Below are 71266 nucleotides of genomic sequence, written 5' to 3' on the forward strand. Positions count from 1 at the left end.
ACTAGCAGCCCCTCATCTCCGTCGGCAGAACCCAAGGCTACCATCTCACCACTCGACTTCTCCGGCACAGACCGCCGTCAATGGTGTCACCGGTGACATCGCGAGCCGCCAGAGCCACTGATCGCCCGACGTCAGGCCCTTCCTCCATTTCGGTTCGCACTCCACCACCCCATCCGACCAGTCACCTTCATTTGAGCGAGCCCAGTCGCCGTGAGTCGCTAGCCAAAGCACCACCAACACCACGGGTCACGACCAAGGTTGCCGCCGGTTACCCTTCGTTCGCAAGCAGGGAAAAAACCCTCCCCTCTCTTCGAAGTCGTGGTCGCTGCCACCAAGTGCTACGAGTCCGACACACACAACTTGCTAATTGGGTGGTGAAGCCCCAATTGTAACACTTTAGAGCAACGGGGATTATCTGACTTTGTTTATAATTGACCTTGGGTGTTCGGATTGAGTTTTTTCTTATAGGGAAACGACATTGGGGATTTCACGGCATAAGTTGAGGTTAATGATGATAATGGGGTTGTGTTTGTGAGTTTTTTTTTTGTTGATTTGGTTCAGCTTGGTTGATTTTGTTCTTCCTTGTTTGAGGTATATTGCTGTTGATGTTGGAAAACAAGGAAAATAAAAGTATAATGGAACATGAAAGGGGGTTGAGTCTACAGGTGGTCGTGATGTTGAAGGGTTTCATTGAGTTGGGTGGTTTCATTTGTTTTGGTCTCCTCTGTTTTCCTTTTTTAAATGCAAGACCAATGGTGTGAGAACAATGGCGAAAATGGGGATATTTAGTGGTAGAAACATGTAAAAGAAGTCATTCAGCGGCGGAGGAATCAAGGAGTACATATGAGTTGATGGTGGTGACGCTAGGTAGGGGTGGAGATCATTAACAAAATGCAGATAGAGGTTTCAAGTTAAAGAGGAAGTGTGATTTGCATAGGACGAATGACGAAGGGGAACACTCACACCAAATGAAATCGTCTTTTTTTATTTTTCTGAGTTGCCTTTCCTTCGACAATTGTGTATCTGGATTCCTTTCTTCAAGAATGGATGATGGTTCCGGATCAAGACAAGAACCAACCCTGCCAATTCGCTTCGCCTCTGCCAAAAACAAAGATCGCGTCCTTTCTGCCCAATTTGCCCTTCTAAAATTTTGATTAAATAAATATTTATTAATAAATTTTAATATAAAATTTATTTATAATGCCATGTCATCCATACTTAAACGGCCGTTAACGATTTTTAACAGCAGGGACTAAATTGCTTCAAATTAACAGTTTTGAGGACTCAATTGAGAAAGTTTAAAAGAAAGAGACCAAAGTGGGAAGACCGAACGAAAATAGAGACACCTAAATGGATTAAACCAAATTTTTTGTAAAGCATGATAGGGGTAACTAATGTCAAAAAAAGAAGTAAAAAAAAAAGGAAAAGTGAAAGTAAAATGTTTATATACACGTTAATTTGATGTTCATTGAAGTTTCATCATCTTTATTAACGATAGATATTCAATGCATATAGATGCATATATTTTTTGTGGCTATGTTATTTTTAGGATATTCAAATATGAGTTTCGTATCCGCGTAGTTTGATATAAAAGAGTTCCATTAGAAAGTATAATACACAAAATCATTTTTTCATACTTTCTCTTATACTTTAAATAAATCCTTACATTTTTATTTACTTAAGCATCATATAAAGATTTTCTTTTAATTAGACTTTTTTTATGTCTTAATCGACTTACCTTACAAAGATATATTAAGATTTCATCTCATATCTTACAAACCCAAAATTTAAAACTAATAAAAACATTTGAAACTCATTATGAGACAACGGTAAAACAACCATTATATGTTATTCCAAGAGTTCTAGTTCAACTCATGGTCATTCAAGACCAGACAAATCTCAAGACTTTTTCACAACACATAGAAACATTCACCTCATCGTGGAAACAAGCCAAAAACTTCATTAGTATATGAGTCAAACATGAACTTCCAAGATATAAGAGTACATATGTGACTTTTCATGGATTAAGATTCTTTTACTTCAAATATTTCTCGAACTAATCTTTATTTTTTATGTTATTATTGTCTTTCTTTTTGTAGTAGTTTGTATGTTGGAGTTTTAAGAGAATTTAATATTGTGTAATGGTTATTGTTAGGATTTGACAAAATGAAGAGATTGATGACTTATTTATTTGTTACGTTTTACTTCACAATATAAGCAACTTTGGAGAAGCAAACCTAATTTTAATCTAAAACTTAATTTATAAGAAAGTAACCTATTTAAGTTATGAATGTGTAAATTTTAAGAGTTTGCAAATGTTATATCTAAAAGATATAGCATATAGAGAATTTTGTTTTGAAGAATTGATCTTTGATAAGTCTCATTGATTTTGTTTTCGCATGTTTTCTACTCAAGAACATAAAAACTACTACTCTATATGATCTATATTTCTTTTATTTATTACATTCGAGACACTTATCTAGAAGTGTCATATAGATTGTTATGTTACAGACTAACTTAAAAAAGTTACCATATATAAATTGGCATTATTTATGGCGGTTACATTTTTTTGTTTATTTGATGCTCTATCGAATCAATGAATCAATGTATTTTTTTATACTATGTGAATACTTCTGAATATCTATGTATATTTCTGGTCTCTTTCAATTTTTGAAAATATTTTAAAATAATTATTTAAAATTTAAATTCAGATAAAAAAAAGATTTTTATTTATAATCTAAAATAAATAGAAGTGAAAATAAAATTAAACTTTCTTAAAAATCAAATACACAAATAGTGGTTAAATAAAACAATATATTTCGTTTTTAGTAAATAATTTTAATATAAAAATCAATTATGTTAATTTTATTTAAATTTCGTTAATGATGTAAAGATAATTGAGAACGTATTTAATTTCTTTAAGAAAAATATTTTATTTTATGTTTTTATTTTTATAAATTTGAAATTCTCATTGACTCTTTTGAAATTATAGGAAATAAACATAGCAAAAATTAAGTGAAGAAAACAAACATATATATACACATTGGAGCCCGATGTTTAAAATATTATTACTCACAGTTGAATGACATTAAAAAATGTGATACTATAAATAGAGGAGGATCCTCCTCATAGATACATACACACTCTCCTATTACTACATAGCACTCAAAGAACCAACCAGGGGGAATTCTTGGCAATTAAGACAGAATAATTTAAACAACAAAAAGTGGCATCTTTTATCTACTTTCTTGTTTTTTAGGTTAGGCATTTCCACCAGCATAAAGACAACTCTTGTAACCTACAAAACAAACAAAGAGCAAAGATTGTAAACATGTGGGTGTACAACAACTACACTATAATCAAAGTTTATGATGAAATGGGTACTACTTACTTGGATTATTTGTTGATAACATGGCTGTTTGGGAGAAATCACAAGTCAATGGATTCCGTCCAGCAGTTTGATACAATAGATTCATGGCATATGCAGCATGGTTTAGTAAAGTGTTAGGTTCAAAACAAGCTCCTCCTTGTTGAATTGCGGTACAATCAATCCCCTGCCCACAAGCATAGTCCAAATTTGCTTGCAACTGTGGATCTGATACTCCTGCTTTCGGCACACACCAGTTTGTTTTGGTTGGACTTGGAACTGTTGTTGGCTTTGGAGTCACGGGAGATTTTGACATATCCGGAGTGGTCTTCAATGAAATTAAGAAACATATTATATTAAATACCACAAGCTAGAACAACATTAAGACGAGAACTGAGAACATTATTAAAGACTGCAAAATGGTGGCTTCATGTCCACTCAAGAATTCTGCATTATTTGGTGTTGGACCCGGGCCTACGGGCGGTGGAATCACCGGAGATTTTTGTGTTTGACCCGGGTCTGTTGGCGCTGGTATCACTGGAGATTTTGACACATCCGGAGTCTTCAATCAAATTAAGAAATACATTGTTAAATACTGCTATAGACTATAATAAGTCTAGAACAGCTTCAGGATGATGATGAGAACTATGAATATGTAATGTATAGATTGACAGATTGACAGTATTACTCATCATCAACAGTGCCTAATTATTGACAGTATTACTCATAATAGAATTCTTTCTTACCGGAGCAACTACTGGCACGGGGCTACTGGTTTGTTGCTGTTTGGTGAGGCCAGCATCATAGATCATGGTTTGATCAGGGTTGAAAAGTCCAAATGCTCTCTCAGAAGCAGCACCGGGCTTCAAGTCTTCATCATACAGAGCAAACAGGTACGTGTCCACGGATTTTCCAGGCATCAATGGAGTCCCAACCATTGATCGAAGGTGTGCAATGAGATTACCGTTATAAGCCTTAGCATTCTCTAGACTTGGACCAGCTTCATTGCTGTCTCCCTTGTAGGGCCATCCTGTCTCCGCAACCACAATCTCAACATTCTTAAACCCCAAAGAATCCAACGCTGAGCGAACCGCATCCACCTACACTCACAAAAACACAAACACTTTCAATACACCATACCAATAACTAGTAAATACTGAAACTACCAAAATCGGTTGTGGATACCTGAGCATCGAACATGTTCATGTACTTAATGTTGGTGTTAGAGTCAATTCGGCCCGCGTTAGGCTGAAAGAGGCAGAAAGCAAGGTTGTCGGCTCTGCCAGGGTCGCTTCTGTAGGCGAAGTAGGGATAAGGGTTGATGGCGAAGGGAGAGCCCGTGGCATTGTTAAACGACAACAGCCCCTGCAAAACGGTGTCGTACTCAGGGTGGAACCTTCCGGCGGAGGGAGGCTCCGAGTCCCTCAGAACCGCCATCGAGTGCACCGTCGACACCTTGATCTTGCCGCCGAGAGAGGCCGCGTCCAGCGCGCTCTGCACGTTCTGGATCGCCGGCAGCATCTGGTTCACGAGGCCCGCGTCGTTGGAGGTTATCACTTCGTTGCCAACGGTCACGAGGATGATGTTGCTCGCGGGGTAGTACGGCACGACGTTGGTGTTCACCCACGTTTTCGCGAAGTTCGGGTCCGACGCCAGGCCCGGAATGTCGCCGTTTGCCGCGCCGATCACGATTCCAATTCCCGTGTTCGCCAGCGCTTTTATTATCGCTGGGTCGGTTCCGTACAACCGGACTTTCCCTATCGCCGTCGATTGGAGGAGCTTCGCCGTCGCCGAAGGCGGCGGCAGGTTGTCGGCGACTTGCCCATAGTTCACGCCGATAAACGATTCAGAACCTGCACAGATTAACAACATCAATAACTTCACTTCCTTCATTCTTTCCATAAACTACTTAGCAAAATAGCAAAACAAAAAAGACAATAACAAATTAAAATCAAAATATAAAAAGTTGAGAAAAAAAAAAGACATACTCCAATTTCAAAGGAATAATTATATTATATAGTTAATTTATTTTTTTCAAACTCATTAAAACTAAATATAAAAAGGGTGTCCCATTGTACAAAAATCTTAAATCAAAACGAGAAAACTCACTTGCAAGGTTAAATATAAGAAAGAAAGGAAGAAGAATTGCGAGCGAAGTTGCCATTTGAGAACTCCGTTTTCTTTAGTCAACTTTGCTTTGTGTGAATGAACAAGTGGTGTGAAGGGCAAATATATAAAGGGAGGAAAAGGGAAGGGTAAAAGCGTCAAATTAAAAAGAAGGTCTTTCTTAATATATTATTCAAAAGTAACGGTAACCTACTATATGTCTGTGAGTTCTTTTTACTTACCTTTTGAAGATTTGAAGGAGTTGAAATTACAGAACGGCTTTTTCTTACGTGCTAATCAAAGAACATTCTGAGTGGAGGAAGAAGAAAGTAAAGGATTTTAGTCGAGATGACTGTCCTCAAAAGCAGCACGTTGAATCTGTTGGGGCCTCGTGGGAACTCGAATGTTGTTTTGCTTCCTGGAACAACCAAAGACCAAGGAAAATCCGAGAAGGTTAGCATAATCCGATCGGAACAACATTAACAAATACAAAATGAGATAAAACCTGTTTTTCTTCCTTTCATGAAATTTAATTTAATTGCTTACACAAGCACCTCTTCTTCCTTTTAAGTGGAGTCAATTTTGCAATGGCATCCACACAGATTTCCAATTCAAACCAATGTGCCACAATCATAATTTTCAAACAACTCTTTCTTTCCAACGGTTAATACCAAATTATATTCATGAGTTGAATATCTTAATGTAAAATTAAAATTTGTTTATGTCTAAAACTTTAAAAATTAATAAATTTAATATAAAAATTTACTATGTCGTACTAAAAAGACTATTTTATTTTTTTAAGTTTAAGAATTAAAATGTATTAAAATTTAAGATAAAAGCAAATTTTAATTTTTGTCAAAGTTGAAATACTGTAAATATATTTAACTTTATAGTCATATATCAATATAATTATTAAGTAATAGATTTTGTTTAAATATTATGAAATCAACTTTGAAGATGAAATTTGTATTCATTTTTATGTTTTATAAAATAGTATGATTTGAAGTTAAGATATATTCATCGTGATCTCGTAATTAAACAATTATGAATATTTTGATTATAAGAATAACACGATATATTTAACAAAGTAATAAATTTTGTTATATGATAGTTTTTATATTACTCTCATATCATCTTAATGAATTTTATTTGTAAATAAATTTTATAAAATAAAATTTATATTCACTTATTTAATATAAATTTACCTAATCCCAATACCAAGGATTAATAATAGTTATTTCATAGTGATGTTATATCAAACAAATGTAGTGTCACATTTTGGTAAAATGCAAAAGGAAAAAAAAAAGATATTAAAGACGTGTTGAGTGGTTGTTTCCTCTTTAGGTTTAAAGTTAGCCAGAAAATGAAATTAAAGAGCATTGGAGTTTTCCCAAGGTCAAGATCAGAATCCGTTTGCATTACCGGAGCTTCGGGTTTCATAGGATCATGGCTTGTGATGAGGCTAATGGAGCGTGGCTACACGGTTCGAGCCACCGTACGCGACCCAGGTCTCATTCTTACTTCACTTTATTTATTTATTTATGTATTTAAGGAGTTAGATTACACCATGTTTTCAAATTACAAAGCTTGAAATTCTGGTCCTGTTATGGTCTTTTCATCTGGCCATGCATCTAACTTGGAATGTTCGTAAATAAGATCTTAAATTTTAAAAAAATTCATAGTAAAAATAACTTAAATTTATTGATGAATATTTGGTCTCGGTACAAAATCTTAAAAAAGAGACAATTTTTTGATAATATTATGACAAAATGGGATATCTTAATTAATGGAAGTGAATTATGCTAAAACATGACAGATTCAACCAAAATCTTAACCACACAATAAATTTAAGACTGTTTTTTCCTATGTTATTCAACTTGCTGAAACTTTCTCTTGAAAAAAAAAAAAGACAAACACGAAAGTGGAGATTACATATATATCATAGCGTAATGATACTTTGATTGCGACAGAAATAATGACTTAAATAGTTACTAATTTATTCTCCATTATAAATTTGTGAATTTTATATACGGGGTTAATATTTTTTCCTTCATAGACTTTATTAATGTAAATGACACATCAATACCAAAATATAATTTAAGTGTAACTTTTTAAATATTTAAAATAAAATCTATAAAGTAATTAAAGACACTTACAAATGAATCAAAACATGTAATTTCCAACCATGATGTTAACGGAGAGATGGCAGTAAACTAGTAACCGGGCATTAATGGATTGTAAACTTTATGAAGAAGTCCAGCAGTTGAACCTACTGCAGCTAGCATTATCAAGACGAAGCATGTAGCGCTAAGCATCTGCAGGCATATCCATTTTGTACTCCACTTTCGTATTCTAGTTTGAACTATATACATCTCCACTGGAAAATACACGGTGAGCGGCCAATAGGATATGGTACGAATAAGCTCAACAATATCAGTCGAAAATGGTACCAAAATTGCTATGCCAGTGCAGCAAATCACGAAAGTTGTCCTCGAAACCAATCTAAAGAGGTTGAGCTTGAGGGGTTCGCAACCAGGGACTGGTACTTCAAACTCCTTCTTTATAAAATCACTGTCTGGGAATTGTTTTGCTGCGAGGTTTTCAATGAATAAGAACATGAATTGACAGTCAACTTGGAATGCAGCAACAAGGTGGACAAGAATTGCAACATTGGCTATGTCGACGAGCCAATATGATTTATAGAAGCCAAAACCAGTTAGCAGGTTTCGAGGGCTTGCATCTCCAAAAGCCGCATATCCAACACTACCACATAGCAAATAGAAAATGCTTGTTACCAAGGCACTCACTGAAATAGCCTTCGACATTGTTTTTGATTCTTCCGGAGGTGATTTGATTTTGTCCTGTTTCATAACAACCCAACCCCTGTTTTAGTTTATACTCCAACTTATAATATTCACATTTAGAACATACAGATTGTGATGTAAAATTTCAATTTTGATCAGAACAATCAAGTTCATATGAATGTACTTGTACCTGAATTTCTATAAGGATCGTTGCGTAGGAATAGGCAGAGGCTATGTTACCAAGTGCTTGGAAACACCTCCAAAATTTTTGGCTTTCTGACATAACACCAATACTTACGCCAGTTAAACTTCCTCTAACCGTTCTATTTCCTATCACAAGAACCATTCAAGTCAAATTCATCAATCATCAACTCATAATGATATAATAAATGACAGTGCTCTCTAACATAACATGAACCATACCTATAACCTTAGTAATTCCAAGATAGAGCGCTATTACAGAATATGTGAAAGACATGACACCAGGAACAATAGGTAGCCACGAAAACTTATCAAATTCTGAAATTTGGGATAACAAAATTTGAAAAATCGCAAATGAAATCATGATTTTGCATCGATTTTTTCCTCCGCTATTTCGATGACCATTAGACCTTCGGACAGCCCTGCAGAAAACTCAAAACACCAATTAGCATTTTTGTTCTTAGAAGTTAACCCACACAATAACACTACACCTTTCAAAACTCACATCATGCTTATTGAAGCAGAAATGGTATACCCGACTGCGGTTCCAAACAAATTTGCATACTGAACGCACCCACACAACGTTGCATTCATTCTACCTGCAAAATCCAAGAATTTTTTGTTCAGTAAAAACATGGAAAGTCAATTCCTTGTTATTTTAATTTATACTTTTTTCGGGAAATATAATGAAAAGACATTACAAGATTATCACAATTGAGTTGAGCTAGATCCGTACCAAGATGAGATCGAACGCAATGCAAGTAGGTATAGTTTCTATTCCCAGTAGCTTGATTTTCAGTACGATAACAGGCAGCTAGAAAACAGGAGGCGTAATAAGTTACTACAGAAAACAGAATCAATAAAGAAAGACCAGCAACCCAACCAAGCTGAGCAAATGCCCAAGCCAAAGATATCACTCCAGAGCCAATAACTGCCGATATTATATGGGCACTTGCAGTCAAGAAATCACCTGTTTTACAGAGCTGAGTAAGTTTTGCGATCAATAGTTACTCAGCAATAACCAACACAAGTAATTGGAGTTATGAAGATGTTTGATTACCAGTTCTTTTGGGACGCCCATCATCATCAAACGAATCGGAATTGGCTACTTGAGTCCTGTAATTGGAGACTTCAAATGCCTCTTGGTGATTAGTCTCCATGCCTTTTCCAACACCTTGCTTTGAGAGAGACAGACCAACCCTGTTCTGACGCCTTCGTCTTCTCTGTTATGAAGTATCGTGCTTTAGCATGATCTTTATAATTGAAAATGGCAATATGTTCCTGGAAGTACATGAGAAAAAAAAAAATTACTAATTATCTGGCTCAACACAAGGCAGCCAAGTAGGATAATCTCTCTCTCTCTTTTAGTTTTTCCTACTATGCCGATCCCTTTTTCACACTCTCAAAATCTTCATTTTCATTAGAGGATTGCTGTGACTTTTCAAAAGTGTATGTATTAACTTTATGTCATGATACTTAGGTGTTTTTTTTTTTAAGTTGATAACATTATTAATAAATTTATAAATATATAATTTACGAAAATGGACAAACATTATGGCTGAAAGAAGAAAACGAGAAGCAGTGTTATGTATAAAGGGTTAAATACTTATTTAGTCTCCAAGTTTGGACTGAATTTCCCCATTTTAAAAGTGATTTAATTAGGTCCTCAGAATTTTTATTTTGCTTACAATAGATCCGTTCCATTAACTAAGGTGTAACGGTATTAATTTTTCTTCTCTCTCCTCTGCTATTACTGACATATCTTTCTGTCTCTCCTATTTCTCTTCTCTTTCCATTACAACATCATTATAACTACCTCTCTCTCTCATAATTTTCTCTCTCATAATTTTCTCTCTCATTATTTATTTCTTTTCTCTCCTGTGACACTTCTTTCTCCTTACCTTTATAACTTAAACTTTCAATTATACTTTAATTTATATTTATATATATATATATATATATATATATATATATATATATATTGTTATAATATTTTGAAACGTTAACTGCTATAATTAAAACTGTGTAATTAACTGCTATATGAGTAGTTTAAGTTTAGATTGAGAACTGAAAAAAAAAAAACAAAATATCATATTTTGACTTTCAAAAATGATAAATCATTTAATTTTATAAGAATTATCATAAAGAAATTGTATCAATGAATTTTAAGATAATTACACAGATAAATTTTAAGAGACTAAGAATTTTGTAAANAAGTTTGTCGATGAATATTTTTAAAAGAAATAAAATAATATAAAAAAATTGTTCCATAAGATAAACTTAACTTTCGTAGAAATTAAAAATCCTATAAAAGAATCTTTACAGATTAACTTTTATATTTTCTTATTTATTCAACGTTATAATTAGTGAGATTAATAATATGTTATCTTGTATATCCTGGAAGAAACAGAATTGGGGATGATTTGACGTGCAGTGAAAGGGAGATCAAAAGGAGGGGTCTGAGATAAATCATACAATAAAATTGAAGTTCCTACAAAAATAAAAAAAAATGTAACTTGTAAGAACCCTTTTTTTTTTTGAAAAACACCTCTGTTGCAAACACCAAGCCATTTTCTCATTTTCACTCTCTCTCTAGAAACACCTCACTTCCATCCTCTGTCTTCTCTCTAATCTTAAGCTTTCTTGATCCAGAGAACTTGCAAATTGAAGGTGCCCCAGTGATTGCAACGCAGAGAACTTCGTCTCCTACCAATCAAATTCTTCAAATTGACCGGTAAGTGTAAACCTCTTTCACTTTCATGAAATTTGAGTATTGATCATGCAATTGGGGTTGTTGCATGTATCTACAAACTTCCATCATCAAATTCTGACTTAAGTTAGACACTAAGAATTACTTCTAAATTCCAATTTGTGATCTGTAGGCTTCCATAGAAATTCGGTGGGTGGCAAATTTGAAATTGGGTTAAGTTCTATTAAAAACCCAGGTAAGGGAAGCTTGATTCATCTAAGTTTAGTTGTTGAGTGATAAATTATTATATCTAATTATAAGAAGATTTGTTGAATTGAACTGCATGTGTGAATTTGTATGATATTGTATGGTTTTCGCTTGTATCAATGAAAAATGTGTACTGAAATTTACGTTATTGGTCTGTGATTGATGAGAACTGATAATAAATAAATTCTGAGTTGTATGATTGTGTGCGTGTTGCAAATTTAAAGTCTTAAGAGCAGAATTCAATTCTGCATATTTTCTGAAAAATGGCTAAGTTAGTTTTCAGCGTTTGAGTTAAAACTAGGAGACTTGGGTAGTGAATTTTCAATCTAGGTGTTCAGGTCTGAAATGGGTGTTTGAGACAGTTTAGTTAAGTCACTTGTGACTTATAGGAAGTGTATAATTGGCCTAAAATGGTTTCTAAGTGGTAGAATTCAGATTGAGCTCCTAGGTGATTAATATTAGAGTTTTAAATCCAATTTCCTTGCATATCTCTTAGAGTTTTGAGTTAGGATGGTGTGTGAGACTTCAAACAAGTTAGATTCAACTTGTATTTCGAGTTAGGAGTGTCCAAAGTTCACCAAAAGGCCTACAACGAAACTTAGGGGGTAGAGTTGCTCAATTATGCAAAAAAATCTACATAATTCACGCCGAGCGCCCAAAAAGGGCGCTGGGCGCCATTTCCTGCTGTTTTCCAGCAGAAATTCACGCTGGGCGCCCATAAATGGCGCTGGGCGCAGGTTTCTGCTGTTGCTTTNGTTTTTGATAGTTTGGGGGGTTCCGGACGTCCGTTTTGGACGTTCTTTAGGTCGTTCTGGGGGTTTTTGACCCTTCCGGAGCCATTGGTGAGGGTTTCCAAGCCATTTGAATTACTTAAGTATAGGTAATTATAGTGGATAGAGAAATTGGTATTAATAAAGGATTTTTTCTGTGAAAACATGTAATGTATGACTTGTTTCTAGCATTGTATGATTTGTTTTAGTATTGTATGAGTTAATTATGTAGGATTTGTATGAAACCAAAGTAATATAACATCTTTATGCATAAAATTGAGAATTTAAAGGCAATGAAGTTGGTATGGTATGAATTATGATTCAAAGAATTAAGTATCATCTTTAGGTGAGATTTAAATTAAGTTCTGGAATGAATATAGGTAGCTCAGTCTTGGGGGTTTTCCTTAAAGCTCTAATTCAATCTCACTTAGAGAAGATTAGTTCATGTGGTGAAGAGCAGTAGGGCACTTGGAACTGTTGTTGGCTTTGGAGTCACGGGAGATTTTGACATATCCGGAGTGGTCTTCAATGAAATTAAGAAACATATTATATTAAATACCACAAGCTAGAACAACATTAAGACGAGAACTGAGAACATTATTAAAGACTGCAAAATGGTGGCTTCATGTCCACTCAAGAATTCTGCATTATTTGGTGTTGGACCCGGGCCTACGGGCGGTGGAATCACCGGAGATTTTTGTGTTTGACCCGGGTCTGTTGGCGCTGGTATCACTGGAGATTTTGACACATCCGGAGTCTTCAATCAAATTAAGAAATACATTGTTAAATACTGCTATAGACTATAATAAGTCTAGAACAGCTTCAGGATGATGATGAGAACTATGAATATGTAATGTATAGATTGACAGATTGACAGTATTACTCATCATCAACAGTGCCTAATTATTGACAGTATTACTCATAATAGAATTCTTTCTTACCGGAGCAACTACTGGCACGGGGCTACTGGTTTGTTGCTGTTTGGTGAGGCCAGCATCATAGATCATGGTTTGATCAGGGTTGAAAAGTCCAAATGCTCTCTCAGAAGCAGCACCGGGCTTCAAGTCTTCATCATACAGAGCAAACAGGTACGTGTCCACGGATTTTCCAGGCATCAATGGAGTCCCAACCATTGATCGAAGGTGTGCAATGAGATTACCGTTATAAGCCTTAGCATTCTCTAGACTTGGACCAGCTTCATTGCTGTCTCCCTTGTAGGGCCATCCTGTCTCCGCAACCACAATCTCAACATTCTTAAACCCCAAAGAATCCAACGCTGAGCGAACCGCATCCACCTACACTCACAAAAACACAAACACTTTCAATACACCATACCAATAACTAGTAAATACTGAAACTACCAAAATCGGTTGTGGATACCTGAGCATCGAACATGTTCATGTACTTAATGTTGGTGTTAGAGTCAATTCGGCCCGCGTTAGGCTGAAAGAGGCAGAAAGCAAGGTTGTCGGCTCTGCCAGGGTCGCTTCTGTAGGCGAAGTAGGGATAAGGGTTGATGGCGAAGGGAGAGCCCGTGGCATTGTTAAACGACAACAGCCCCTGCAAAACGGTGTCGTACTCAGGGTGGAACCTTCCGGCGGAGGGAGGCTCCGAGTCCCTCAGAACCGCCATCGAGTGCACCGTCGACACCTTGATCTTGCCGCCGAGAGAGGCCGCGTCCAGCGCGCTCTGCACGTTCTGGATCGCCGGCAGCATCTGGTTCACGAGGCCCGCGTCGTTGGAGGTTATCACTTCGTTGCCAACGGTCACGAGGATGATGTTGCTCGCGGGGTAGTACGGCACGACGTTGGTGTTCACCCACGTTTTCGCGAAGTTCGGGTCCGACGCCAGGCCCGGAATGTCGCCGTTTGCCGCGCCGATCACGATTCCAATTCCCGTGTTCGCCAGCGCTTTTATTATCGCTGGGTCGGTTCCGTACAACCGGACTTTCCCTATCGCCGTCGATTGGAGGAGCTTCGCCGTCGCCGAAGGCGGCGGCAGGTTGTCGGCGACTTGCCCATAGTTCACGCCGATAAACGATTCAGAACCTGCACAGATTAACAACATCAATAACTTCACTTCCTTCATTCTTTCCATAAACTACTTAGCAAAATAGCAAAACAAAAAAGACAATAACAAATTAAAATCAAAATATAAAAAGTTGAGAAAAAAAAAAGACATACTCCAATTTCAAAGGAATAATTATATTATATAGTTAATTTATTTTTTTCAAACTCATTAAAACTAAATATAAAAAGGGTGTCCCATTGTACAAAAATCTTAAATCAAAACGAGAAAACTCACTTGCAAGGTTAAATATAAGAAAGAAAGGAAGAAGAATTGCGAGCGAAGTTGCCATTTGAGAACTCCGTTTTCTTTAGTCAACTTTGCTTTGTGTGAATGAACAAGTGGTGTGAAGGGCAAATATATAAAGGGAGGAAAAGGGAAGGGTAAAAGCGTCAAATTAAAAAGAAGGTCTTTCTTAATATATTATTCAAAAGTAACGGTAACCTACTATATGTCTGTGAGTTCTTTTTACTTACCTTTTGAAGATTTGAAGGAGTTGAAATTACAGAACGGCTTTTTCTTACGTGCTAATCAAAGAACATTCTGAGTGGAGGAAGAAGAAAGTAAAGGATTTTAGTCGAGATGACTGTCCTCAAAAGCAGCACGTTGAATCTGTTGGGGCCTCGTGGGAACTCGAATGTTGTTTTGCTTCCTGGAACAACCAAAGACCAAGGAAAATCCGAGAAGGTTAGCATAATCCGATCGGAACAACATTAACAAATACAAAATGAGATAAAACCTGTTTTTCTTCCTTTCATGAAATTTAATTTAATTGCTTACACAAGCACCTCTTCTTCCTTTTAAGTGGAGTCAATTTTGCAATGGCATCCACACAGATTTCCAATTCAAACCAATGTGCCACAATCATAATTTTCAAACAACTCTTTCTTTCCAACGGTTAATACCAAATTATATTCATGAGTTGAATATCTTAATGTAAAATTAAAATTTGTTTATGTCTAAAACTTTAAAAATTAATAAATTTAATATAAAAATTTACTATGTCGTACTAAAAAGACTATTTTATTTTTTTAAGTTTAAGAATTAAAATGTATTAAAATTTAAGATAAAAGCAAATTTTAATTTTTGTCAAAGTTGAAATACTGTAAATATATTTAACTTTATAGTCATATATCAATATAATTATTAAGTAATAGATTTTGTTTAAATATTATGAAATCAACTTTGAAGATGAAATTTGTATTCATTTTTATGTTTTATAAAATAGTATGATTTGAAGTTAAGATATATTCATCGTGATCTCGTAATTAAACAATTATGAATATTTTGATTATAAGAATAACACGATATATTTAACAAAGTAATAAATTTTGTTATATGATAGTTTTTATATTACTCTCATATCATCTTAATGAATTTTATTTGTAAATAAATTTTATAAAATAAAATTTATATTCACTTATTTAATATAAATTTACCTAATCCCAATACCAAGGATTAATAATAGTTATTTCATAGTGATGTTATATCAAACAAATGTAGTGTCACATTTTGGTAAAATGCAAAAGGAAAAAAAAAAGATATTAAAGACGTGTTGAGTGGTTGTTTCCTCTTTAGGTTTAAAGTTAGCCAGAAAATGAAATTAAAGAGCATTGGAGTTTTCCCAAGGACCACCACCTCCTCCACTTCCTCTTAATAATTGCCACTTTTCTTCTACCATAACAACTCTCGTTTCTTAATTCATAAGTTACCATTCAAACATAAAACAAACAAATCATCTTTATACCACAATGTCACCATGTCTGTTTTTTTAAAAACTTATAAATCTCCAAATTCAATATTATTTATCTAATTCAAAATAAATTCTATTAAAATTGTATTCATTCTATAGAAATTAAAAACAATACTCTAATTTTACATCTTTAGATAAAAAAATAGGATTAAATATGTTTTTAGTTCCTATACTTTGAGGCGATTTTGGTTTTAGTCCATTTTCAAACTATGGTACAATTTAGTCCTTCAACTTTAGAAAACTCTAGTTTTAGTCTGTTTTACCAAAATTTTTTAACTTTATTTTTTTTTTCAAACGTGTTTCTCAGTTAACATTGAAGTAAAAATGTGTCAAACAGTGTAAGCAATCCAGATGCTATAATAAAACGTGCTTGAAACAACAAATAAAGTTAAAAAAATTTGATAAAAATGACTAAAACCAGAGTTTCCTAACTTGAAGGACTAAATTGTACCATAATTTAAAAATAGACTAAAAACAAAATCGCCTCAAAGTATAGGGACTAAAAATATATTTAACCCAACAAAACATATCTAATCCAAAAAAATATCTTTTTTACTTTTTATTTTTTTATCTTTTAAAAAACTATAAAAGTTCATTTTTTTATAACTAATTTACTTTCATTTGATATTCAATGTGCTAAATGAATGTCAATGTATGTTAGGCTTCCATAACTCATATTTAAAAAATTAAAATTTCAAAATTAAAACATGTTGACTTCGTACTAAGTGATGGTATATTCAAAATTTTCATACGTAATCACATGAGTTTTTTTTATAAAATTACCTTTCATAACTCTTTTCTTAAGACTTTCTCTTAATTTATTTTACTCGACAATAACTGATGGGACGTTGCTTACAATTTCATCATTTAATTTCTTTATTTTATTAGAAACTAAGAAAGCTCTTTCAAGAAAAAAAAAAATCATTAATAAAGATACATGATTCATATATTTTTCAATTATTTTTTTTCCGTGTTTTTACACATTTAAAAAAAATAAGAACTCGAATAGTAAACTACATATATCATATGAAGGAGTTGCAATTTATTTACCTTTTTTCTAATTTATTCACAAATATTTTGTATAAATTAATTTTAAAACATTTTTTTGACTAACTTATACATGTTTTATTCATAGGATTTTTTTATTATACAAAGTTTGTCTCTCGTAAAAGATACTTTGTTTCTCTATATTATTTTATTTTGTCTTCTTATGAACGTGTCTTATATTAAGCATAGCTTGATTGAACACACTTCAAGAATAATATTGAATTTTGTTCAATATCATCAATTTTTCTTAGACTTCTCTTAAATTGAGAGAACAATGCAGGAGAAAGTAAGGAAATGAAGTATAATGAATATGCAAATTGTTGAGAGCAATCAGTTCTTTAAAAAAAATATTTAGATTAAGGAAAAATTCGAATATATGAGTGAAAAATGTATACTAAAAATATAACTCATTAAAAATAATTATTAATAATAATTAGTTTTAGAAATAAAAAGTAAATAATTATTATTATTAATTTAGAAATGATTTTATAAACTAAAAGTTATTCATATCTAAAATAGTTTTTATTATAAATAAAAGTTATAACTGATTTTAAATTAGTTTTAAATATTATTAATCAAAAAATTTATCTAAATTATTGTTTAATTTAAAAATTATTACATTAATTAAATGTCTTACAAATTTTAATATAATTTTTTATTTCTATTTACTTTTAAATTTATTTTCACTTATTTTTTCTTGGTAAACAATAAAGTTTCGATAACCCCGATAAATATGGCAAATAAAACAAAGAATCATATAAATAAATTCTAAATAAGAATTGGATCAAATATTTCACAATTTCTTTTTTCTTAAAAATAAAGGATTACCTCACTTACATAGAAACTAAAACAAATAATAAAGATAAATATTTACTCGGAGAAGATAGTGATATTTTGTTAAAGTTAGTTACAATATCCTTGTCAACAAGAAAATGTAAACGATAACAAGATAAAACAAATTTATACCTAAAGTTAATGAAAATGTTAGTATCTTGTTAAACTAAATAAACAGATTAACTTAAATGATGATTAAGTTAATAAATAATTACTTTAAACTATATATCTACGGTAGTATATCTCTGACGGTCAGTTACACCGAACAATCAGTTACATCGAACGGTCCAGTTTACTAATTAACTGAACCGAATTATCAAACTAATCTAACTTTATGGGCTTGAGGTCCATCATGTCACAAATTGAATAAATGAACAAAATCATATATCAAGTAAGTTTGTTTATATTTTATTCTGTTTATCTTATATCAATCCAAAGCCTATAAATAAAGAACCAAGGACTCCAAACAAGGTATGTTCACATTTTCTCACACTCATACCTTCACACTGACTTTTCATATATCATCGTATTTACGAAAACCCTCTCCTCGTTCTAAGCATCAACTTGTTGAGGATTGAGGGTCCTCTATTACGGACGTCTAACTTGATTGTCGGAGTGTCTTTACAGGGACCCCATCTCGCGTGAAGATTGGAATTTGACGGACGGATTAAGGAACGAATGGCGAAGGTATTTGAAGATCCCCACCAGAAAGAAACAGAGTCACGTCATCGAGGTTAGTCCTTTCGGTCCCAAAAATATCACCGAAATACTATATTAAAAGAAAAAGTAGAAAGTAAGTAGACATAATATTGTAAAAGGATTAATAATTAAATTTATTCATTAAATAAATTTAGAATGCAATGTAGTTAATAAAATTAAATAACTTAACTGTAAATAGTTACAGCTCCAAATAGACCAACAAATTAAAGATTAAAATATAAGATTTATATAATATATTAACCATCCTAAAAATAAGTGAAAGACAATATATATATATATATATATATATATATATATATATATATATATATAAATTACACATTCGTAAAATTATATTGTTTAAAAAGGAATTAAAACATTTTTATTATTATTTACTTATAGTATTATCCCATATGAAACTGTAAAATTCTACAACCGTATTTTATGGAAACGGCGTCTAAGGCCCAACAAACAGAATCGGGCCATAGGCAATCTATCCAAAGCGACCCAATTTGAAATATCCCAACACATAAAAAACGTGCCAGGCAAGAATATCTACGTCATCGAGAACCTTCTTTTCTTTGTGACCGCAAATACCTTACCCAACTAACAACCCGCCGATTCAGCATTTCTTTTAAAGCAACGAACTCATCTAATCTGCATCGTTGGATTAATCAGTTTCAAATCAATCACAGCCGTTGATAATCTCCAGATTCGTTATATATAAAACGATCCCAACGCTTAATCATCCCATTCAATCGCCCTTGTGAGGCCCTCGGCTTCTTTTGTGTGACTCATCAAACCCTCGTTTTCATCGTCCAAAGTCAAATTCTTCGTTCTCGTATGGCCGATCAAACCTTGTTCTGGTTTTTAGGTTTCGTTAAGTGCAGGTTCTGTTGCTTTAATTTCGACGGTGGCGAAGGAGACTGGTTCAGGCAAGTATTCGTTTAATTCGATCGTTAATTTTAATTAGGTATGTTAGATTAGGAGTACCTTTACGAATTTTCAGTAAATTTTAAACGGTTATGGTTTTGTGTTGTTAGGTTTCGGTGGCTCCGGCCTTGATCGTGGTTTTTCTGCGGTGGATATTCTTGATGGTCACTTGTCGAAAGACTCAACGTAGTAATTCTCGCGAGATTCGTCGTGTTACGTTGGCTTTGTGCCTTCAGAATTACCGAAGATCGTTCCACTTCTCCTGAATCGGAATTATGTCGAATTCGTGGCTGGTCAGATATCGGTCGCGGAACCAACCTACAAGATGTCGGGATTTTCCATCCGATTCGTGATTACATGGATCTTCTACAACCACTAAGAGGTATATTAATAAAGGATTTGGTGGATTCGGAGATTTTTTGTAAAAGATCCCGTCACTGAGTGCTCTGGCTTAAGGTATTTTGATTGGGTTGATTCTTGATGGGGCTAATACCGGAACAGGTTGTATTGGTAAGATTGTTTAGGTATTTTATGTGGTTATTGGATCTGGTTGATATAAGTCATTGTTCTTGTTAATGGACCTTTGCCATGTCAGGTGCGCTTGCATGGCAGGTCCGAAAAGCGTTAATAAAATGGTTATTTTTTTGTTTGGGGGAGGGTAGGAGTCGGGGCTTTTATTTTAGTTTTTTCCCCGATTCTTTTCCCTCTCCCCGTGGTGTCGTGTTTTCCCCTTTCCCTTTCTCTTCCTTAGTCTCTCTTCTCTGCCCTCTGAATTCTTTATATATTCTGGTTCGTTCACTGCGTATCGGCTCAACAAAACGACAAAACGATTGGCTACTCGGCAAGGTACATAGTGCTGAATGCACACTTTAATTCATTTTAATTTCGTTGTTTATGAATTTACTCTTCGAGTTTGCAATATATAATTAACACTATTCCATGCATCTAAATCAATTAATAGGGCGGTTTTATTGAATCTTAATTAACATTTAAGTCATTGCTTCAATTTATGCATACTTTAACTTTTTCTTGACCCTATGTTTTATGATTTCGCAAATAAGTTTAAGCATCAATAGAATTGATCTGAAGGGGGTTTCCAATAAATTAATGACTAAGGAATTTATAAACTTCATCGAAGGAGATTTGAACAATGTAAATTGCACCTTTTAGTTGTGGTTTTATAAACTTTAACTTGATTGATTAAAGGTAATTTATAAAACTGAGGCACAGTATGATTTTTAATATTTGTTCCAAATTTATATATTATTCAACAATTGAATCAAAGTAGCTTTGGAATTACAATAAAACAATGTGCAAATGTTTCTTTGTTGAGAGCTCATGCATATATTTACAACTTGTTGAACAATTGAATCAAAGTGCCTTTGGATTCACGATATAATAGTGTGCGAATGTTTATATTTTTTGTTGAGCGCACATGCACATCAACTAGTCCATTTATATCAAATGCAGTACTTCAACTTAATGTTTCATTTTTTTGGTTATATATACATATATATTTGATAAACCTACAAATTTTTATCTATAAATACCACTCAATGTCTCCTCGTAGAATCCTGCTATGTATTGTGATAATCTCTGCAATTGTATTATGGAGCTATTATGGCAAACATTTGTACTTTAGTTCTTTTTAGGATCATTGGGATTTTGTTGTATTTTTTGCTTAAAATCTGCCGTGGTACACGAGGCAGTGATCATAGATTGCTGTAAACACCTGTGCCTAGTGTAGCTTTAAGGTTCCTTATGTCTGCAGTATTCTGCTCTGGATCAGCATTGATATTGGCCTTTGTCAAGAACCGTGCGACTGGCCTTACATGTTCCTTTGGAGTCTAGATATAGTTTTTGAAAAGGAGTCTGAGATCATGCAGAGGATGAATGTACGGACCATTACATCTTATGGGTATGGATTTAGTTCTATTTCTTATAAATGCTCTTCCTGAATTTGGTTTTGTTTATTGGATTGCATTCTATAAATGGTTAGTTTTAGTTCATGTTGTCGATCTTTGTTTGGAATTGTCTGGTCTTCATTGCAAACAGTTGTGTAAACATCAAATTATGACATTCTCTGGCATATCTGCTATTTTCTTGGAACTTCAGGTAGAATTTGCTCGACATATTAAATAATTTAGTGCTTAATTAGTATCTCATTTATGCCTATGATTAACAATTGATGCTCTTATTGGTGATTGAATGTGCATTTTGTCTAACATGATTTGTGCACTATTTGCAGGTTAGATATCAATCTTCTATCACTTGAAAATTTGGATCCACGTTGAGGCTATTTATGTAGAGATTTGGCTTTGGTGCTTCATCAAATCATACTGGATCAACGACAAGCCACAGTGCATTATAATCAAACTATTGTTTTATGTTCGGTCATGTAACATCGACCTTACTGGTCACGTGTTTTATATTTGGCGACATCTTCGGGGATCTGTATACTGTTGACGAAATCCTGAAGTTGGTGGTTGTTCTCAACTTCTCCTATCCTTGATCATTGCTATTGAAAATTTTCCTCGTTGTTCTGTAGTCATGGGAAAAATATTTGTATCTGGTTTGTTCTCTACTTCATTTTTTTAATTATAAACATGCTGAAACAGTTTTTTCCAGATATTTTTGTAAATGTTTTCATGTAGATCTTTTGGTGCAGTTTGGCCCATTATCGCGCCACTTATTGTTAGTTTTGGTTTTTTACTACTCTTGTTTGACAACATATTGGTTTATAATTGGTTCTCAGAATTCGGTTTCGTCGTTATATCTTGCGAATCAGATATTTTGGGAAGATATGATGGATTATCAGTTTGATCCTCCTGGTTTGTAAGTTAATTGATTGAATATTGTTTAGATAAAATATTAATTAATTCTCAGGGAGGACCATATGATCTGAAATTGAATATTCATTTAATAATTGACTGTTTAATGTTCCTAGTCTTGTGTGCTCGACAAGTGTATGATTCAACTCACTTTTAGAACATCCGTTTTATTGAAGAAGTTTGTTATATTGAGGAGTTACTACTGTTTTTTCCTTCTCATTGTGCTCCTTCATTTTACCTTTATTAATTTCGAAAATCCTTTTTCTTGATTTGTGGTTTTACATCTAAATAATTTAATTTCATGAAGTATTTTACAATATTTTGGCTTGGTATGCAACCTTCTCAAGGATACAATTGATCCACTAGCTCGAATCGGAACGAGCGCCCAATTGCTGTTGCATATGGGAAGTTGGTGGTTCGAATCCACCTGGATCCGCAAACACATGTGACAATAAAATTTACTCGCCTTTTTTAAGAACAATATAAGCTGTGTATCTTCATGGGATAAAGTCCATAGAAAAAAAAAAATAGCTTATACATTCAAATGGGTTTCAGTCTCCAAGAAAACTGATGAAATCCATGTAGCTATTGAGATATTGGGATATCCATTTTAAGAACAATTTGTATGATCTGATTTATTATTTTTTTGATCTGACAGCGTTGTACATCTTTTTTCCTTTAAATTTTTGTGAAATCCAGAGACTTGGCTGATAGGATATGGTTTTTTTTAACAGTTGAAGGGTGTGGCGACTACAGCATCTGTGGAGATACACCAGCTGGTCCTCTAGCTTGGATTTCAGAGCAATTATAGTTCTGGAGTTTTGATTGCCTATGACATTGATAAATGTTAGGATCACTCACTTCTTTTTATGATTTTGCAGTTTTCTATAATGAACTTTTTTATCCTGCCTGTTAAACGTTGAGAGATTTAAAACTAAAATATCCAATGTCTAAAAACACCTAATCTTACTCCTTTCAAGAGTAGTGGGACTTGAATACAACCACCAAGGAAGCGCATTTGTTTAGGGATATCAGTTTAGCGATGTCCTGATGTTTCATAGTTCTTAGGACATTTGGGATTAAAAAACTAAAATAATAGGGAATTTTATAATTTCTTTAGTTTTCAATGTCCTGATGATTCCACCTAATCTACTTTTTTTAATATAATTTAGTTTTTAATTTGCAACTCATTTCTAACTTCAATACATCTCTGCAGCCAAATCCCCTTTAGCACCGATGCAGCAATAGCACGGCACTGAGCTTCTACGTTTTCTTGTTATTGTTGTAAGATTTTTTTATAGTAAAGGCAGGTTGTTTTTGCTCATGTCTTAATTTTCAAAATTCATTCTAGATAATAAGTGGAAATTGAGATGGGTTTTTAGTTTTCAAGACCTCTAAGGAACAAAATAATTTTTCTTTTTCAGACAATTCACTGCAGAAATTTCAGATTATGCTACTGCATCAGATAACACCTGCAAACATGAAGTTTCCTATTTTTCATCAAAAGGGTATTATTATGATTGCATGAACCAAATTTTAGTTTTTTCATTACAGTATTTGGCTGCTCAAGATAATTTTCAATCTTAATGTGTGTTGATTTTCGTTATTCAGTGAAGTATTCAATTTTTCTTTCTTTTTCAGATTTTTTGGATTTCAAGTGAGTTTAATGTGTTGTGTTTAATTTGAAAAAGAAGAATAGAAGGGTGAATAGTTGTTACTGATGAAAGTTCGAAATAGGTACGGGAATAAAACTTCTCACCAGGCTGTAAATTTCTTGTTGATGTCATCAATTTGTGATGGTGAATATTTAATCTCAACCACCAACTCTCACTAGCTCTACAAATGTTAGTCTTCTCTTAATTCAACTAGAACCAAAGTTAGAAAAGAGGTTCAGTGCAACTGTTGTCATATTCTTATGTCAGAAAGGAAAAACTTTAATGTGTCCAATAATATAAAAGCATATTTTAAACTAATATATGATAAAAATATCATACAAAATTCATCTATGATTAAATTATAATAAAAATAAATTAAAATTTTCATCATATAAAGATACACACGTGTGTATATATGTATTTCTTAACCCTCTCATCACCAATTAATCAATGCTTTTATTGGTTTAGTAAAAAAAATAACAATATCAAAATAATTGACATTTATATGACCATAATCAAAATCACCATGTTCTTTTTCTTATTTTTAAATATAATTTGATTCTATATTATTCTCTTTTCATTTTATTTGTCATTATTTTTGTTTTTTTCTTTTATATTTTTTTTCACATTATTATTTCACTTTTTTGATGATAAAATGTCTTTTAGAATTTTTTTTTTAAAATGTCAATTACTAGCATGAGTCATAACCATGAAAATATGAATCTAATATTTGGTATCCGCTAATATTTGTTATCTTATATTAAGCTATTTGAGCTTTCTAACTAATTTTGAAAAAAGAAGTAGAATCTTAAAAGCGATATTAAATCAACTTCCAAATATTCAAATGACGGTCTTTAAAATATATAAATTTGTATTTCAATCCAATTATTTAAATTTGGATATATAAAAAAGTATTCCATTTTTTTCAAAATGTGAATTTAAACTTACTTTCAATCTATATTATATGGATTTATATGATTGATCTACTAATAGAAAATATCCAATTTTAGTAAAAAAAAAAAATCTTGTATCCCTACCTCAAATATTGATAAAGCATATATGAGAAGTGCATTCTATTTTGTTTTAATAATGGTGATGAAAGAAGTTAATTATTGATATGATGAAGCAGTTGGAATATGAACTTTACATGCTATTTGTGTGTGCAAATACAGAAATGTAAAATCAAAAGCAGTTGGAAAAGTAAGAGAACAACCAAAAGCAAAAGGTGTAGCAGTTAAAAATATTGACCTTTTACATGTTAATATTTAAAAAAAAATGAGATTTTTATAGACAACATAATAAAAGTTTGAAGACTATATTAATTTTAAATTAATAAACAAAAACAATGTTGTTAAGATATTTTAATTATTTTTATATAAAATCGATATTATTGAATCACATGAAAGAATGATCCAATACTTTTCCATGGAAATGATTAATTTCATTTTTTTTTAATTTGAAAATTTTGTATACTTATATTTATATTATATTCTTGCATAAATCATAGTCTATTTTTGTTGGAATTTTTCTCCTAGATGCCCATGTCTTTTGAAAGTGGGATTGTCTTTATATACATAATTTAACCTAACTTTTATTATTGTCCTTTTGAGAAGTTGCACACTACCAAAGACTTCCACCTATGCTTCAACAACTCCCTAAATAAATTAAACACGACTTTAATTAATAAAATTTTAGAGTTAAATATATTCAAAATTTAATGTAAAATTAAAATTTACTTAAAATTTTGATATTTTTTTAAATTTAGAAAATAAATAAATATATACTTTTTAAACTAATTATATTAAATTTTGTTGAAGAGTTAAAAACATTTTACGTTAATATTTAAAATTGTTTGATCTATTGTCAATTAAATATTATTCAATAAATACGTTTGACATTAGATTAAAAGAACTATTTTTTTTAAAGTTGCAAGAATAAATTCTGATTTTGAATAAATGTTGAGAAAATAAAAATATATGTAACTAAATTTTAAATATTTTATAATTTTTTATATTTTTAAGTAAATTTTTATTAAGTTTTTTTAGATACAGTATTTTTATTTTTTATTTTTAATTAGTTTTTTATTATTATATTTTTTAATTAATTTTTTATTATTTTTATTTATATTTTGAACTTATATATTATAGATAACGGCTTTATGTGTATATTTTTATTTGAAATCCTAAACCCTCTATATATATATATAGTTACACAAACATGTGTTGGTGATATAAAGAAAAAAGAAAATTTCTGATGTGTTAAAGTAGACCTAATATTTATGTTGCAGACTGTTCCGTTTTAATGGGTGTTTGAAACCGTGTTTCTACCAACAACGACGTAAGATTTAAACCAAACAGCGTACAACGGACGCTGATTATATTTCACGTCAAAACAAAAGTTATGTTAATATTGAAATTTGGTAAATTTCTCAAAATTCACCAAATTCAAAACCTATCATTAAGGACATCTAGAATGTGAAGAATGGTTCAGCCAATTAAATTAAATTTAATATATCTTAAATTAAATTTTAAATCTATAGTATAATTAAGTCTCTAATAAATTCTTTTTCCTATGATATACTTAGAAATTTGTATTTATTATATTGTTAATAGAACAATATACGTAACATATGTTCATTTTACATATAATAATATATGTAACAATTGTATTTTATTTTACTCCTCATTTGTTCATTTTATTATTTAAAAATATTAAACACTTTAAATTAAGGCGTTTAATACATCTATATACATATGCTTAATATTTTCTTCTTATAAATTTATTTATTGCCTTTTCGTTTTATTGTTTGTTTAATAGAAAAATTATTAAAGGCTATTTTAAAAACGTGAAGACTTTATTTAATATTGAAATATTTTTCAGTTAATGCTTTTTAATATCTTATTTAATTAATCTTTAATTTCTGGCTACCAACTTAACAGATGGGTCTTGGTAGATGTATTTTTTTTTTCTACAATCAATTGGTAAAAACAAAATCTTTTATGGTAATTATTATTCAAGTAAAGCCATAACTCGTAATTAAAGAAAAACGTAAAAGGTTAAATATTTAGATAGAAAACAATAATTACACCATTTTTATTTATATTAGTATTTGTAAATTACATCAAACACTATTATAATTTCGCAGAATTATATAGTTATTTTATATTATCTGAACTGGTTACAGTGTATGAATTTTGAATTTGATTACTTAATTAAGATAATGTAATTTTAGAATTTCAAAGTATGAGTATAAGTTATATATTGGATAAAAAAAAATATTATATAAAAGTGAAAATCTATTAATTTATTATTTTAAGATTTTAAACAACTAATAATATCAATTTTTTATATAATTGAAGTTAGATCTTATATATTGGTATTGTATCTTTTCAATATCCTTCTCTTTGCTGTAATGTTTAGTAAAAGAATCAAATCAAATATATAGTTTATTATAACAGTTAATTTTATATTATAATCAATGGTTACTAATATTGTTTATTGTCAGTCAAATATTTTTTAATAATTAAAAAATATTATCGTTGAAATAAAGAATTTATACAAATTTGACGAAACTGCACATATAATATAGTCAATTATTTATGGTTTGTTATTATTGCAGTGTCCTTTGTTTTTGTTTTCATACACACTTATCACACTTCTCTTCTCTCCTCACATTGTTCAGTTTCTGTGTTCTTCTGAATTATTGTCTTCTTGTGAAGAACAAGTCCATGCTTTTTTACCTAACCAACGACAACCATTGAATGGATGAAAACATAGTTTATGTTTAAAGGTTATGCTTCTGTTATTGTCACTGTGCTTGTGCTTGTGTCTGTGTTGTGTACTTATTATGTTTCTGTGATGGATCTGCTGTCACAAGGAGAAAAAAATTGTTTGTGTGATTCATGTGTTTCTTATTAATTTATGCTTGCTGTGTGTGGTTTTGTTTTTTTCATTCTTAGAGATAGGAATTGGCTGTGAAAAACAAGAACTTTTTCCAAGGAATCTTCGGTTGCCATGTTTCATCGTTGGAGCAGTTCCCCTCAGCAAGACCAAGAAAGCAGCGAGCTTCATGCTGAATCAAAGGTGTGTTGTTTTTTGTTTCGTGATGTTATGTTTTGTTTTGGAGAAGTTTAGGTTGGTTGAATCTCGTGTTCCAGAGGTTCATACATGAAGAGACTTTAGGGATCATAGACAACCCTGTGTTTCTGGTGTTTTGTTGAGTAAGAATGTTGTTGCTGATTATGGATGTTCAAAATTCTGCAAGCAGATCAAGGAGCTGAAGGGTGCAATTGGACCCTTATCAGGTCATGGTTTGGTGTATTGCACTGATGCATGTTTGAAGAGATATTTGGAAGCTCGAAACTGGAATGTAGACAAGTCCAAGAAGATGTTGGGGGAGACTCTGAAGTGGAGATCAACATATAAACCAGAGGAAATTCGCTGGGTAAGTTCTGGCTTAGCTTCTACTTTCCAAATTTCAGTTGAATCCAATATTGGTTAGTGAATTAATTAACAAATAATCATTCTGGTTTTTCAAATTTGAAAAGGAAAAGAGCCCTTAATTTAGTGCTTAGGATCTGAAAACTTTGACAAATTTTAAGAGTCTGAAATATATATATCCTTTTTTTTTGAAGTTAGGAAGACCGAAATTGGATTCATCTGAAATCTGAAGAACTAAAAACATAATCAAGTCTTTTGGGATATTTTGGTATATAGATGTGATCTAAAATGACTTATGGTAATGTTATTTGTCAGCAAGAGGTTGCAATGGAAGGGGAGACTGGGAAATTGTATAGAGCAAGCTTTCGTGATAGACAAGGAAGAACTGTTCTTATTCTGAGACCAGGAATGCAGGTATAATGGTTTGGATGTGTAGATATTTAGTTAATCGGTTTCAGGTTAAACTATTCACTTTGTTCCTATAATTATCATTTAAAGTTAATCCATATACTAGAAAACCACCAACTTAAAAAACAACTATAAATTTGAGGGTGATAAAAAAACCTATTCAGAGACTAAAGCTCAGAATGATATGATACTTATAGGAACCGATTGAATATTTTTGACCTTGGTTAAGCTATTATTTCTCAGAGCTTGGTGTCTGTAGAGTCTGAAACTTTTTTATGTGTTGCGTGTAGAACACTACTTCAATGGAGAATCAGATGCGGCATTTTGTGTATATGTTGGAAAACGCCTTGCTTGACCTTCCACCGGGTCAAGAACAAATGGCATGGTTGATAGACTTCACTGGCTGGTCAATAACCAACAATGTGCCCTTGAAATCAGCCAGAGAGACTATCAACATTTTGCAGAATCATTACCCTGAGAGACTTGGCATAGCATTTCTTTACAACCCCCCTCGAGTTTTTGAAGCCTTTTGGAAGGTTTGTGACTTTGTTTTTAGTCATGTCATTACTTTAGTGTGGTTGGCAATAATACTGATTCCATTAATGTTATGCTTCTATTGATGCAGATAGTTAAGTACTTCTTGGATAGCAAGACATTTCAGAAGGTGAAGTTTGTGTACCCAAAGAACAAAGACAGTGTGGAGCTCATGAAGTCCTACTTTGATGAGGAAAACCTTCCCAAAGAACTAGGTGGAAAAAGCACAATGCGTTATAACCACGAGGAGTTCTCCAGATTAATGGTTCAGGATGATTTGAAATGTGCAGCAATTTGGGGGCCTGATGAGAAGCCCTCAAACCACATTGCTAATGGGCATTCTGCTGCAGCTTTCAATGAAACTTCACCTGACGCATGTTAAGCTCAGTTTAGATTACCATATGTGGTGGTGAATGTCCATTGGGAGAAGCATGCTCTTTGTTTAATTTTGGATTATGAGTAATTTTGAAGGGTTGGTAGGGTAATCCAACCATACACATAGTTTTAGTGCAGAAGATATGAATACTATTCATTATACAGTCGTCAGCTCAGGAAAATTAGGACTAAGGTGTATCCCCCGGTTTAGTTAATTACTGATAAGAGGGATTTAGAGTATATCTAGAAGTTATTTACTGCATAACGGTTCCATATGATATGATATGATAAACTTGTTCCTAATCTAGCAGATGTATACCTCAAGCAGAGGGACTTTTGATAACCTCACAATGAAAATACTGTTCTTCAAAAGAACTAACTATTCAACTACACAAATTTCAAACATCGTCCATTTACTGTTGCACAATTTTCTGACCATTACATGAAAACGCTTGTGCCACCAACAGCCTATATGAACTACCAAACAATAACACGATGGATGTCATTTGATGGTGGTGACAAAATTTGAGCATCTATGCCCTCCTTTGAAACAATAACATTCTGTTTAAAGGCTTATGAAAGGGGAATGAGTGTACAAAAAAAGGGGGGAAATATTACTGATAGTTTGTTGCCTTTGACCTAAAGAGCATAGATAATCAAACTCATTAGGGGTCATATGAACCTCCTTTTAAAATTTCGAGTAGTTGTTTGGTATGAGCGTACTAACAAGCTAACCCCTATTCCAACTCCTACACAGATGCCAAGTCCAATTCCAACACCAACACGTACCCCAGCATTGAACCATGATAGTTCACCATCTTCACCGTCTGCATATGCTGTTCTTTGCCAATACATGCTGTTGTAATCCTCTTCTTGTTCCGTTTTGAAGCTTCTTCTGTAGTCAACATGCTATAAAGAAAAAACAAGGGGGGTTATAGACAAACACACATGCTTACAATCGTTAGTACATGGAAATTTTCACTGCCATAATGTATTATCACTAGCTATGAATTTGGATGCAATATCAGGACAAATTAAGGGGTAAATAACTCACATGTAACAAGTATAATGTTTTACATGATCAAAAGTTCTGTTCAAATGGAATTCTTACAACATTCAAAGAAAATCAAGGCATGGATCAATGCATGCATACTTTAAAGTAAATGTTGCGAAGAAGATGAAACCATAATGAAAAACCAAGCTCTTGATGCAGATGCTCAGAATTAACGTGGTTGTGTCATAAAAGAAAGGGAAGGCTGAATGTTCCGGTGTAATTTGACAAGTCTTTTTCTCAATCCAATTTAGATGTTTACACCATGTAGATGTGTACTGCTTTCGAGTTTAGGCAAGAATATAAGCTAAAAGGAAAGTTACTGTTAAAAAACATCAATCTTTTGGTTAAAATAATCTTTTTGTTGTCTCATTTTCTATTTACTTAATTGGTATTATGGTGTTTTACATATGAGAGATTAAATTTGATAAGTTTGGTACAAGAAAAAGGGAGAACTAGAGACATCACATGTGCAAATCATGTCAAGCATCTATCCACTAGGCGGCATTTGACAAAATCATTTAATGGTTATGTTGAAACGTGAATATATTTTTCTGATACAATCAGAGGTATAAATATGAATGAGATTAATTCTGTTCTGTACATTAGTATTCCCATAAATGTTATAGCTAAAAACGGAAAGAAGACAATACAATATATTCTGGTTATTAACTGCATAATTCAGATCACATTGATTCTTATAGATTTCAAGAGATCAAGTTCCTTGATCATGATTGCTTTCCTTAATTACCAACCATAATTCTATATCAGAATCCAACACATGATCATTTAAAAATTAAACCTTTTGTCTCCTCGGAGTTTTAAAAATGAACTGTAAGTATGTGACCATTATGTTCTTTTTCCAAATGAACAGCATACCAGTAACATAATCTTTAAGCACACATACAGAATTACAGATATACAGAGTCCTTAGAAAGACTCTTTGGGACCTCACTAAGAATTGTCCTTAGGGAAGACTCTTTTTGTAATGCAAGGAACATCTTAATCCAAGAGATTGTGTCATTTATATAAAATCTTAAATCCAAGAAAAACAAGGAATTCAAAACATGATGCCCAAAAATTTACAGTTCTTTTACCTGCAAATCATGTCCATGATCAGATACATCTTTGTGACATTCAGTAGTTTCGTATTCTGGAATGGCATCCAAGGCAGATTTCCTGTTATGCTTCTTTCGGCAATTGAGTTGCAGTGTCTTGGTTAAGATTATAGGTGTTCCTGAGAAGCTGCCAGTGACATAAACCTCAATTTCAGGGCAAGTAAATTCAGTTACAGCAACATATTTTCCCTTGAAGAAGCCACAGCCAGGTGCCATTTCTGTTTGGCAACTCATACTCCATCTCTTGACACTGGTTTTTGACTCCCCAACAAAACCATTGGTATTAGACATCTCCAGAACCCCAGAGAGAATGCAAAGCTCCTTATCATAAACCTCAAACTTCATGCTCCCACTAAAACGTATACTATCTGTATTAACAAAGGTAGCTTCCTCAGATTTCTTATCCACTCTATCCCTTCTAAGAACTGAAGACTCTGCATCACAGTAAATGCTGCTCCTAACACCATTCACCTCCAGAAGGGTATCAGGACTGAGAGGAATATGATGGAGAGAGAGAAACTCCGGGGTGGATTCATCAACCTGAATTCCACTCACTCTCACATAAAACACTCTCAGATCAAACCAAGGTGAGGGTATCATCATGGTGAAGGGTTTATAAGGAGAGTATTCAATGATCTGAAGGCTTCTGTTACCAGTTTCTCCATTGCGTGACGATGAATCATAAGATCCTTCCATATCCACTCACTTCAAAAACCCTCTTGTGACTGAAAGCATCCTTGGAAATGGAAGAACCATCAAAGTCTACATCAGATTTCCAACTGAAACCTGCTTCACAATCAGGCAAATCCTTGGAGTCATCAGACAATTGAACCAACAGGTGGTGAACAAAATATAACAAAAACCAAAACTGAAGCACACATATGGCAAAACATGGTATGAAGTTAAAATTCAAAGAGACATGAGTTAAAAATAAACAAAAATAGAAGGGAAGAACAAGTTGAGAGTGAAGGTGGAAACTAAATCATTACTCTGAGTAGAAAAAAACAGCAACTTTTGAATTAGAACAAAAGAGGAAGAAAGAGGGTGATGAATATAGCAAATAACACACACATCCCATCTTTGTTAGTAATAGCCAAATCTGTGTTAACGTGAGAAGTAGCATAACCACAAACAAATTCAAAATCCCTCTTTTTCCGCAGATAAACTCTTACCACGAAAAATATTACATCCCAATCTCAAATCATGATCTAGCACCATGCTAAGCCACTCATGCTTTTAGATACAATCAAATTCTAAAACCAAAGTACCTGTCAGATCGTTTTCCACCTTTTCATTCAAATCATCTATGTTCTGCCCCGTGGTTTTTGCATAATAATAATAATAATCATAATAATAATATTATCTAATACTAATCATAATGATAATGATAATAATAATAATAATATCTAGCACGAGTTCTTTACAAGCATATGATGCAACAGTGTTAGTATCTTAAGTTAATCAGAAATTATAATAAACTGTGACGTCGTTTTAATGTGCAGAAAATAAGGATATTATTTAAGATTATACTTTAATCCACATTTTTCTCGAGTTAATAAGAAATTATCGTTACATTAGAAACATGACATTAATGATAATACGGTGGAAAAAAAAATAAACTGAGATTAAGCTTTCAAAAACTCAATAAAATAAAGGTTATATAAATTTGAAGTTTACGACAAACTTGTATATTTTGAATTTACATTTTTAATATTCAATAGATAAAAATAATAATGATAATTCAATTAAAGATAACTGAATTATGAATAATAATTAAATTTTTTTTATTAGAAATAGAAAAGTATTTGTTACATAAGTTTTTTGAAAATATGAAAGGAGAGAAATAGGATTGTGAGACGTGGTTCATCTTATCCGATAAAATCAGATAAATACGAAGAAACTTATTTAGAAATAAAGTTGTTTGTCAAAAGGTGAAAGTGATGTGATGTGATGTGATTGTTAGACTAATCTTTAACATTAGTTTAACCTAATTAAACGTGGACCAATCTTTATTAAACTATGGTTCGATTATCAAATATTTAATATGAATTAATATTTAAAATATTAGGTGACGTGCTTTCAAAATAACTTTAGAAAATGTGATCACTTAATATTTTTTTTTCTTACAGATAATAATATAAGGACTTTTTTTTATTAAACGTTTTAAGTTTTCAACATAAGTGATTATTTGGGTTTTCTAAAAATGAATTTTCTCTTATTCTTTCTCTTAAGAGAGTACAGTGGAGGAAGGATATTTTAATTAATTTTTTTCTAATAGTATATAGGTGTAGTTAGTAATAATGGGCATGCAATAAGAAAAAAAAAACTGATACTGTCAGTGCTCGATTTTTCCGAAGGTTTTGAGGCGAAGATCATGCATATTGTTGGATTTTCATTTTGGGCCCATGGAAAGGCCAACGGCCCACTATTAATTGCTGAACGAAATTGTAGCTTTCTCTTAGGTATTGTAAGGATAAGTGATTTTAAAAAACTTAATAAATAAAAAAGCAGATGACAATATTTTTTTGAGTAACGTGCTATAGATAAGCTATATAACCAATACAAAATCGTTTAGTCCCTTTTAATGGATTTTTCAAAAAATATTATATATATATATATATATATATCAATTTAAAATATTTATTGTTGTCTTAATTATACTAGTTAACGTTTTCTATTTTAATCACTGAACTAACTATAGTCTATGGGCACATAATTTAATATATTAAAGTATATTATTTTAATACTTCTTAAACAATTTATATTATAAATTTAATGTCAATTGTATCATAAAGTGTGATCATTACTCTGAACTTTTATACTAATTTTAGAAGAAAATATTGGATTAAATGCTCTACTAAATCACTGCCTAAATTAATATAACTTTAATTTGATGTGGTTTGGTAAACTACTAAAACATCATCTTCGATATAAACTTTAAAATAATAATTTTACGAGTTTATTTTTCTCATCTATTTATATATAACATCAAATTTAATTAATATTTGACTCAACTATTATAAAAAAAAAACAAAAACTATATTATAGGAAATCTTAATTTGATCCTAACAATTTGAATTCTAACAATATTATTTCATAAGAATTAAGATTGAGAAAAGTATAAAAAAAAAAGTTTTCCTATGTAAGTTAAGAATTTAAAATGATGTATATAATGGGTAATTAAAAAGAAAAGAAATATGGTAATAAAGTAGTGTATGAATTATTGAGTAAGGTATATATAATTGGTGAAATGAGATAGAAGAAAATGATGGTAGATAGTTGCACCTCTTTTGCATAAAATCCAAATGCACATGCAAGGGGAAAGATTTTCTCAAGATTCGTATTTCAATGGTCATGATTAATCGGTCCCACCAAAACTTTTACTACTATTATCGACAAATAAATAAATAAATAATAAAAATGGTTGATTTTTTAAAATAGAAATCGATAAAAAAAATATAATTTTTCAATTTGAGAAATATAGTAAATAAAGATTGTAAAATTCCCTACACCAATCACTTTACAATTTTTCAATTTATGTTGCTTTGATTTTATGATATTTAGAGTTTCATTTAGATTTTTGTTTGCTTACTCTTGAAATCATTAATCATCTAATTTAATCTAACATCCTCACAAAATTATATATATACTCTATATATAAATACAAAGGATTTACATAAAATACACAATCTTTCACATATATATATATATATATATATATATATATATATAAACTTTTGTGTAAATAAATTAAAATATAAATTTAATCTCTTCACATAATGTTTGTGTATATAATACAATTGTCACAAGTTACAACATAAAATAACACATGCATAAATAAGCTATTAAAGAATATTATTATTATTTTAAGAATATATATATATATATATATATATATATATATATATATAAGAAAATACTGTGATTAACAAATTAAAACAATTCAATTCTATTATTAATATATAAAAATTATAAATACTACACATAGATTTATAGATTAAAGATAATTAGTAAGTATAATATTAGTTAAAATATTTCAACAAATTTGTATTATGTTTTTTCTACATAAACAGGTATTTAATACACAAGACATAGAATTACAAGTAAATCTATTAGAATAGATTATAAATTCATTACAATCCAATTTACACATCTGTCCATATTATAACGTACAAGAATTCTACTTTTTACTTCTCATCACCTAATATTTTAATATCTGTCTTAAATACTCGACAAAACAAGGAAATTTATGTTACAAAATCATAAAAAATATTCATTTTAAATTTATTATAAACATTCAGATCAGTCTATAAATATATAATAAGAAAAAAATAAATCATTTTTTTCTAAAATATATACTTTTTCAGTTTGAGAAAAATATCTTTATTTGAGTGAAAATTTAATAGAGATAGTTGTTGAGTTACAATCTCATTTTCTCTTGAGCAAAAATAAAACAAAAATAAGATATGAATTTTTGCTCTATTTTTTTCTTAAGTAAAAATATAATAAGAGCAAACCAAAATAACTTTTAAAGATTTTAACATATACAAAATGTGCTTAAACATCATTCTTCACTTATTTCAATTTAATCTTAATCATTCAAATTCGATATATATTTCATTGACATCAAACTAAAACTAATATGAAGAAAAACCATAAAAATTGACCATATACCTTAACATGAATAATCTAGCTATCAAAACAACTTCTATAAAAGAATATTCAATTCATCATACTTAAAAAGAAAAATCTATTAATCCAAAACTCAAATAACAATAAATTTCAAACATTTAAAAATTTTCAACCAAAATACCATATTTACATAAAAATAAAAATCTTATGATCAAGTTACCTTATCATCTAGATGATCTATTTTAAAGTTAGATGAAAAACATAAATAATTAGAAAAATGTTAAAACGTTATTTATAACCTTTTAATCAATGTAATGAATTGGTGACTGTGAAACCATTTTCTTTTCTCTCCTTTTTTTTTTCTTTCTTGGTATGTCTCTCTTTCTAATCTCTCTTCTCTACTTTTTCTCTTTAATTCTTTAATTCTTTATCAAGTATTTTTAATATTGAAATCATATTGATGATATATTTTGAAATGTTTGAATTGAATTAATTGTAATTAGGCTTTCATTGATTTTAAATATATTTTAATTTATAAGAAAATAATTTATACTGTACTCTTTTTTATAAATGTCTATTCAGAACATAATTATTTATTGAGGATAGTGGGAGAGTTATAAGGATGACTAACAACCAATATTTGTAGATAAAAAAAAAAAGATTTTTTTGTCTATCATTATTACCAATCATGATTATATCAATAAAAATAATAAAATCCTTTTTAGAAAGAAAAAACCAATACATTTCAATTTTTATAAGAATATAAATAAGTTTTATCTTTTATTTATTATTTTAATATAGCCTATCATTATAAAATATATTAAATCAGTAAAATATATTTGCTATCAACGTTGTAAAAAACTATTAGGCAATAACTTCACCTATACTTTATACAAGAATATCGTATTTTCTAATTTATTTAACTTAAAATGGATAAAAAAATATTATTTAAAGAATAAAAACTATTTAATTCTGAAAAGAAAAACTATTATTTAATTGATTGGGTTCAATTTTGTTTGTAACAAAAAATTGAACCATTTTCAAGACAACAATAAAAGACATCTAAAGGTAATGTTGTATTATATTATCACAAGATAATAATTACATAATTTTTTTATCAAAGACATTAAACAATAAAACTCTAATTAAAAAATAAAAAATATTTAAATATTTAATATTTAAACAAATTTAATAGATTCAATTAAAAATATTCAAACTTATAAAAATTCAATTAAAATATAAAAAATCTAAACATTCAATAATTAAATAAATTTAATGTTGTAACAATATAGAAAATAGAGTATTAGAGTGTTTTAAAATAATGAGATTAAGTGTTTTAAAATTAAAATAGTTCATTAATATAAATATAATTTCTTAAACTCATTATTTAAAACACAAATCATCCCTCTAAAACTCTTCATTCAAGTTCTCTTTCCCTTCTTTCTAAGATTTCTAACTCTTTGATCTTTTGTTTAATGATCAGGAGGTGTATGGGAGATCACAGTTGAGTAATCTTTACTAATTAAATTCTATTATAGAACAAGTAAGTTTCGACTCATTTTCTCTTTTGTTCTTAGTTTGAGATCATGTGTAGTGACCTCTTATTGCATGTGCATCATGACCTCTTTTCCTGATTATTTGTTAATTTGAGATCCTAATGACTTACTCCGATCATAATTTGGTGATTTGTAGGCGTTTTTAGATTTTCTTGTGTTTGAAGTAACAATTGAATGTTCTTAGAGCTGTAATAGTTTTCTATAAGATAAGGGAAACTAGTTCTTATTATATATCAATTTATAAAGTACGAATTTATCGTATTTAGGATGTAAATATAGTGGATGTTCATGTTTGAAATGTTAGTTAATGTGAGTTATTGTTGTATGAGAGTGTTTATTTTCATGATGATAAGTTGACCTTGCGTGATTCTTTGCTAAACTCAAGATTTTATTATGAATGTTGTGATTGAGATGTTTGATGGAGTTATATTTGGTTAAATGTTGAAGAGAATTGAACTAGGTTGCAATTTAGTTTTTTTTTTTGTTATAAAAAAATAGGGTTAATATAATGGTATAAATTTAATCATAAAGTAAAATATCGTTTTTTTTTTGTTGCAATTATAAATCACCAGTGGCTTTAAAAGCCATTATTCAAAAAGTACAAAATCTGTGGTCCTGTCTTGCACTAGCTAGACTTTTGTTGAACCCTATAAACTATATATATTTTTTCACCATTTGTATATATATTTATATATTAGTTTTTTATTCAAATAAATAAAAAGTACCAATAAGTTGACAATTATTAATGACTGACATGTACTTAATTAATTAGTTATGAAAGTATTATTGACTGATTCTTATTATTTTATTACAAAAAGTTGCTGGTGAATATTGCGTACATAATAACAAAATTAAAATGGTGTAGATGTAAAGATTTGTTATTTCATTGGTGAAAAAGAAAGTGTTACTGTTGAAGAACATAGTACTACTTGTAAATTAAAGAAAGTATTAATATTAATAGTGAGTTAAAGATAGATTAACAGTAATATTACTTAAGCAAAAAACCCACCAAGACTGTATATGACTCATTTGGCAGAAGCTGATTATATAAACAAACAAAAGATGAAGCTTCCTTAGAAGTTTTTTAGAAAAGATTTTTTTTTTATCTATATATATATATATATATATATATATATATATATATATATATATATATATATATATACTATATCTGAATGACACTGTCAAAAGCCAACAGTGTCATACATAGCTAGTTTGGTCCCGCAAAACAAACCACACACACACTGTTGTGTTTTTTCTATCATCCGTTTATCATTTGCCAGATTCAACTTGCCACAGAAAACATCTTTTTTTTCTTTCTCTCTTCTTATAATATTCAAATTATTATCACATATGGACCACAACCATTACATATGTATCTGGTTTTGTTTGATCTCTGCATAATCATAATCCTGTGATTATTAACTTTTATAATTTAAAAGAGACTCGAATATGTCCAACAATATCAGTTTGTTGAATAACAAGTTTCACTTGAATCAATAGTGCAGAAAATAGATAAAGAATATCAACTAATAGGATCATAGATGAATCCATGACATCATACACACAAAAGGGTATCACTTAACAAGTTGAAAATCCAAAGACACAATCCATGAACTAAGAAGTAGCATATTTGAATATCATCTATGTATCATGTCATTCTGTGATTGATCTAAAATTACTCCACAATGAATAATAATAATCATAAACATCACTATAGACCAATCATAGAATGATACATAAATCATCTTTAAATGTTGTGCAAATATCATTATGTTTTTACATAGAGGATGGATGAATGATTGAAGATAGAGTTGACAGTGAAAAGGGTAAGAGAAATAGAAAAAGAAAAAGTGACAGAGAGTGACTTACACACTACACAATACTTGTGTTGAGTGAAGTGTGATGAGCCCAACAACATTTAAAGCTGCAGAAGGGTAAGGACGTGAAACCCGGGAAGCAACACAAGTGGTCAGACTGGAACACTGCGTGTGAGTAGTACAACACACACACCAAATCTGGCTACCTTACCCCTCGTAAAAACCCCACATGCCCTTTTCCCATAACCTCTTTGGTCCACACCCTTAACCATGGTTATTCCTGTTATTACTTTTCCACTCACCACACTTTCTTCTCAGTTAGTTTATTCAAAGCTTCTTCAATTCTCATATCTGTTTACCCTTCTGCACACACTGTCTACTACTACTACTACTACTCTACTTTCTGCTTTCTACTTTCTACTTTCTTCTAGTAGCATAAGCAATTGACGTAGCTACTTCTTTTTTTCTTTTTTTCTGCTGTGGTAGGAAGAAAATAACGTGTAAATAAATTGGAATGACACTAGACGGAATGAATGGACAAAAAAGGAAAGTGAAAGATGATGCTATGAATGGTTTATTTAATTGGCACCCGAATGAAGACCTATAGTTCTTTGTTTTTTTATGCCACTATAGTTTACAAAGGCCTTGCTTTTATAGAGTTTCCAGAACCGGGATTCTGGTCAAAGATATTGGTCTTCTTGCTTTTAACATATTGCAAATAAAAATTAAGAAAAGAGAGAGAGGGTATGCCTATGCGTGTGTGTGTTTTGCATTACAAACAGAATCATCTTTTTCTTCCAGCGAACGAATTTAAGGGTTAAGGGGTTGGAAGATTTGGTATTGATGGTACAGCTTTCGTGATCTCTTTGAATTGAAAATTTGGAAGTAAGAAATAGTGAGTATTGATGATGGGCAAGAAAAAGCCACAAAAAACTAAGGAACTTTCAGTTGCAATAGCTGAAGCTGAAGCATCATCAACCATAGATGATGATAAAGAGCAACAAGAAGCTCAACCTCAACCTCAAGCTCCCAGAAAGAGAGGTAGACCTCGTAAGGTTATTGTAAAGATGGAAGAAAGTGAAGAGGAGAAGGCAGAAGTGATAGAACAACATAGAGGAGGTTCTTTATCAGCACAAGGCACAGAAAGTTCAATGGAAAAAGTTACAATCAACGAGGAAGAGGGAACATCCTCAGCAGCATGCATGATGGTTGCAAAACAAGAGGAGATGCAACTTCCAAAAGTGGAGCCATCAAGAAGCAGAGCTAGGAGGAAAAGCAAACCCAGAAAGAGTAGCTAATATACATAATCATTGCTCCTTTTTCTCTTCTCTTTTTTCTTTTTTATAATTTCTTTCTTTTCATTAAGCAATTGATTCTTGGTTGGTTCCTTGGTCTTACCATGTTTTTGTTATTTAGATAATCGGTATCAAAACTGATATTGATGCTGCTGTTGTTGAGGAACACAAGTGTCAATAGAAACACTTGAAGGAGGAGTTATTGGTTTATCTTCTGCTTTTTCTCTTCTGTGTAAGTCAGTGGTTTATCTTATCCTTACCTAAACTATATGTACTGTGTTATGGTTCCATTCCATGACTTCAATTACTTCTTTCTTGAATATTACTATCCATTTCTTCACTCACTCTCACACACACACACAGAAAAGAAAGTTAAAATCATAAGATGTTCTTGTTTGAGTGTGTTGTTTATGTTGATTGCCTGCAACCACCAACCATAGTTGTGCTGCAAAAACACATGACCCTTATCTTGTTGAGTGTTTTCTTTATCTTCCAAAGTTTAGCTTGAAACTATAGTTGTGAATAAACTATAAAAATATTGGTTATGCTCTTGATATTCTTTTACTGTGTTTTACCTTTTTATATGAAACAATGCATTATCATCATCATTTGTTTGATATTTGATGTTAGTTATATGTTATGTGGTTTTATATAGTTTGATTGCTGCTATTACTATCTTACAATGGATTCTGTTTGTAGCTGTAGAAATTGAAGGTACTGTTTTATTTATTTATTTGTGTGTATGGTGTTGATAGCATTGGAAAAGGGTGATTGAGTGAAGAACAAAAAGAAAGAGTAGAAGAGAGAGATAAAGATAGCATAGAATGTGAGAGTCACGTACCAATGAAGAATGTAGTAGCCGCCCAAGCACACCAATGAATGATAAGGATGGTTGGACGTTAAGTTAAACACCACTTTCGGCAGTAACAAAAACCAAACCAATGCTTTTTTATTGGACAAAGATATTTTAACAATACTTTTTTGACAACGACGTGTCATCATTTTATTGGTTTATTTTAATTTATATTTAAAAATTATTTAAAACGGATCAATCGTAAACTGTATGCGTTGTCAAAAAATTGTTAAAAAGTGTCGTTAAAATAAGTTTTTCCTTTTTTATTTAAACTTTTCTCTCATGTTTGAAAATCTATTTTGTTGATTTTTGCTGTCATGGGAAATGTTTAGCAAACAGAAAAGGAGATTATTTTTTATTTTTTTTCTTGAAAAAATATAAAAATTTATATTTTTATAATTATTTTATTTTTATATGTATTATTAGGGGAGAATTTTGTGTTTGGCAAATGGGTTTTCACCTTTGTTGGTATTTGTGAAACCTATGGTTGTCCAGTGAATGAGAAAGATTCCCTCCATGGCCTATAACTTTCCATGCTAAACTTTTTAAGTGACGTGTGACGTTTTTCTCCTTTAATTTTCCATGGCAAGCGTGGAATATTCAAGATCAAAGTAAAAGATGGCAAAGGGTGACTTAGTACAATGTTTTGACTATGATCAATAACAAGAAAACTTAACAGATTTTGCATTTATTCCCACTCATTGTGTTGCATTCAAAAATATTTAATAATAAATAAAGTAATTTTGCTGTTTAAACAGAGGTGGGCCATGTTATAAGAATTTGGATAACGATGACATAGGTTTTATTAAATTGTTCATACCAAGGTCAACCATTCAGTGAGAATAGGAAGTATAATCATCTTTTTTTTTTAATTTTAATCACAGTAATAGTTATGTATATTAAAATTTATATTATGAACTTTGCCATAAAAATAAATATTTGTCGAGTGCATCCTCAAGATTAAAGTAATAGTTTTATACCGTGAATAGTTTCAAATAATAATTTTATTTTACTGTTTTCAACAATTTAGTTATTTTCCTTTAACCAAATAATAGTTCAGTTCACTGTGTAAAGTTAGTAAAAAAAAAAAACTATTAGATAGTTGTGGGACCTATTAGAAAACCTTGTAAAGTTTAGCTCAACAAAAAGTGATAGATAAAAAGATCATTTAATTTCTGTAAAATAATGCTTTTTGTTCCAATTATTTCTGACATTTCCCTTTAATATATACTTATCCCTTTTATTGATAAAATTTAACATCCTTTTTCTTTGATATTCCATTACTTATTTTAACTGCTAGGTCGTTTATACTCTATTTTATTTTTCTATTAAATTACATGGAATTTCAGTAAAAAAAAAAGGTTAAAAAAGTAACCGAAATCTAAACTAAAGTTAGATAAACAAATGACTAAAAATTCAAATAAAAATTATTTATTGAATAATTTATCAATTAATTTTTTTTAAAAAAGTTGGACAAGTTAATTTAACATCTTCAACTTTCACCTAAAATCCTTTTTCTAAAATAGAATCATTTTTGAATTTTATTTGAGCAGTATGTTTTGTTTAGTGCTCTTATTCATGTCTTCTAGTCGAATTTAGTGGTGATCCTTGCTGGGTTAGTCAAGTTTGTTATTTACTCCATTTGTATTTAACTTTTGTCCTAATTAGAAAAGAGATAGAGATTTTAAAAATTGCTAATTATTGGTTTAAATAACTTATGGGGGGACAATGGTACAAAGGGACAATAATGTTATAATACATGTCCAATTTTGGTTCATGAAAGTTTTGACATAGTCCACATGCATCCCACAGACAATCCTATTCAAGTTGGACAGCTTCCACTACGTAGACTAAATTTTCCTACAAAATTTTACTTTTCATTCTCTAAACTTTTTAAGAACAAACAAACAAACACATACCAATTTCGTTGAAAACATTCCTTAACTTGTAGGATTTTTTAATCATGTTTCCAAGATGAGGATTTTGTTCTTATTCAGAGGTGCTCTGTCATTTTATCGTTCTCAGTTCATATTAAGGACCAATTAATATACAATGACTTAATCTTCTTAGATTCCAATGTTTGAGAGAGCAAAGCAGGAATTTACTCTATCATCTCTCAGTTTATTCAACTACACAATTAATATTGGAAACTAATTACGAAAGCAACCTGGATTGATGTGAATTAAGCTTTAAATCAGAAGATCCTGTAGTGGTCCAAAGTTGTCTTCGGCCAAAAGATTGATGGAAATGGATTATAATTGAAAGGGACGGTTATGGAAAATTGACAGAACATAGTAGCTGCTGTGTGAAAGCATGTTTTGGGGGAAAAGGGAAACCTGAATTGTAATACTAGCAAAAACAAAATGAGAAATAATGCTTCTTGAAAAAAATCTCAGGTGAAAAATATGAAAAAAAATAATAATATCAGAGGATGGGACCAACAAAAATCACGCATGGTAAAAAGCATGAAAATGCTATATTGGTACAATGATGTTGGAGTAGCACTAATAGATATGACTCGGCAAACAATTCCACAAATGCACTCCATATGAAGGAAGGGAGAGACGCAGCATCCGGGAAACTGCTTAGGATTAGGATATTTTGACTTCAAAGTCATAAATTGAGAGTGAGGATGAGGGTAGGAGAGCTCAAAAAGGAATAAACAATGGCTTCAATTTGATCCTAAAAGGCGTGTGACATCAATTTATTTCTCAAATTTTAACATCATTCGTATACTTCAATAACAAAATTTGGCATTCGTTCCCCAATTGTCGTGTTCATAGGAAGTTGACATAGCTTTAGCTTTTTTAATAATATCATCATTTGTAGATAGAAATATGATTAAGAGGCAAATGATCAATAGAATCTTTCAAGGACCAAAGAAGTTCATTTTTTTATAAAATAGCGAAATTGTGAGTATTTGGGTAGAAGAAAACATTATAGTCAATAACTAACATTATTTGACAGTAAAATAATAATTAAAAAACTTAAACTACAATCCGACGCTTGAGATTTGCACAATCTACATGTTTGCATTGGATTATAATATTACTTCGAGATTTGCACAGTCTACATGTTTGCATTGCATTATAATATTTCCACCTATAATCTTCCTCTCCTGATATGGCTATATAACTAAAAGAGTTTGCCAAAATATTGCAACAGAGCAACACTAAGCAATGCTTTGTACAGCAAAACTTCAAACATATTTTACAGATCTCAATCTCAAAAACAAGTTGCTTCTGCAACTACAACATTGACATCCAAAATTTGAGGTAATTACGAAAAATATAATATCCTTTCAACTTGCAATTGGGAAAACTTGGGAGCTTAACGGCTTAAATACACTGAAATGGTACTAGCCTATGTATGAAGCCATGTATTACAAAACTATCCTATTGAAGTATGTTGTATAACCTAATAGGTTATACACTGAAGAAGAAAGATCAACGGGAAAATGAATGTCAGTGGCCAAAAGCACTTAAATGTCTAACCTGATTGATTGTGGCTCGACTTGTGATGTCTCTCTTTCTTATATCTCAATTGCCCTGGATCAAATCCACCTTCCTTGGATCCATAGATGGCCCAGGATGGTGTGGCAGTCATGTAATCTCTGCTGTCAAAAGTTTTTCCAGATGCCACCTGAAAACAAATTGAGGGTAAATTTCATAAACAAATAATCCAGATTTGTCCAAAAGAACAGTAGGACTCGGACACCCACCAGATCATGAAATTTTTCATAGTCTATCCATGTATACCACCGGCCATCGATTTTGAACTTGTTGGTTTTTGCTAAGAGGACACAGCACGAGTGAGCATGCTCACATGCAACTTCGTACTCTCCTTGACTTTTCAAAGCTAGGGCCTCTGAAAAAGCTTTCACATCAGCATGCCAAGGGACATTTTCCATTGTGATTTTTGATGTAGTGGACCTGTGAAGAGTACGTTGTCATTTAAAAGAGGGTCTCAGACTAAACCAAGTTGGAGTACTAGAGTGATAAGGGGAGAAAATGCAGTGACTTACGTGCCACAATACGTAACTCCCTTGATTTCAACAAAGTCAGGATCTCCTATACTAAAGAGCTTAGAATAAGCATCAACATCTTCAGTATTCCAACCTTTCACCAGGGTCAGGCGGTATACAGTTCGCTGATGTTTTTCCCTTAAAGCAGTCAAGGAATCCTGGCAAGTAGTTATGTTATGAACATACACAGATAAACTGATCATGCGGGTAAAGTATACACCACGTGGTAAGATTAAATCCAACATAAAAAGAAAAAGAAACTGAATAAGTTATGTTTTTTCTGTAATTAAATAGTGTCTATTACAACTAGTATTCCACTCTTTATAATGAAAAAAGATGGGTTCGGACAAAATAAACACTCCTCTAGTCCTATCTATAAGAAACAAATCATCGGTGTACTTCTTGCTTTAATTATAAGAACCATAATAGACTCATTTTCAGATGTATTAATTGCTAAATTCCTTTTATACCCTTAATTTAATATAAAGTCCACTTCAAAACTCACGTTCCAAGTAGATACATTCGTCAGACTTTTGCCAGTGATTAACTTGTCTGTGATTATCCCCAAAAGTCCACTTCAAAACTCACGTTCCTTTTATACCCTTAATTTATTATGAAGTCTACTTCAAGAAACATTCACCAGACTTTTGCCAGTATATTGATTAACTTGTCTGTGATATTCTCCAAAAGAATACTCTATGTCCAATTTTGACAGTATGATGATTAGCTACTTGCAGATTACTAACACAAACAGTTCTTTTTTTGGATCTATTACTACATCCATGCTTCAAAATTGGCGATCATGGTGGGCTAAGGATCCTAAAAAAAAGCTCTTGGAAAATAAAAATAAAAACATCTCTGTAATTCTGTTATGCTACTCTTTGGAGCGACTTAGAAGGAATATCTCTGCACCTTATTAATGCACTTGTTAACACTCTATGATTCTACTAAGGACATATTTTCACTCAGAGAACGGAGAAATACTTACAATGAATCTCTCCCAGAAATCGCCAAATAGTGGTCTATCAATTGCCTTCAAAGAGTCCTTTGTTGCAGCATCTACACTGACATATAACTGCAAGGCGGAACAAGAATATTAGGTTTGACTAGCATTAGCAAAACCACCACGAGTTTAATTTAATATCTCTAAATCATGCAATACCTGGGTAATAGGTTTCAGCGATTTAATTTTCTCAGGAAATTGTGCATTTGTAACTAGAAAAGTGGAAATCCTCCTTTTGTGCAGCTCATCCACAAGTGCATTTATCTCTGGATACATTATAGGTTCACCAACAAGAGATAATGCACAATGACGAGGTGAGAGACCTTCATTTAATCGCTCCAAGGTGACTCCTAGACAAAGAGTTAAATGAGGCATTTTAATGAACACGGTGATGTTCAGAAAGGTGGAGTTGCTCTAAAGCTAATATCCACAATATCAGTCAGAATGGACACATAGCACGGTACCTGTGCTCCAGTTTTCTTTTTCTTTTGATTGATTTATAATTACAAAGCACAAGTATGGGAATTAATACAACAAAATGGGCTTTGTCACCATACAAATGCACAGGCATTTCGAGATGGTATGCTACCTAGATTGAATACAGTGTTCGTATAAGAATACAACCACTGAATAAATCATCAAAATTGGAAATTTTTTACAAAGACATCATATATTTAGGTTTTGAATAAGGGCAGGGCTTAAATGGAGGGATTGCATAGAAAAGGAGGGACAGATAAATTTTGCATTTTTGAATTGCGAGAGAGTCTTGCCAAGGGATTGAAAGGTTACATAATAATCTCTCATTTAAAAGAAGTTCTCAAACAGGAGAATATTTATTTGAAATGAAACCTTTACCACTACCCCCCTCTTTCCATCTAAACTTCTTCACTGTAACATATCTTTAGTGTACCCAACGCTTTCAATTAGAGCATATTGAATGATAGTCCACAGCATATGATCAAGGGCTACTTTATCTGCTTCATTATTAACCAATCCCCCATGTAAGTCCACTAATCTGACAAATATCCTTATAATTCAAAATTATTGCAGCATAGGTACATAAGTTTACCAGGAACTCCTTTCATTTGTTTAACCATATTTGTGTGGAGGTCTACTGCAGAATTTACTATCTCTACCGGATCATCCATCTCCCATTGCCAACTTTTCCCTACTGGATTTGTGTGATGCCTCCAGCAGAAAACACATTTATTTGCACATGCCAAGCTAGGGGTTGCCTCCATGCATCTGTGTCAACTCAAAAAAATTGACATAGTGAATTAGGCAGCTGAAATATGCTCAGCAATATGTAAAACAAATGACAAATCAACTTTATTGACAAGCACGAGAAAACTCCACAAAACCCATGGCCAGGATAAAGCCAACCACTTTATGGTCAAATTTCAGATGATGTGAAACCCTAATTATAAGTCCACCACACTTTTCAAAAGCAAAACTATTATATTGCAGCCCAAAGTACACCCTCTTTCTTTCCTTTTCCGGATCCATTCACTGCCTTTCTTGTTTGGGAAATTTAATTTAGACCATCCAACGGTGCAGAAAATTTCATACCAACATAACTAATAAACTCCATCTTTAAATTCAGCGAGAATGAATAAGATAAAGAAGTCAAGCACCCAGAGTTCCAGCTAAAATATAATGTTATGACATGAAACATACCTAGACATATAACATGAAATGAAAAGCATGTCAACTTGCTATTACCTGTGACTCTCGATTCCATAAAACGAGTGCTTATAGCAACCACCTCGACCACGAAGCTGCGCCTTTGTCCATCTACAAATCTTGACACCGCTATGCGACCCAATGATTTTATACCCCTGCAAATGGATAAAACNTCGAATAAAGCCATTTGAAAAATAGAACTTAGACCTACNTCTCATCTACCAAAGTTCAGATAGAAAACTAAATCATCACTCACTAAGCAACACAAAACGCGCAATGCGACATTATGACATTATTCAGACTGTATACCTGCTTCACTAAATTTGCTCGAATCACCGGAGTCACCATTTCCTTTCTGCCACTCAATTTCCCATTACTCTCTTCCCCACTAGCCAATGTCTTCCGCCGTGAAGGAGCTTTACCAGCAATGTCCTCAAGATCAACAATCTCACTCTCCACATCAGACTCCTCTTCGGAACTCGAATAGACGCCATAATCCAGAGCACCACCACCATCACCATCATCGCATTCCGNAACACCACCTCCTTTCAAAACGGCCAGAACCTTCTCACACCACCGATCGAAAACCTTGTCCAGGTCACCACCGTCAACATCCCCCTCGCAAAGCGGAACCACCTCCTTGGCNCCTAGCGCCCTCAGGTGCGTCGCGAGGCCCTTCGCGACGGCGTTGAAGGATTCGCCGTAGGCTCGGCTCCCGACGCCAAAGACGGCCACACGGCAGCTCGAGAGGAGAAGGGAGCCGGCGCGAAAATCCGCGGAGGCTTCGGCGAGCCACGTGGCGAAGAAGCGGGAGGCATCCGGCGGTGCGCCGTCCTGCCACGTGGAGGCAACGAGNATGAGAAGCGTCTCCTTGGGAAGATCCTCGGGCTCGTAGTGCCGCGAATCGACGACGTCGAATGCGACGCCGTTAGAGGCGAGGAGACGGTGGAGGCGTAGAGCGAGGGTTTTGCTGGTTCCGGTTTCTGAGAGGAATATGATCTTAGGTTTAGGTTTAGGGTTAGGGTTTAAGGATAGTTTGAGGTATCTTAAACGACGAGATTTGTAGAGACAGTAAAAGGTGGTGGCGGAGAAGAGAGCGAGAAGTGTGAGACGCGCGGGAACTGAGGATAGCGAATTTGATATCGACATTGTTGCAGTAGAAAATGAAGATTTGTGAGAGAAAATGTGTAGTAATGGAATCTAACTACGCCTTGTTATTCAAAAATGGAGCGAAACGAAGGATCCTTGAACACTGTTTAGTTCAGCGATCTGTTTCGGGAGCTGTTTGCAGCGGCCAATACCAACGGAGGAACCAGCGACACCGAAAAGGTTTATGGGCCGGGCTTTAGAGTTGCAGGCCCGGTTCGTTTGTTTTACTCAATTTTTTTTTTCAATAAAACTTACTATTTATAACTATTTTAGCCTAATTTTTAATAATACCATAATAATTGTAACAATTATTATCTTTATATGTCTTGGAATAATTTATTAAACGTGTGTGTATATATATATATATATAATGTCATTGTTTTAAAACAGTACAAAACATTTAATTAAAATCAATTGCAAACTTAACTACACTTTTTTAGTTTCTCTACTATGATTCATGACCAATTTTGATCTTTACTTCAATTTAATATTCTTTTAAGTTATTACAAACAAATTTTCGACAAATTTAAATTATATAAACAGTCTAAATTATCAATTCTAATTTTAAAAAAATGAATTAAATTGTTTCAATGGAATGTTTGAAGCATTTTAAAAAATATATATATTTAAACTTGAGAGAATAACTTATGCCTTCTTATAAATCATATAAGAACTTGTGGTTATGGTTGTTGTGTTACAGAAGAAAAAAATTGCATACAACAGGGACTTAAGGCCTCCAGAAAGTTTTCTGTGCACACAAGATACCCTCCTTATCCTGAGCAAAAGTCATCCTAATCTCCCACTGCATGCTTTTCAATATTTCTTCCAATGGATTTAGAATTTCAACTTTGTCACGTATGATTGTCCAACCTCCTGGCCTTGTTATACGGTCCATCTCAACAACAATGGACACAGGCTGCTTGCACCTGCAAAACAATTGTTTCAAGAACATGAAACTGATCTTAAGCATGAAGTCAACACACAAATTGTCACATGCAATTCTAATTTCCCTACAAACGGTTGGGGATCTTCCGTCGACCAAAAATAAGATCAGTTTACAATATATTAGTGAGTTCAAACCTCACTTTAGAAATCAGTTTTATGGAATTGAGTTAGACTTAAAATTTACTTCTTAAGATGGTATCAAATCAGAATCACTCAAAGTCTAGTTTAAAGATAAGACAAGTTTACAAGCTGATTTTGTAGGGTTGAGTTGGGCTTAAAATTCACTTTTGTATCTAAAAACCTAACCATTTGAGGTCACATTAGTGGTACTTATTGTTTATACATTTAAAAAATCTTAAGTGGAGGTTACCTCATCATTTGACATCTTATAAGATTTTGCACTCAATAGTATCATATCAGTGTCTGATATTTCTAAAAGGATAAAAATCAACCAAGAAAAAGCTAACATGAACCAGAATCAAAAGTCCTTCAGTTTATATGTAGTAAAAGCATACTTGGACCTTCTAATTTTACTATAGTCCACAAGAACAGGACCATCTCATGTCAAGAAAGAACATCTAGAGAAAAACATGCATAGAACAATGTTAAGACTTTGTCCAATAATACCTGTTTTTGAGCCGTGAGAACAAATGATCAGCATGCAGAAGGTCATATGTTCTTGGATAAGTGCCAAATGACTCACACCAATCATGGTACATACCAACAAGCCCACGTTCAAAAATGATGGGAAGTGTATCAGGTGCATGGACAGGCACTACATTCATCACCCAGACCTTTTGTTGAGAGAGAGCTACAGCCAATCTGAATTACAAGGGAGAATTGTGAATTCATTTTTGCCAGTGTTTCAAACATAGGAAATCATGCAATGAACAAAAGTTAGACATGCATTAAGTATGTATCAGAGAATAATGCAGCTCACTCATTGATGCAAGGAACCTATCCATGATATCTACAAGGACTTTCAAATTGAGTACAAAATCCAAACTGGTTTCCTGGCATACCCTCCATAGATGGATTTCATGTCCATTACATTCCGAATACTTGTCCAGTTAATGCCTAATCCACTGATATATGACTTATTAACAACAGCATTCCAGTGATTGGTGTCTGCAACCACTTTCTCTTTGTTGTTCACCCAATCAGGATAGGTTTCAAGCCTCTTGGGCCATTCCTCAGGCCATTCTGCCCCATGTTGTTCAATTCCAGATGGAATAGGGTGCAAACATGTCTTCATGGGAACATACCTATTCAAAGAATATTGAAAATTTACCAATTAATGAATGAGATAACCTGATTAAACTCAAGCAACTAAATGCAGTACACAAAGATTCACAAACACACAAATGAGGAGTTTGGTTTTGGAAGTATCCCGGGCATGTAAAGTCTAAACATAATATCCAATCATAATCTGTTTTTCCTAGCTTTGTTTGGAAGCTCAAATGATCAATTCTAAGTGTTAACCATAAATATAGTACATAACCAAACAAAGTGACAACCAACTCTAATCACAGGCAGCAACACCGTCATACTAATGTGTAATTTTATGTCATTACCAGATCAAGGAAACTCTGCTAATATAAACTAACGCAGACAAATCAGGTTGGCATGCTGAAGATAAATACCCTTTTACATTCAACAAAAACAAATTGTAACTGGGAACATAATGTAGAAAGCAATGATATACTGCTAGAAGATAAATTTAGCAAAACAATATTTACAGTATGATACCAAACTGCATCAGGATTTTCATTTTCTTTGCAAAGTGGTGGAATTTTCTTCCTCCTCAGTTCGTATATGTCGTTTCCTTCAGGCTTCTGATATATTTTAACTCCAACTTCTCCAACATCATCACTTTTGTGAGCCAGAACATTCCAACAAATAGATGCAGTCAATGTTGTCATGGCTGGAAGAGAAAAGATATGTAATTGTCACTTTTATGACATGATTTTTGTCATGTAACAATACAGAGCAAGGTTAATATATACACAAAAAAGCATTGCCAGATAATGTCTTTAAATATTTTCTGCTGAAAGGCTACGTGCATCTGATCTCCAACAGTAAGTATAATCGATATGGAATACACTGCAAACTCTATATCATAGGGAACATATGATATACAATTTTATGATAATTCAAAATTTTACCTATATTTTATATTATATATACGATTGAAATGTGTATTTAATTGTGACCATTTTGGTCATGGTTTATCATGACCAAACCAATGAGCCATAATAAGAAATGGATAATTTTTTAATGCATTAATAAACTAATTAATATCCTGCTACAGTTTTGTCCAAACAAGAATACATGATAATAGTAATTAATGATAAGAAACTAAGTCACTTATGAATCAAGCATGAGACCAAACCTTCTTCTTCTTCAATGCTGTCATGTTTGGTTGACATAATAAAGTATCCACCGGGTCTTAAAATCCTATTCATCTCCAATAGAAGTTTTCCACCTGAAAAAAAAGAAAAAGTGGGAAATTTCAACCTGTTCTTCCAACAAATAAAAGTAATTTGGAGAAACTATTTCCAAAATCAAGAAACTGAAGACAGGAACACAAACCATTGGAATGCCAAGGTATGCTGCAACCTGCACAATGTATAGCATCAAAAACTTGACTTGGAAAAGGAAGTCTCCTTCTATTGAAAGGACTAATCACTGCTGGAAAACCCCGTTCAAGCGCCACCTGAGCCAAGTCCACTAGATCATTCTTCAATCCTAGTGATAATGTTAAAACATCCTTATCAAGAAGAGCAGCTGCAAAGCTCGAATCTGTACATCCAATGTCCAGGACAACACGAATGTTTTTACCCCATTCAATGTCTGGTACCATCTATAATGTTCAGAATGAGTATCAAAATGTTTCCAACATGACACAAATAAAGAGTAACAATTTTATTTTGTTTAGTTGAAACTTGTAAGCTAGTATAAAGAAATATCAATATTACCATCACAATGCATAAAAGAATATACAAAGAGATATATAGTTGTTCAAATAAAACCAAGCGCTGAAAATGGACGTGGCAAAGAAAGCCCAAAAAAATATTCAATAACTTGTTGAACAAACTAAAACAATACAGTCCTAGAAATTTCAGTGTCATATATACATTTTCATCTTATCGTATCTATTGTTAGGATATATATTTCAGTCGTCTTGCCGATTGGCATAACATAACTCTTTCATTCTGCAATCTCAATGTACATAGTTTCCCTTATTTATTTGAAGGGTTTATTAACAAGCTTAAAGCTAAGTAAGCTTTAGCCTGAGGAAGAGTATTAAAACATATGGAATGTCAAAAAAATATCTTATCAAATTCATAAAGAAGTGGAATTTGTCTTTAACTAAATTCAAACCGATTTGTAAGGTGAGATTTGCACTCACTTATATACTATAATTTGATCTTAACACACCCCTTTATGCCAAGAGTTGGACATCTCGAGTTCGGAACTAGGGAAAACCTAATAACGGGTAACACGATAGACCTAACAAACTTTACCAACATAGGCTTTGAACAACTTTAATATCATCTTAAGAAAGTGGAATTTAAGTATGTGAGGTTTGCTCTCATTTATATACAATACTTTAGCCTTATCTCTAGTTGATACAGGCTCTTCAACATAAATAAAATAAATTTTGTTTCAGAAACAGAAATAATCTATCATTAAGCAATGTTCCTGACATTGACAATAGATGAAAGTACTTTATATATTGTCGTGTTTTACATAAAAGAATTTCAAAGCACGAGATCATGACTCATGAGAGTTGGTTGAGGTTGTATAGTTACACACTTGTACAGAACATGAGCAGCATTACACTTGAGAAGAGGTTTAAACCGCATAGGAAGTAAAGCAATAGTGAGAGAGTGGCAGCACAGGGTTGCCATAATAATAGACATATTTCTATGATGTAAAATTAAAATGCTGAAATTTTTATGTGCTAAAATAATACACAATGATTTTTATGGAAACTGGATAAGAAACTAAGATTAATTTTCCAAAAGAGAATGAACAATGTGTATTTCAAATATGAAAGGTATTACAGAAAAGAATAGGTTTGGTTCCCCAGCAATATATTTCCCACACCCTTCCTTCTCTCCCCATGTCTTTTTCAATACAAACCTCCTTTACTCTTAACTTACTGACATGTTAACTAACTCTTAACTACTTGTAACTAACATCAAATAGCCTTATTCCCATTTCCCTTATTTCTTCTCTCATAAACCTTTGTAATAAGAGGTTGCCTCCATCAGATTTTCAAGGCATAACAATTGGAAAATAAGTGTCAAGCTTACTGAACTAGCCGGTATCTAGATCTCAAAATTATCTAACTACATGAAGTACACACCATATGAATTTGGTAGTGTTAAAAGGAGAAACCTACCATAACTTGTCATTTCCCTTAATTCACTGTTGCCCCAAACAGAGAATTCCACGTATAATGAAAAAAAAAAAAAAAAGTTACCAAATTACCAACAAGTTAATGTCTAACGTCAGTAAGGTAGTTCTGAGATTGTCATGTTAGATAAATAAAACTCCAGAAGATCGACTTCTTATAGTTTTCATCGATGTATCAATTCTGTTTGTCCACAATCATGCTTAGAGGTACCAAACATAGCACAACCTAGTAGAAAACTTACCTCTTCAATGGACTCAAGGTAGTGATGAATCCCTCCCTTGAACTCGGATTGGTTTTGGGGAAATGTAAGATACTCTTCAGACTCCATCAACCAATTATGTCTCTTTATGTAAGCAGCTAGTTTCGGGTGTGCAACATTCTTATACAATATCTGCACTGACACAAGACGTTACCATGAGAAACAAGAACATAAGACACCGATATTTAAGCTTACGTCCCAATTTTGAATAAATGTCTGAAGAAACACAAACAAGACAAAAATAAAAATTAATCTTTTAGTACGAATTAAAATTTACTTGCAACTTTTCCATAAGCTACCCTATCTATTTTCTGCATAAACACACATAAATATAAACTAATAAGGGATATCTTGTATCTCAAAAACCAAAGAATTATCTCAATTCAAATGCTCAAAAAACCAATAAGTAATCCAAAATAGGATTTTATGCGTTTTTCATGTACCTTCAATTTGCTCTCAGGCCAAGGCAGTGGAGATCCATACCCTTCATGAGGAAGAGGAACCAGACACATAAGAGGTGTCCTAGGACAACTCCTCTCTGTATGCCGGTAGCTTGTTACTTTACCACCACCAACTTCAATATCAATGCAGGGAATGTAATTATGCTTGCTTCTAGAACTACACAATTTCCAGCTATAGCTAGCATTTGGATCAAACAAGGGTCCTTTCACTTTTACCTTGCTTTTTTTTCTCAACTCCTCCGCATCTTCCACCACCTTGGAATCATCCTTATCCACGGATTCAGACAAATCACTGCCACCATCAGCATCCACATCCACATCCACATCACTCTCATGATCCACTTTCTCTTCTTCACCCTCCACCTCCTCTTTCACGTTCTCTTTCTCTTTCTCTTCCTGGCCATGTTGGGGTTGAGGCTCCTCTGACCCTTGATGATTCCCTTTCTCCTTGTCCTCCTTATGCTGCACGTGTTTCTTCTCTTTCTTGTTGTCCTTTCCCTTGTGTTGTTCAGAGTGAGGACGCGTGGCAGAAGAGTGAGAAGACCCATTACCGTTACTCTTACTCTTTTTCTCACTCTCACCACCCTTTTTAGATTCATCTCTCAACTTTTGCGGCTTGTGAGAAGAAGAAGAAGACACGGGTTCCGCAATGTCCTCAAAACTCTCCCTTTGGGAAGTGACAGAGGAAGAAGAAGAAGAAAATACTCCCCACACAAAGATGAAACAGAGACCCATTACAGTCACAGCTGCCATCTTCACCCACAATCCATGAGGGCGTTTCGCTTGCCGAACCAACCGAGCTATGGCCATACTTCAATCCAAAAAACGAATTTTTTGCAATTCAATGATCGATTTAAGCTCTTCGAACTACCACCACCCTGCTTCTAAAACGAATCTGATCTAAGTCTATCGGTCCAACAAATGAAAATGTAAAGAGTGAAACAGCGGAAATCGACAACAATTGCTCAAATCTGAGAACTGAGACAAAGAGGTTTAGGTGGAAGAAATGATGTCTGTTTCAGAGTGTCGAATGGGAAAGTAAAAACTTTGACAAAGCAGAAGCGTGGGAATGGTTATTATAGAAAACGAGAAGTTAAAGACACAAAAGGGGTTCGAAGTTGCGTCAGTGGTTGAGGCATCATGGTTAGGCAGAAGACATGTTCCTCGGAACTTCGATCCGTATGAGGTTTGATGCAGAGACAGAGTAGATTATACGTAGTCAGCGCTTAATCAACAACGGTAATAACCAATGTGCTTAAACATTATTATTACAAACAATTATAATTATTTTCATTATTATTTCAATTTTAGACCGAATCTTTCGTGAGCAAAATCTTTTATCTCTTTAAATGTGAATTGTGTTGTGGAGATTAATTATGAATTATCATAATGAAAGAAGAATTCAAGAAAGATTGCATAATTTAGAATAAAAATAGATAAAAATGTAAATTTGTATTATGGAAAATGTAAATCCACATTTCAAATTGTATAATACAAAATGTGTAAAACTAATATTTTTGTTCTGAATAGTGTAATTTGAAATTGTATAATTTTATATGGTACAATTGAAATTTTAAACAGTATAGGTTGCAAGAAGAAAACGTGGGGTGCTGGAAGAATTTTCCATCACTTGTTTGACCTATGTTTTGTTTGAAACATACATCCTTTTTTCTTATATAAGGATGTTTTCTCATTGCTTGATTTGCCATTTTGTTCTCTTCAAAGCTTTCATATTTTGATTCACGGTGTTTAGATTCTTGATTTAGAAGCAACTAATCACATGACTTTTTTTCTTACTACACTCTTCAATTTGTATGTGAAAATATAAGAGAACAACTCATTATGGTTGGAAATGGTGATAATATATTCATATGTGAATTCGAAAATATAACATTAAAGGATGTTTTATATGTTCTATAAGTGACTAATAGTCTTTTATATATATATATATATATATATATATATATATATATATATATATATATATATATATATATATAACTTTACAAAATATTTGTATTGTTGAGGAACTATTTTTCTTTTTTTAATGTATATTTCAAGACCTTGTTATCATAAGTCAACAAGCAACATAAGAAAACATGGACAAATTTCTAAATATGGTTTCAACACGGGTAATTCAACCTTATAACATTTATTTCCTCATTTGTTTACATTGAATCTTTCAAATGTGATATTTGTCACATGTCAAAGCATTATAATTCATTTTATTCATATATGGTAAAAAGAGTAACTTTTCATTTGAGTGGATTTACTCTTATGTTTAACCATTTTAAAATTTATTTTTTGAAAGAAATTGTTGTTTCTTTGATCATTATATTTGTCTCACAATGGACTTACATTATGAAAAGTAAATATGTGATCTTTCAAATATTTATTAATTTTTTCTATTTTGTCTAAAATTAATTTAGAAAAAAATATATAAAAAAGAATTAGGTATAATGGTATTGAATATGTGAATTAAGAATTTGAAAATTTTATGGTATTATTCATTATCTAACATGTGCTAACACTTCACAATAAAACAGAGTTGTAGAAAATAAAAAATGTCTTATCTTCTAAAGGTAGCATATTAGTTCAAAGTACATCCACGTACACCACTAAAAAATTAAAGTTTGACACTTCAAAGCCTTTATTTACAAATACTTAACAAAAATATTATTTGAAAAAAATTCTTTTAACAACACCTTTTTAACAATTTTTTACAATACATACCTGACAACTTGTGATTGTTCTGTTGTCAAAAAATTGTTAAAATATTAACATTCATATTGTTTTATTCAGCATACATTTTTTTTTCAATAAAAGATTGCAAACTCTCTCATGACAAACAACTATCTAATCTACGGAACTTTGGTGAATATTGTCATTGATGTCAAAAAATTCCTACTTTGGTTCAAAATTTCACATGAATTGAATATTAAACTCAAACTATGAGAGAAGAGATGGATGCATACACCAAAAAGACTTATTTATATTCCTCAATCAACTCTTCATTTTATTGTTGTTTTCTACTTATTCTTTATTCCTTTTTCATATTAGTCAATGTGAAACTTTGGTGAATATTATTGATGTCATAAAAATTCTTAAGCCATGACTAAATGTTGAATTCAAACTATGAAAAAGAAGATGAATGCATTAGTAAGAGAAATTCAATGGTAGCAAGCAAAAATGGTGTATCAAAACATAAGATCATGAGTCTGCTGTGAGGAAGGAGAAGAAGCCAAACTGATACAAATTCATATCGAGAATGGAAATATATATTAATGAGTGATATAATAGAGAAGTTACACAATAGATCTAACAAACAATAATCTTAATTCATAGTTACAAAATGTAAGATTTATCTCCAACACCAACATTCTCGCTCCTGACAACTCTAGAGCTTTTAATGCATTGGAAATGGGACTTATTTTATAACCCAAAACTTTAGTCCATTTTGTTTTGTTTCGAAGCCCAATTAGGAATCGGTGACTACCTCTGGCAAACTGCCACTGCCTTCAAGAACAGAAAAACGTGACTCCCTCGAAAAAGCTAATTTTTGTTACTGTTTTGTAACTAAGGAGGAGTTAGGTTTAATAGGTTTAGAGGTCCCTATACTTGGGGGTTTGTTTCAATTAGGTCCTCCAATTTTGAAAGTGATCAATTAGGTCCCTAATTTTATCAATTTGAATCAATAAAAGTCTTTCCGTTAAATGCAGTTAACGCCGTGAAGTTTTTGAACATGTGACACGCTGACGCTTACAGGTGGCACCGTTTCAAGTGCATAGGTGGATTATAAAAGGGTGAAATCCCTTTTAATTTAGGGATTTCACCTTCAAATACACTCTTTTAATTTAGGAATTTCACCCTTTTATAACCCACCTATGCACTTGAAACGATGCCACCTGTAAGCGTCAGCATGTCCCATGTTCATAAACTTCACGGCGTTAACTGCATTTAACAGAAAGACTTTTATTGATTCAAATTGACAAAATTAGGGACCTAATTGATCACTTCAAAAATTGGAGGACCCAATTGAAACAAACCTCCAAATATAGGGACCTCCGAACCTATTAAACCGAGGAGTTACTAGGATGTGGTGTTTTGTATTATGAAGTTCATTTATGAATTTTGAGTGAGATATAATGATTTTTTGTGTGAATATATAGATTTTGGAGACCAATCATGTCACACTTTCAACACTTCAAGATTAGGGCTTATGCCACAGAACTCAATAAGATTTACAGTGCTAAATACAAACTACCAATGGACTGCACGAGTAACACAACCATTTTCCCACTTCCAATTCCTCCTGATGAATGAAAACCCTCTCATTATCTTACATTTTGTCACACAATTCTTGACCTAAAGAAGGGCTGTTTGAATGAGTAAAAAAAATCAGTTTTTTTGAACTCTCATATAGCAGACATTTCAATGATACCTCTTAATCACTGGCAGTATTAAGGTTTTCCATTGCTTCAAAATGGACCATAATGGATGCTGGCTAGGTACTGAGTTTGACCTGCTACTAAGAGGCAACTGCTATGGCACCACCAACCAAAGACCTCACAGACTAAAGAAAAACCAAATCTTTCACAAGTGTTTATCCTGCCTCTCCAGCCTCCACATCTTGCACTTCCAATGGTTCAGGGAAAATTTCATTGGATGACCTTTTGTTGGAAGATGAGTGATCATTTCCACTACTTTGAGAACCTACTCTTGATTTCTTAGTGTCACTGCTACTCTCTTTGTTTGCATGTGTTGTGGCAACAACACTGTCTGATGAACTGTGTCTCCAGCTACCAAAGAAAGCAGTGCTCCAAGATTTCCTAGAAGAGTTTGATCTCAACCTCGCTGAGCTGCTATTATCTTCTCTCACAATCTTCAATGGATTTTCCAATGCTTTTAGGACATGTCTCATTGGAGGACGTTTGGAAGGCTTTGGATTCAAGCATGCATGAGCCACAATTGCCATAGCCCATACCTCTTCCAATAGGTCCTCATCCACGATCAGTTGTGGGTCAACAATCTTAGTCACACGCTCTTTATCGTACAGAGTGATGTAAGGCAAGGTTTTCTCTAACCACTCTTTGGTAGTGCCATCATCTGACTTGCTCACTTCAATGTTACCTGTAATCAGTTCCAGTAAAATCTTCCCGAAACAGTACACGTCGTAGGTGCATGTCACTGATGATTTACCTGTTCATTTGCACACCATGAAAGGATAAATGTTTAGGATTTCTCTTGTTACAGTTTTAAACAACAAAAGGGCCATGAATCTTAAAGCCAAATATTTTACTCTGCACAAAAAGAAAGTTTTTTTTTTTTTTCAGAGTTTTGAGTTGTTTTGATGATAAAAAGTTGTTTACAATTCCAGCCACATGTTTGAAACAATAGCTCAAATTTCTAACGAGTTATTTTGATCATAAAAACTGATTTTATGAATCTAAAAATGTGATTTGTGATTATTTTTCAACAGTTTGTGTTCCATCAATTGTTGAAATAATGTACAAAGTTTGAAATAATGTCCATCAATTCTTAAAATGACAAAGTTTCTGGCTTAATATGATGGATCAACAATCTGATAAAAAACTAAATAGGCATTGCTAAACCAATTCTACTCACCAGGATCGCCTTCACTAGTAGATCTGCAAAATCACAAGAAAATAAACAGTTTGTTACAACCTTTTATGGATACAAAAAGGAACAAGAGAATGAATTTTAATATAAACAAAATCAACATGCGGTGATAACTCTGTAAGCTTGCTTGTGCTCTGTGTGCCTTGATTACAAGAAGCATTCTTAGCAATAGAATGCAATCTTTTTTACACATCAATTTTCAGTGACTTAAGAACATATGCAAAATTAAATTAACTAGGTCAAATGTCTAAGACAAAGCAACAAATATACTAATCATAGATACGATCAAATCATTTGTCTGGCCATTATGTTGCAACCATTAAAAGCTTCAGTATGTTTATAAATCATCACACATCTCTTTGATTTTTTTATCCATAGGAATTGATTCACTTCTGCTCTAACAATATCTCTTTGATTTTCATTCATTCATCACAAAACAGTTATGCTTTATTAATTTAAAAACTTACGGCTTGTTGAAAACCCTTGAGATGACTCCCTGTTGAACATCTCCTTGGGCGGTAACCTGGCTCAAACTTCCAAGTCGCACTTCAAATTTATCATCAAGAAGTATACTGCTAGCTTGGACATCCCTTCAAAAATCAAGAGTGCAATTTTAGTAATTTGCAGAACTAGAAAAGTTCTTTCACACCTCCTAACTTTACTCATTGTTAACAGTGACAATGATAACAATTTAATGCAACGGGATTGTAATGTAAAATATAACTACATAGAGAGGAAAAACATTTCTAACAATCATTCTAAGATAGAAAAGGCATCCAGCATGCCTTATTTTGACAACATAAATTCAATCAAATTTTGCAGACAAATTCAATTTTTGTGGCGTGATCATATTTTTATAACTACGGTGAGAGAACCGTAACAATCTATAATGCATTTGGTATTACCTGTGGACAAGGGGAGGGCTGCACTCATGTAGGTAGGCTAGGCCTTCAGCAGCTCCTATTGCAATTTTCAATCTCGTGATCCAATCCAGGGACTGTAATTTACCATCTGACTCATTGGCTCTGTGCAAAGAAGTAGCCAAATCTCTATTTGGCATGTATTTGTAAACTATACATTTCTCATTCTCATTGTCCAAGCAGTGGCCCAGGATTGGGACCAATCTTGCATGTGAAACCTTACTTAATAGTCTCAATTCCACGACATATGATTCTCTCTTAAATAAATTCAAATCTATCTTTTTGACAACCACAGTTGCTCCACCTTCCAAGACTCCCAAGAAGAGGACCCCGGAATGGCCATTCTTTATGACTTTTGCTTCGGCAAAATTGTCAGTTAGACGGATAATTTGCTCAGAACTAAATGCTTCTCCCACGCCAGGCACAAAATCAGCATCCTTAGGAGGTATAGGGCTTTCCCCTTCCTGAACAGGTCCCTCTTTTTTGGTCCCCCTTTGAACTTCCGAGCTTCTATGATTGTGACATTGTTTTAGAACCAGCACAAGGACCAATGTCAGCACCGCAATAAAGCCAAGCCCACCAAATATTCCTACCAGTATGAATACCACCCTTCTGCTGGACTTAGATTCTGGGAATGAAAAGGGTAAATTTCTTGCAGTATAAAAAGCTCTACACTCTTCCAAATTCCTCTGGTTTGGAGTCATCTGCAGGCAATTTCTATCTACAATAACATTACCACCACCTTGCACCTCACCTTCCAAATAATTACTTGACAAATCAATAGTTTCAAACTTGTACAGTGACATGTTCAGAAATCCATAGAACATATTATTTGACAGATTGAACACAGCACCAGCAGAGCTATCATTCCAGCTGGTGAAATTCGGCAGTGTCCCAGTGAGATTGTTACTGGACACATCAAGAAAGCTCAACCTGGGCGTTGAGCTAAAATTATGAGGAAGAGCACCATCAAACGAATTGTCGCTGAGAATGAGAACCTCGAGGGCCGAGAGCCGTGAAAAAGACAAATTTCCAAAAAATGAACCCGACAGAAAATTTTTGCTAAGATCAACCTCAACCAACTCAGAAAGGTTACCGAGTTGAGAGGGAACCGACCCAGTGAAAGAATTCCCAGAAAGGTTCAAATTTTGCAAACTCGAAAGGGCACCCAGTTTAAGTGGAACAGACCCACTCAAGTAGTTGTAAGAAAGATCAAGCCTTGTGAGATTCCCAAGTTGAGTCACAGAAGCAGGCATATACCCTGAAAGAGAGTTATTAGAGAGATCAAGAACAGTCAGTCTTGTGAGATTCCCAAGCGTTGTAGGCATTTTACCAGTGAGAAAATTCCCTGAAAGCACCAAAACCTTCAACCTACTCAACCCCCCAATTGAATTAGGAATCGAACCCATAATAGAACAAAGCCTAAGGTCAAGTACATCCAACACCTTCATGCTCTCACCCAACCACTCAGGAATAGACCCATTAAGCACGAACCCAGAAGCATTAAACGATTCCAACAGTGTCAAATTCACAAGAGAACCCACTTCAAAACTTGGGTTAAGGCTACCCAACCGGGTTCTCCTCAAACCGGACACGTTTATACCCACAACTCGACCATTCCGGCAATGAACTCCGGTCCAGTTCCGGCACGGTTCTGTTTTTATGGGCCAATACTTTGCCCTAATCCCCAACGACGATCGAAGCTCCCTCAACGCGTACCATTCCGTTGTCGAACTCAAACGCATTCCCATTGTTAACCCAACCATCAACAGCAACATTGAAACCACACTCACTGCAATTTCTCCCATTCCCATGAATCCTAAAACTCAACTTCACTTCTTTATTTCACAAATATCCTCTACAGTAAAAATTCTGCTCCACTCGAGTAGAACTACTATCACTGCAAAAGTTCTCCTTCTGGGTCAAAACACAGTGGCATACCAGGTCTTGAATTTGAGACTGCTACTTAACCTGTACCCGTTGATCCATGCGCTGAGTGTTAAACTGAACTTGACTTCATCTGCATCATGCATGCAACAGTTTAGTTCAATTCGGCAAATTTTACACGCAACCCATAATTCTATTTACTTTTTCACTTTTGTTTACCTGCACACGATTTTGTTCCGCCGTCTCTTCTGAACTCCGACACAACCCACGAAACGGATCCATCAATGTTTCAATCGGAAAAAATGTCTCCTTTTTTTTATTCCCTCCCAGGAAAGTGGATGAAACAAGGCTTTGGCATGTTTAAGGTTGTATGTTTGTGTAATGTTGTGGTGTGTTTTACATGACCAAAAGGGGTGATGGTTTGGGAACAAAGGTGAAGCTTTTGCAACTAAACATTAAATGGGTGCGAAGAAAATGGATAGTGCATTAATGGTGCTCCCAACGGCCACAAGTCGTAGTTTGTTTCTAACTCACCGAAGATATTAATGAAGATTTTTGAGAGAGAGAAAGAGAGAGTGTGAGTTTCTTCAGAAAAAAGTTGGAGTGTGTTAATGGTAGTTATGGGAAGTGAACATGGTGTGTGGTTATGGAGGTTGGCTTTGGGAATTTGGATAATACAATACATTACAACAACAAATCAAGAAGTTGAAAAAAAGAAAATGATTGTCAATTTGTTGTTAGAAGTTTCGTGGAATTGCATGGCCTTTTTTTCTGAGTTGATTTTTCTTTTCTGATTTTTGCAGGAAACATGAAAAATATGAGACCCCTGAAATCGCCATCAACTGATCATGATGACATGGAAGACTTTTTTTTTTCTTTTTTTTTTTGTATTTACTATTTTACAAATTTTATTATCCTAAGTTTCTTTTCCATGTTTTATTGTTTTCACTCGATGATAATCAAACACTTTAATCATGTAAAAGTACATTTGTAATTTTGAATTTGATATCCTATTTTACAGGGAAATTTGTCAGTATTAAAGTTTTGAATTATATAGGTGTATTTTTTTTTAAGGAATAATTGAGGTGATATTTTCTCTAAAAAAATCTTTAAAGTAATATTAGAACCTGATTAAAAAATCCAGGAAATCTGAGCATAGTCAACAAAATTGTTATAGTTTTATAATTAAGAAAATAATAAGAAGAAAAAGAAAAGGTTACAGAGAAAGTAGCAACAAGTTGTCGTTGTTATAATGTCTTCAGACGAAGAATTTTCAAAGGGAGAACAAGAAGCATTGCATGAGAACAGAAAGATGGGTCCAAATTCTGTAGTTTTATGCAGAAAAAGTGTGAAATTGACTATATGGGCATTTTGTTTATTTGATTTTGATAACAATGTTTCTTTCATTTAATTGTGTTCAATTCAAACACACTCTTTCTTATATTCAATTTTATAACTCATTTGACCCTCTTATCAATTTTTATTTCTTTTTAAATATTAATGTCACCTTGCTCATCAACGAGATTCCCTTTCTGTTTTTACTATCATCCTATTATCTATCACGATTAATATAGATTGAGTTATAATTAGATCTGAGCAATTTAATATGATTTTATAGTATATCGATTAGGTGTGCGGTTGATGTGCAAGAAAAAACTTAATAATTGCTTTAACAATCATTAAACGGAGTTAAAATATTTAATAACAATTCAACAGAGTTAAAATATAATTAATATTATAATAAAATAAATTCAATTTTTTTTCATAATTAAATTATTTAATATTTTAAGAAAAACAAAATATATTTCAAAACCTATAAATATAAATTGAAACAAAGAGATTGATAATTGCATTTATTAAACATTAATTATCAAATTTTTTAGTAATTAACTATAATAAACCTTTCGGTTTTACCGAAACAGAAATTCAAATATCTAAAATATAATAAACAAATAATCTCATGAAACAAATCATATAAATTACTTTTGATCTTTAATACTGTATGTTTGTTAATTCGGCCATTTCAACATTAACAACGCTTAAAAAGTTTTACATATCAAAATTTAAATTGTCTTTTATTTTAAATTTTCTCTACTTTAGCTATTTATCATGTTATAATATTTTAGCAACCTTTTCTAAACACTTATAATACCAATTTAACAGAAAATCTAAACTACTTATATTAAAAATATTTAAACTTAATTATATATATAAATAACCATAAACTTAAATATAAGATTAAACTATTAATTAAACCTAAAAATAATTAGGCAGAAAGATCCATAATTAAAAACGATGTTTTAAAAATTTTGAAATCGGAACATTATTCTGAAAAATAGAGATTAAATAACTTTCTCCCCCTCACATTTTAGGGTTGGATTGAATTTCTTGCATATAAAATAGTATTCCAAAATTTATATCTGTTTTATAATTAAAGATAATTTAAAACGTTGGAAAACTGAATTAGATAGGATTTGACCAAATCAAAATAAAAACATATATATTAATTCATACGAGTATGAAACTAAATTTAAAATAATTATTTAAAACAAAAAAAAGAGTTCGGTAGACTTACTGTAATTATAGGAAAGAAAATTGGGCGGATTTAGACTATTGTTTTTGTCTTCTTTTAATTTAGTTTTTCAATTATTTTTTTTAGTTTTAATTTATTTGTTGTCACCTAATTTAGTGACTATGCATGCTCACATGTTGGACTTTAACTATTTTATCATATGGTTCAATTAAAAAACAAGTTAAAATGAGTTGAGATTTTTTGTATTTTTTCAAAAACCAAAGTTGAGATTTTTTGTATTTTTTCAAAAACCAAACTAATTCGAATTATCCTAATGGAATTTAATTTATTAAATTACAAGTTTAAAAGATAATAATAATTTGTTAGAACGATCATTTTAAAAAATACACCATAAGTAAAATTTTAGCAAAATATTAAAACCAAAACAAAATATTATTATTATTACTAATTAAACATTGGTTAGTAAGCCTCTATTTTGGTTTATATAGATTTTGTACATAAAAGAGTGATAATTTAAATTTTAGAAAAAAACTATATATGTCTTTCTCTTTTATTTATAATATACATTTTAAGGTTTAACATATTTTCCGTGAGGATAATTATTATATTTTTAAGTTAGTTATTTTAGTGTTTGATATTTATCTGTCATTTATTTGTTTTAAGATTTTTTTATATATAATTTATTTATGTTCTGTGTAATTTTGTATTATTTTATCTTTATTTTTTAATAATATTTTATATGATGTCAAATAATAGATAAACTTAGGAGTGTCGATGTAATTCAGATGTGAAAGTTAATATGATTTTATGTTAAATTGAATGTGATTAAATTGAAAAAAAAAACTAAATCAATCTATTTTTTTTTAATCGAGTTAGAAAATAATATAATTAAATAATAAATGCTTTTAAAGGAAAAAGAAACAGTTAAGGTTAACAATTATTACAATAAAACAAAGGATTGAAATCATTTTAAAAGTAGACCAAAAAAGAAAACATTATTTATTAATACAATTTATAAATAAATTTATAAAAATGTAAAAGATCTTTATTGAATAAGTGTTGACTCTAGAAAACTTTATCAAGGTTGCCACTAAAAAAAGTTGGTACCTTTTTAATATTTGGACTACTTTAAGTGAAGTGTCTCTTATCTCCCATCTACCAATAATTCAAGTGTACTGTTATAACTTTAAAACAATGATAAATCATATTAATATATATATATATATATATATATATATATATATAATAATTACCTAAACATTACATTTTAATACCATAACTTAATAAAATAATTTAAAATTTCTAATATCTCTAGTGGATCTTAGTCTCCACCCAACGGTCATGGACATGATCCTAAATTCAAGGAACAAACTCTATTCTAAAACAAGTTTGCTAAAACATTTTTAATTACATTTGTTTTAAATATTTTTTTAAAAATAAATTTAAACAAATGTATTGTCAAAAAATAATTGAAAAAATTGTTAATATATCTAGATTTTTTTTCAATTACATAACTCACATTTTATTATAAAGGTTAAATATAATTTTTTTTCTTTAAACTATTAAAAATATTGTATTTTGTTCTCAAGTTAAATTATAAAATATTAGTGTACCAAATCATATAAAACATAATTTTTCATTAGACTGCGAAAGTTATATTATGGTAAATGTTAAAATTTCCTATATCACATAAAAAAGTACATAAATCATTTATTAGAAAAAAAAAATATTTTATATAACTTTCACAAAATACAAAAAATGAATATTTTATAATTTAATTTAGAGATAAAATATAATTAGAACATATCGGAAATGATAATAAAACATTCTCTTAATTACTTTTTGTAAATAATGAATCGTTTTGCTTAGACTTTGACAAAACACTTGTATTCTTGTTACATTCAATAGTATATAGTATAGTTTAGAATTCAAAATTAAGTATATTTTAAATATTCATTCTTTATTTTTATATCAAAATCATAACAGACAAATTTCAGATTTTAAAATGAATAATAATTTTCTATTTAATGAGCTTGGGATTAAAATACCATAATATTTTTTTTTTCATTTTTTCTTTAACCTTTTAACTTAATTATCAATTTTTTTTACAAAGTAATTATATAAATACAGAAAAATAAAAAATAAAAAGAGGTACCTATTTGGTGATGTTGGGAAGCACGTGGGCAAGTGGAAAACTAAAGTATAGTGACTGATAACAGTGTCAGCATGCATTAATGGTCCTTTTTTTTTGCAGGAAAATATTACTATCGTTTACAATGCCTTCGTCAACCTTCACACATTGTTTCCATTGCCGTCATGCTCACACCATAATAATAATAATAATATTAATAATAAAAAATATTATTAACATCATTAAGTTAACACAACCCTACATTTGAATGAGATATTATTAAGGTATTGAAATTTTATATGGTCCAACTTTTTGTAATAATTTTATTCATATAAATTTAATAAAGTCAATTAATGACTATTTTTAATTGGATATTTTATTTTCCTTTTGTTGAATGTTTACAATATTTTTTTTATTTTAGTTTAAATATTCCATCATTTAATTTTGCCATTAACAAGATTATAAGTTTTACATTTGAGTTATTTAATTTTAACCATATAATAAGTTTTAAATTAAAAAGAGTTAGTAAAAAAAAATTGAGAAATTTACCAAAAACTAGAATCAGAAAACAAGAGAGAAATATAGATAGAACTTCAAACATTTTGTTATATTTTTTAGTTTCATGTGTTTAACTTATTTAAGATTCGAAACTTCATGTGCATTTTTTTTATAGTAAATTCAAAATTTCAATAGGACAATTGGAGAAGAAGACAACAATAAAATGTGCAACACAACCTACAAAAGTTAAGCAAAAACTAAATTTCTTACACAATTTTAACACTTTTTATTATTGCATAATCACGAGATAGAAATAATGAGATGAAATAGAAAAAATGAATAAATAAATGAAAAAATATATATATTTAAAATTAATTAAAATTGTTTGAATGTTGATGCACTTAATATTTATATATTTTTTAAAAATTAATTAATGAAAATATTTAGTTTTGAGATAAGAAGGAAAAAGGAGAAAAAACGTGTGGAATTTGAATTGTGTAGAATGTGATGTCGGCTGTAACCTATGGTCGCAAGTGACAATTGGACATGAAAAGGACATCAAAACAGCATGTCATTGACTCATTCTACGTTTTACAACAAAATTCTTATTGACCAAGTCTTTCCTCCAATATTCAAAATTAATTTGTTTTTATAAAAATTCAAAAATAATATTTTTACACAAATTCAATATCTAGGATATACTTTAAAACTAGGTAGATTTGTAATCATTACGTATAATTAAAATAGATTAAAATTAAAAGTGTCAATAGCAACAATATATAACCACGATTTGAATTTTTTTATTTATTTAGTAATAAAATAGTATCATGATTGAATTGAATACTGTTCATATAACTTTTGTGATATGATAAGTAGTGTTAGTTGTAATAATATATGGTATTGATGGAAAATTGTAATTTCCTTTTATAAAAACAGGTTCATTTAAATTTTGAAACTTTAGATATTTTTTTTTTATCTTTAATTAAGTTTTTATTAAAAAACTATTAAGTGTTTTAATTGAGTTTTGTCATTTACTTTTTTTTCATTAACTCAATGGGTGATTGTTGTAAAGACATAAAGAATAACATTTTAAAATAATAATGGTTTAAAAATAATAAAACTTGTGAATTTTAATATAAACTTTTTTAATATAAACAATTTTATTATGAATGAGATTTATTATTTTAAAATATATTATTTTTCTATAGATTATTTTTTTAGTTATGTGACAGAGTTCTTTATTTTTGTTGTTTAATTGATCTTTATTATAAACTTTTCAATTTGGATCAATTAGTTTATTTTTTTGTGTAAGTTGGGTTTCAACTATTTTTCTTAGTCTTTTTTTGTTGCAAGTGAATCTTCTTCCATTTACATACGTGTTTTTAGTCATTTATACGAGTATATGTTGATCAGTTATCATAACAAAATACTCTAATTAATTTTGTGTTATTTCTATGTATAGACAAGACATCTTTTGAGCTTGAAGGAATTTGGAATTCCTCATAAAAAGTTCATCCTTTCATTAAATAAGGAAACTAATTGCATTGATTTAACTAATAGATAACTTGTAATTGCTAATTGTATGCTTGCATGGTGTTTTGT

The 71266-nt window shown here is 31.7% G+C and overlaps 7 protein-coding genes and 1 long non-coding RNA gene across 16 annotated transcripts; 2 read left to right on the forward strand and 6 right to left on the reverse strand.

Annotated features, from left to right (window-relative positions):
* Positions 1-3081: 3081 nt before the first annotated feature.
* LOC106764718 (glucan endo-1,3-beta-glucosidase 7) lies at positions 3082-5593 on the reverse strand. 2 transcript variants are annotated; one of them, XM_014649067.2, is made up of 5 exons: positions 5477-5593; positions 4553-5220; positions 4114-4467; positions 3392-3695; positions 3082-3298 (listed from the first exon to the last, which is right to left on the reverse strand). In XM_014649067.2, the coding sequence occupies exons 1-5, from the start codon at positions 5529-5531 to the stop codon at positions 3261-3263; spliced, it is 1419 nt and encodes a 472-aa protein (XP_014504553.1). In that variant the 5' UTR covers positions 5532-5593; the 3' UTR covers positions 3082-3260. The 2 variants fall into 2 exon arrangements, with proteins under 2 accessions (XP_014504553.1, XP_014504554.1); XM_014649068.2 differs by lacking the exons at positions 3082-3298; positions 3392-3695 and adding an exon at positions 3702-3929.
* A 1949-nt stretch (positions 5594-7542) lies between these two features.
* On the reverse strand, positions 7543-9666 carry LOC106764719 (amino acid permease 3). Its single transcript, XM_014649069.2, has 6 exons — positions 9539-9666; positions 9215-9448; positions 8984-9077; positions 8701-8900; positions 8468-8607; positions 7543-8334 (listed from the first exon to the last, which is right to left on the reverse strand). The coding sequence occupies exons 1-6, from the start codon at positions 9636-9638 to the stop codon at positions 7687-7689; spliced, it is 1416 nt and encodes a 471-aa protein (XP_014504555.1). The 5' UTR covers positions 9639-9666; the 3' UTR covers positions 7543-7686.
* LOC106764720 (glucan endo-1,3-beta-glucosidase 7) lies at positions 9606-14625 on the reverse strand. 3 transcript variants are annotated; one of them, XM_014649071.2, is made up of 4 exons: positions 14509-14625; positions 13585-14252; positions 13146-13499; positions 9606-9759 (listed from the first exon to the last, which is right to left on the reverse strand). In XM_014649071.2, the coding sequence occupies exons 1-4, from the start codon at positions 14561-14563 to the stop codon at positions 9628-9630; spliced, it is 1209 nt and encodes a 402-aa protein (XP_014504557.1). In that variant the 5' UTR covers positions 14564-14625; the 3' UTR covers positions 9606-9627. The 3 variants fall into 3 exon arrangements, with proteins under 3 accessions (XP_014504557.1, XP_014504558.1, XP_014504556.1); XM_014649072.2 differs by lacking the exon at positions 9606-9759 and adding an exon at positions 12512-12727; XM_014649070.2 differs by lacking the exon at positions 9606-9759 and adding an exon at positions 12734-12961.
* Positions 14626-19647: 5022 nt separating this feature from the next.
* LOC106765010 lies at positions 19648-23807 on the forward strand. 3 transcript variants are annotated; one of them, XR_002668329.1, is made up of 3 exons: positions 19648-21455; positions 21786-23652; positions 23793-23807. It is a non-coding gene; the product is annotated as an uncharacterized LOC106765010 (long non-coding RNA). The 3 variants fall into 3 exon arrangements; XR_002668330.1 differs by lacking the exon at positions 23793-23807 and having other exon boundaries at positions 21786-23214; positions 23585-23599; XR_001376008.2 differs by lacking the exon at positions 23793-23807 and having other exon boundaries at positions 21786-22372; positions 23103-23117.
* A 3831-nt stretch (positions 23808-27638) lies between these two features.
* LOC106764864 (random slug protein 5) lies at positions 27639-30002 on the forward strand. The gene is made up of 6 exons (XM_014649290.2): positions 27639-27813; positions 27983-28106; positions 28291-28467; positions 28779-28877; positions 29162-29407; positions 29497-30002. Exons 2-6 carry the CDS (start codon positions 28038-28040, stop codon positions 29785-29787), a joined length of 882 nt encoding a protein of 293 aa, XP_014504776.1. The 5' UTR covers positions 27639-27813; positions 27983-28037; the 3' UTR covers positions 29788-30002.
* Positions 30003-30145: 143 nt separating this feature from the next.
* LOC106764865 (uncharacterized protein At1g01500) lies at positions 30146-33341 on the reverse strand. Of its 4 annotated transcripts, none has more exons than XM_014649294.2 (3): positions 33218-33341; positions 31929-32735; positions 30146-30689 (listed from the first exon to the last, which is right to left on the reverse strand). In XM_014649294.2, the coding sequence occupies exons 2-3, from the start codon at positions 32643-32645 to the stop codon at positions 30453-30455; spliced, it is 954 nt and encodes a 317-aa protein (XP_014504780.1). In that variant the 5' UTR covers positions 32646-32735; positions 33218-33341; the 3' UTR covers positions 30146-30452. The 4 variants fall into 4 exon arrangements, with proteins under 4 accessions (XP_014504780.1, XP_014504779.1, XP_022638303.1 ...); XM_014649293.2 differs by having other exon boundaries at positions 33122-33236; XM_022782582.1 differs by lacking the exon at positions 33218-33341 and adding an exon at positions 33122-33209 and having other exon boundaries at positions 31929-32738.
* Positions 33342-45164: 11823 nt separating this feature from the next.
* On the reverse strand, positions 45165-57288 carry LOC106763782 (probable methyltransferase PMT28). Its single transcript, XM_014647939.2, has 16 exons — positions 56038-57288; positions 55577-55726; positions 53502-53772; positions 53302-53394; positions 52659-52833; positions 51932-52174; positions 51537-51731; positions 50695-50890; positions 49125-50015; positions 48855-48970; positions 48202-48377; positions 47292-47482; positions 47118-47204; positions 46130-46287; positions 45827-46037; positions 45165-45747 (listed from the first exon to the last, which is right to left on the reverse strand). The coding sequence occupies exons 1-16, from the start codon at positions 56863-56865 to the stop codon at positions 45595-45597; spliced, it is 4134 nt and encodes a 1377-aa protein (XP_014503425.1). The 5' UTR covers positions 56866-57288; the 3' UTR covers positions 45165-45594.
* A 2955-nt stretch (positions 57289-60243) lies between these two features.
* LOC106764869 (probable LRR receptor-like serine/threonine-protein kinase At2g16250) lies at positions 60244-65305 on the reverse strand. Its single transcript, XM_014649298.2, has 5 exons — positions 64722-65305; positions 62601-64635; positions 62163-62285; positions 61681-61703; positions 60244-61254 (listed from the first exon to the last, which is right to left on the reverse strand). The coding sequence occupies exons 2-5, from the start codon at positions 64427-64429 to the stop codon at positions 60659-60661; spliced, it is 2571 nt and encodes an 856-aa protein (XP_014504784.1). The 5' UTR covers positions 64430-64635; positions 64722-65305; the 3' UTR covers positions 60244-60658.
* Between the last annotated feature and the right edge of the window lie 5961 nt (positions 65306-71266).

The sequence above is a fragment of the Vigna radiata genome, chromosome 6, assembly GCF_000741045.1.
Source record: "Vigna radiata var. radiata cultivar VC1973A chromosome 6, Vradiata_ver6, whole genome shotgun sequence".
NCBI classification, from domain to species: Eukaryota; Viridiplantae; Streptophyta; class Magnoliopsida; order Fabales; family Fabaceae; genus Vigna; species Vigna radiata.

Coding starts and splice junctions, on each gene's coding strand:
- LOC106764718 (XM_014649067.2), bottom strand. CDS start 5,531: ATGGCAACTTCGCTCGCAATTCTTCTTCCTTTCTTTCTTATATTTAAC. Junction 5,221..5,476: donor TCTTATATTTAACCTTGCAA/GTGAGTTTTCTC, acceptor TAATCTGTGCAG/GTTCTGAATCGTTTATCGGC. Junction 3,299..3,391: donor GTTATCAACAAATAATCCAA/GTAAGTAGTACC, acceptor TTTGTTTTGTAG/GTTACAAGAGTTGTCTTTAT.
- LOC106764719 (XM_014649069.2), bottom strand. CDS start 9,638: ATGGAGACTAATCACCAAGAGGCATTTGAAGTCTCCAATTACAGGACT. Junction 8,608..8,700: donor TGGAATTACTAAGGTTATAG/GTATGGTTCATG, acceptor TTCTTGTGATAG/GAAATAGAACGGTTAGAGGA. Junction 8,335..8,467: donor CGATCCTTATAGAAATTCAG/GTACAAGTACAT, acceptor GTTATGAAACAG/GACAAAATCAAATCACCTCC.
- LOC106764720 (XM_014649070.2), bottom strand. CDS start 14,563: ATGGCAACTTCGCTCGCAATTCTTCTTCCTTTCTTTCTTATATTTAAC. Junction 14,253..14,508: donor TCTTATATTTAACCTTGCAA/GTGAGTTTTCTC, acceptor TAATCTGTGCAG/GTTCTGAATCGTTTATCGGC. Junction 13,500..13,584: donor TGAACATGTTCGATGCTCAG/GTATCCACAACC, acceptor TTGTGAGTGTAG/GTGGATGCGGTTCGCTCAGC.
- LOC106764864 (XM_014649290.2), top strand. CDS start 28,038: ATGTTTCATCGTTGGAGCAGTTCCCCTCAGCAAGACCAAGAAAGCAGC. Junction 28,468..28,778: donor AACCAGAGGAAATTCGCTGG/GTAAGTTCTGGC, acceptor GTTATTTGTCAG/CAAGAGGTTGCAATGGAAGG. Junction 28,878..29,161: donor TTCTGAGACCAGGAATGCAG/GTATAATGGTTT, acceptor TGTTGCGTGTAG/AACACTACTTCAATGGAGAA.
- LOC106764865 (XM_014649294.2), bottom strand. CDS start 32,645: ATGGAAGGATCTTATGATTCATCGTCACGCAATGGAGAAACTGGTAAC. Junction 30,690..31,928: donor ATCATGGACATGATTTGCAG/GTAAAAGAACTG, acceptor TTTTCTTTATAG/CATGTTGACTACAGAAGAAG.
- LOC106764869 (XM_014649298.2), bottom strand. CDS start 64,429: ATGGGAATGGGAGAAATTGCAGTGAGTGTGGTTTCAATGTTGCTGTTG. Junction 62,286..62,600: donor AGCCCTCCCCTTGTCCACAG/GTAATACCAAAT, acceptor TGATTTTTGAAG/GGATGTCCAAGCTAGCAGTA. Junction 61,255..61,680: donor TACTAGTGAAGGCGATCCTG/GTGAGTAGAATT, acceptor GCAAATGAACAG/GTAAATCATCAGTGACATGC.